The sequence below is a fragment of the Salvelinus fontinalis genome, chromosome 11 (genome assembly GCF_029448725.1).
Source record: "Salvelinus fontinalis isolate EN_2023a chromosome 11, ASM2944872v1, whole genome shotgun sequence".
Taxonomy (NCBI): Eukaryota; Metazoa; Chordata; class Actinopteri; order Salmoniformes; family Salmonidae; genus Salvelinus; species Salvelinus fontinalis.
This window is the reverse complement of record NC_074675.1, coordinates 9,187,081-9,253,224: the sequence shown is the minus strand read 5'-3', so window position 1 is coordinate 9,253,224 and position 66,144 is coordinate 9,187,081. Positions and strand designations below refer to the sequence as shown.

At 44.5% G+C, this 66,144-nt stretch overlaps 1 protein-coding gene across 1 annotated transcript; it reads left to right on the top strand.

The window, feature by feature from the left end:
• Positions 1-8,805: 8,805 nt before the first annotated feature.
• LOC129864973 (staphylococcal nuclease domain-containing protein 1-like) lies at positions 8,806-56,443 on the top strand. The gene is made up of 11 exons (XM_055937337.1): positions 8,806-9,053; positions 14,915-15,064; positions 17,286-17,406; positions 17,718-17,799; positions 21,028-21,188; positions 22,111-22,202; positions 23,362-23,520; positions 23,846-23,952; positions 26,769-26,859; positions 43,802-43,906; positions 56,291-56,443. The coding sequence occupies exons 1-11, from the start codon at positions 8,835-8,837 to the stop codon at positions 56,426-56,428; spliced, it is 1,425 nt and encodes a 474-aa protein (XP_055793312.1). The 5' UTR covers positions 8,806-8,834; the 3' UTR covers positions 56,429-56,443.
• The last annotated feature ends 9,701 nt before the right edge of the window (positions 56,444-66,144 follow it).

Genomic DNA, 66,144 nt, shown 5'->3' with positions numbered 1-66,144 from the left:
TTGTTACTTCTAGGTAAAAGCACTAAATAAACTTCAGTTGGTGCTAAATACGGCTGTTAGAATCCTGACTAGAACCCCAACATTTGATCATATTACTCCAGTGCTAGCCTCCCTACACTGGCTTCCTGTTAAAAATCCTTCCCAACACCCACATGGTATAATAACGTCAAAACCTAAAATGTGACTAGTCTGTATAAATCAAAATTAAACCTGGTTCCCCTCTCTCCACTGGGATTCTCTGCCTCTAACCCTATTACAGGGGCTGAGTCACTGGCTTACTGGTGCTCTTATATGCCGTCCCTAGGAGGGGTGCGTCACTTGAGTGGGTTGAGTCACTGACGTGATCTACCTTTCTGGGTTGGCGCCCCCCCTTGGGTTGTGCCGTGGCGGAGATCTTTGTGGGCTATACTTGGCCTTGTCTCAGGATGGTAAGTTGGTGGTTGAAGATATCCCTCTAGTGGTGTGGGGGCTGTGCTTTGGCAAAGTGGGTGGGGTTATATCCTGCCTGTCATGTCTTTGTCAGAGATTTTTTCTTGTTAGTATTGTTTTTTATGTGTATAGGTGCGCGACGGGTCTTCGTACCCATATTTGTTTATGTTCGTTTCTTATTAGTGTTATGGAGCATGTATTTGGACATTCATTAAAAGACTCCATTTTACACTCCGTTTGACTCTCCTGCGCCTGACTTCCCTGCCACCTATACACACGACTCTGACAGGATCTCTGACAAAGACATGAGGGGAAACAGAGGGTTAAATACACCAGAGGTAATGGATGGGATTGAAAACAGGTGTGTGGGAAGACAAGACAAAACCAATGGAAAATGGATCGATGATGGCTAGAAGACCGGTGACGTCGACCGCCGAACACCGCCCGAACAAAGAGAGGCAACAACTTCGGCAGAAGTCGTGACAGTGTCGGGGGGCTAGGGTCAGTCTGTTATATCTGGAGTACTTCTCCTGTCTTATTCGGTGTCCTGTGTGAATTTAAGTATGCTCTCTCTAATTCTCTCTTCTTTCTCTCTCTTGGAGGACCTGAGCCCTAGGACCATGCCTCAGGACTACCTGGCATGATGACTCCTTGCTGTTCCCAGTCCACCTGGCCATGCTGCTGCTCCAGTTTCAACTGTTCTGCCTGTGGCTATGGAACACTGACCTGTTCACCGGACGTGCTACCTATCCCAGACCTGCTGTTTTCAACTCTCTAGAGACAGCAGGAGCGGTAGAGATACTCTTAATGATCGGCTATGAAAAGCCAACTGACATTTACTCACGAGGCGCTGACTTGTTGCACCCTCGACAACTACTGTGATTTTTATTAATAGACCATGCTGGTCATTTATGAACACTTGAACATCTTGGCCATGTTCTGTTATAATCTCCACCCGGCACAGCCAGAAGAGGACTGGCCACCCCTCATAGACTGGTTCCTCTCTAGGTTTCTTCCTAGGTTTTGGTTTTTCCTAGCCACCGTGCTTCTACACCTGCATTGCTTGCTGTTTGGGGTTTTAGGCTGGGTTTCTGTACAGCACTTTGAGATATCAGCTGATGTAAGAAGGGCTATATAAATACATTTGATTTGATATAAAACATTATTTGTTAATCAAAAATTGTGAATAACTGTCACGACTTCCGCCGAAGTTGGCTCCTCTCCTTGTTTGGGCGGCGTTCGGCGGTCGACGTCACGGGCTTTCTAGCCATCGCCGCTTCATTTTTCATGTATCCATTTGTTTTGTCTTGTTCCCTGCACACCTGGTTTTCATTCCCCAATCAATCTACATGTATTTATTCCTCTGATCCCCATCATGTCTTTGTGTAAGATTGTTTGTGTTACGTGTGTATTGTTGACGCGCCAGACTGGCTTGTTTTTTCCGTGTTATTTTTCACGAAGATGTTTATTGTTAAACATAATTCTTGTGACTGTTTTGCACTTTTTCCTAAATAAAGTGTGCGCCTGTTCACAAATCTCTGCTCTCCTGCACCTGACTTCGCTACCAGTACGCACACATCTGACAATAACTCACCACAGGTTAATGAGAAGGGTGTGCTTGAAAGGACTCTGCAATGTTGAGTTGTATTGGAGAGAGTCTCCGTCTTAAATAATTTTCCACACACAGCCTCTGCCTGTATTTAGTTTTCATGCTAGTGAGGGCCGGGAATCCACTCTCACATTGGTACGTGGTTGCAAAGGGCATCAGTGTCTTAACAGCTTGATTTGCCAAGGCAGGATACTGAGCGCAGCCCAATCCAGAAATCTGCCAGTGGCCTCTGATTAAATTACATTTTCACAGAATTGCTTGTTGCAATTTCAATGAGGCTCTCTTGTTCAGATATCGTTAAGTGGACTGGAGGCAGGGCATGAAAGGGATAACGAACCCAGTTGTTTGTGTCATCCGTTTCAGGAAAGTACCTGCGTAATTGCGCACCCAACTCACTCAGGTGCTTTGCTATATCACATTTGACATTGTCCGTAAGCTTCAGTTCATTTGCACACAAAAAAATAATACAATGATGGAAAGACCTGTGTTTTGTCCTTGTTAATGCAGACAGAGAAGAGCTTCAACGTCTTAATTATCGCCTCAATGTTGTCCCGCACATTGAATATAGTTGCGGAGAGTCCCTGTAATCCTAGAATCAGATCATGCAGGTGAGAAAAAAACATTTACCAGAAAGGCCAGTCATGTGAGAAACTCGTCATCATGCAAGCGGTCAGACAAGTGAAAATTATGGTCAGTAAAGAAAACTTTAATAAGCTCATCTCAATTTTAAAAAACGTGTCAATACTTTGCCCCTTGATAACCAGCGCACTTCTGTATGCAGGCGAGAAAAAACATCTCCCAGAAAGGCCAGTCATGTGAGAAACTCGTCATCATGCTTTTTTTGCAAAAGCGTTACATGGTCGCTGCCCATATCATTTCATATTGCAGAAAATACACAAGAGTTCAGGGTCCTTGCTTTAACATAGTTAACCATTTTCACTGCAGTGTCCAAAACTTATTACAAGAAGTCAGAAATTCCCTTGGCAGCAAGAGCCTCTCGGTGGATGCTGCAGTGTACCCAAGTGGCGCCACCAGTACAGATACCAACACATCTAGACCACCAAAGTCCATTTGATGTCAAGTACTTTAAACATTTCCTATCCTGTTGTCCTGGTTTCCAGTGGTTTGCAGAAGAGGATGTCTTCCTCAATTGACCCCCCATAAACTTAACGGACATATACCAGGAGCTGTGCCAGGCCCTCCATGTCTGTTGACTCATCCAGATGTAACACATTGAATTCACTGTCTTGTATGCGAAGCAGTAATTGTTTCAAAACATCTCCTGCCATGTCACTGTCACATTGTCTGTATAGTTATTTTGACCATTTCCCCCAGCATTTTCCCAGCCACATCCGCGGCAGCAGGAAGAAGTAAGTCCTCCACAATAGTATGGGGCTGGCCTGTCCTAGCCACTCGGTAGCTCATCATGTAAGACGCTTCTAGCACCTTCTTATTAATGGTATATGTTGGTTTTATACATGTCTTACTATTCGAAAGTCGTCTTAATTCTCGCTCAAAAAACTTTATTTTTCAAATTGGCATGTTGGTTTCTAAATGTCTGCGCAAGAGTGAAGGTTTCATTGAGTTGTGAGATAGTACTTTTGCACATATAACACACTGTAGCTGAGGAAAGGCACTACTCCCTATATAAGTGAACCCCAAATCAATGTAGTTCTCATTATAATTGAGCCTCTTCGATTGTCCAACGTCCCTGTCTATTGTTCGGTGCTTTCCCGGGTAAGGGGGCAGTAGCTCTTTGGCTGCATCAGATTCACAACTGTCAGTGTCCATGCTATCTTGGCTAACAAACAAATGCAGAATTACTGATGCTAGCATTGGATGTGCGACTTGTGTCATCGACGGGTGCAGGTGTAGCACTGCTGGTTGTAGCAGTACTACCAGTAGAGCTGGAATGTGTCTCAATGGACGCGGGCCTTTACTAAGTTGACTGTTTGAAATGTGAATCACATTTTTATTTGGCATATCCCGACGGCATTGCGCGTACCCCTGGGATACTGTGCTAGAGCATACGTGCCAAGACCAAAGTGCGCACATTTGCTATTTACCACGATTTTTGTCATGATAAAGCCATCAGTAGAGTTGGAAAAAAATGGGAAACCCATTTAAATGTGATGTTTTATTCAGTACTGTCACCTGTGCTCCCTCTCAGGCCTCTAGGTCACCAGGCTGCTCTTTATGCCGCACCTGCGCGTCATCAGACTCACCTGGACTCTGTCACTTCCCTGATTACCTTCCCTATATATGTCACTCCCTTTGGTTCCTTCCCCAGGCATTATTGTTTCTGTTCCTGTGTCAGTTCTGTGCGTTGTTCATGTTTCTAATTTTTGTATTATGTTGTGTTTATTTATTAAAACACTCACTCCCTGAACTTGCTTCCCGACTCTCAGCGCACATCGTTAAAGGGATTTTTACACGCACAGCCTTTAATCTGCAACAAGTCAATTTGATGGAAACACATTTCTGGTGGGAAAATGTGCATATTGTTTCTATCCAGATTTGAGAATATTTGCATGAAAATCTGTCTTCAATTGGAATATAACCTACCCGCACAATCTACCCGCACTGTATCTGCAAGCTGTTGGCTAGACAACATGTGCCAAGACCAGAGTAAGCTCATTTGCTATTTAATGTCAGTGACATTTTAAGTACAATTTGTGTGCACTACATCATCACACACTGATTTTTATCTGCAACAAGTTAATTTGGTCAAAACACACCAATGGTGGGAAAATGTGCAGATTTTGTTTGTGCAGATTTTAGAAAATTCACATGAAAATCTGTCACATCTATGTAAACCAGTGGCGGTAGGTGCCAGTTTTTTCCCCCATGAGCTTGGCCTTATTTCTATTACAGCATGTTGGATGACTGTCATTCATATTCCATTCACCCAGTTCAATGTAACATTGATAGGTTTAGGCTACTACATGATACTTGAATTTTCCCTTTATCTATCATGAGGTTGCTACAACCTAGCCTATGAAGGAAAGTTTACAACGTAGGTGCAAACAGGTCAAGATAAATATTTGAGGTGACACATGGACAGACAGTGACACATCAATACTGCCATGCACACTCTTGCAATGCATCTAGCTGATTTAGGGTGTAATCATTAGTCCAACAGTTGCAAACAAGAGTTTTTATTGGACAAATTAAATTATGTTTATCCCCGTTCCGTTTGCTTCCGTTTAAGAAAATGTTTTCAACAGAATCAATACACCCCTGATTCCTTATAAACACAGTTCACTTTCATAGCAAACACATTGTATTCCTTCTCGCATCTATGCGCTCTCCTCCTCTCACCTTTTCCCTTGGTTTGTGGACTTCAATGCACAACACATCAGCTGTATGTGATCACACAAAAAAAACTTTCCAAGCCAAACCATATCATAACCGCTACACACAGCCTACATTGTTGTCAGCAAATTAGCTAAAGTAACGTCATAGTCAACATAACTAATAGAAATAACGTGTTAGTAAAGCCGCTACAATCATGCAGTAAAGTTAGTGTACAGTCAGTAAGCAGTATAGCACTTACACCGGCGGGTGTAAATTGTTAAAACCAAAAGCTTACCTTGACTTGGAAGAGTTCCAGTGTTGTTTTGGATAGTCATAGCCAGCTAGCTAACATAGCATCCCTCTATGTGCATTTGCTAGCTAAGTAAATAAAACTGAAAGTGGGAGAAATGTCACACCCTGATCTGTTTCACCTGTCTTTGTGATTGTCTCCACCTTCCTCCAGGTGTCGCCCATCTTCCCCATTATCCCCTGTGTATTTATACCTGAGTTCTCTGTCTTTTGCCAGTTCGTCTTGTTTGTTCAAGTCAACCAGCGTTTTGTCTCAGCTCCTGCTGTTTCCAGTCTCTTTTCTCGCCCTCCTGGTTTAGACCCTTGCCTGTCCTGACTCCGAGCCCACCTGCCTGGCCACTCTGCCTGCCGCACGGTATCGTTGCCCCACCTCTGGTTTACTGACCCCTACCTGCCTTGACCTGTCTTGCCTGCCCCTGTTGGAATATTAAACGATTGTTTATTCGACGTGGTCTGCATCTGGGTCGTTCCTCCATACCTGATAGATTTCGTAATTTTCTATCTCGCTTCTCCTTCATTTTGGAAGAAATTAATTTATTCAAAACTGTTCAACTATTGTCTGTCTCTCTCTTTGAGTCAACTGCTCACCATATGTTATGCACTGCAGTGCTAGCTAGCTGTAGCATATGCTTTCCGTATTAAATTCATTATTTGATCCTTTGATTGGGTGGACAAAATGTTAGTTCATGCTGCAGAAGCTCTGATAGGTTGGAGGACGACCTCTGGAAGTTGTCATAATTACCGTGTAAGTCTATGGAAGGGGTTGAGAACCATGAGCCTCCTAGGTTTTGTATTGAATTAAATGTACCCAGAGGAGGAAGGAATCTAGCTGTCCTCTGGCTACACCATGATGCTACCCTACAGAGTGCTGTTGAGGCTACTCTAGACCTTCATTGCAAAACAGTGTTTTAATCAATTATTTGGTGACGTGAATATATTTATTATAGTTTTATCTAAAAAGCATAACATTTTAAATGTTTTACAACTTTTATTTTTCTGAAATTCAGTGAGGATGGTCCTCCCCTTCCTCTTGTGAGCCTCCACTGATGGAAACCTAGCTATAGATATAAAATCATTTCATGGTTTGTATAAACATTATTATAAATGGTCAAACATGTTTTTTTCCTGACCTTTCTGATTTCTTTCCACACATCACAATACTTATTATTTAAACATAATAAAGCCCCAATCCCTGCTTCCCCCAAAACACATGTGAATATTGGACTATATATTGTGCATTATACTTCTGCTAACATGTCTAATCTATTCTACTGAGTTTATTATATTATTGTTGCATTGTCCAGAAGGAACCTGCACGTAAGCATTTCGTTGGACATACACACTACCAGTCAAAAGTTTTAGAACACCTACCCATTCAAGGGTTTTTCTTTATTTTTACTATTTTCTACATTGTAGAATAATAGTAAAGACATCAAAACTATGAAATAGCACATATGGAATCATGTAGTAACCAAAAAAGTTTTAAACAAAATATATTTGAGATTCTTCAAATAGCCACCCTTTGCCTTGATGAGAGCTTTGCACACTCTTGGCATTCTCTCAACCAGCGTCACCTGGAATGTTTTTCCAACAGTCTTGAAGGAGTTCCCACATATGCTGAGCACTTGTTGGCTGCTTTTCCTTCACTCTGCGGTCCGACTCATCCCAAACCATCTCAATTTGGTTGAGGTCGGGGGATTGTGGAGGCCAGGTCATCTGATGCAGCACTCCATCACTTTCCTTCTTGGTAAAATAGCCCCTACACAGCCTGGAGGTGTGTTGGGTTCAACTGGTCTCATAGACGTAACATGGTAAACATAAATCCGAGTCCCTCAAATTAGTATGATATGTCATGTTTGGTATGGTTACATAAGATAGAAGGATACTTAAGCCAAGAACAAAAGGAGGGTGGTTCGTTGGGTGTATAATGTGAACATCTAGCAACCCAAAGCCTGTGTTTATCTCATCACAAACAACTTTAGCGTTTTAGTTATTTAGCAACTTTGCAACTACTTACATTTTTTTAAGCTATTTTGTAACTCCTTAGTTTATTAACTATCCCTTCTAATACTTTTAGCTAACCCTTCCCCTTTAACCTAACTCCTAACCTTAACCCTAACCTCTAGTGTTAGCTAAAGTTAGCATTAGCCACCTAGCTAACATCAGCCACAACAAATTGGATTCATAACATATACGTTTTAAGTGATCCACAAATGTATACATACCATACGAAACATAACATATCATACTAAATGGAGTGTCTTGGATTTATGTACAGAAAAATATGAAATTCTCTGAGACCAGTATTACAACTTTAAACTTGTTAATTGATTTATTAAATTGATTGATTGGCCAGAGATTCCGCTCACCTGGTGTGCTGTTGCCCTGGGGGCCACATTCATTCTTCAACGAGGTCTGGAGGGCCGCACTGAACATTTTCTATATTTCCTTGCGTCAAAATGTGCAAAAAATAGTCTTCTATCCATCGTTTTGGGAATTTTCGATGCGCCCTGACTGTTTAGTGATTATTAGCGAGCTGTACAGTCAAGAAACTGTATGAATGTAGATCCATTGACTATGCAGTGATTATTAGTGAGCTGGACACATAGCCAAAGGAAAGTAGGGGGTCTGCAGCTCTGAAAATTTGGATAAAAAAAAATATGACAAAAAAAAATACTGGGCCTTTACTAGTCCTGTATCAGGTGACTGATATAGCTAGCTGTAGTGCAGCCCCCCCCCCCCCCCCCCCCGGGCAAATATGTATGTTTGACACTCCTGGTCTACGATTACAGGGGATGGGAAGTATGACAAGACAGATTTAGGTACAGGTATTTTTGCCTTAAAGTAAATAATTCCCCCATTGAAATAGCCTACAATGGAACAAAGATGCATAGCCTCTCTCTGTAGATAAACAAATTCAGATTTGTTGAGCAGCTTTGGTTTATACAAGGTCACATTTGATTTGCATTGGGTGAATAGACCACATAACATTGTACTATTTTTGCATGTCAAGAGCTCGGGGGATCCACGATAATGTTATGAACAGTACCAGGGTAATACTATGCTGACGTGTATAACCTCCACGTGCACCGGAAGATCTTATTTCACTCTGATTACGCGTCCAAGGAATAGCCCCATCTGCCCCATTCATTTCTAATCCTGTACCCGGAAAAGTAACTCTTTGACGTGTATGCATGGTACCGTGTGTTTCCGGTATAGCGTGTGTTCACAGTTATCCAGCCTTTTCCTCTTGGGTTTCAATAGAACAGTCACTTTGGACTCCCGGCTCCTTACCTATTTCCCCCTAAACGGCGTATCTAACTTTGTGGACATGGCATCATCAGTTTCGGCACAGGCTCAGGCGAATCCTGCTCCGGTTGCGGCGCTCCAGAGAGGAATAGTCAAGATGGTAGGAACATATGGATGAAGAGTGTGGGACTAGGGATGATGCTAACAGCTTGTTAGCGTTCGATTAACGAGTTATAGCTACGATAGCCAACTTGTGGGGGATTCAATTTCTCATTGTCGTGGGATTTTACTTGTTAGAAAAGTACTATTCAATGTCGTGTTAAATGACAATGTTGGCTAGCTAACACCGTTAGTTAACTAGCACCACAAATTGACTCAATTCTGCAACAGTTTAGGGTTAGCAACGTACATTGAGGAGTTAACAGGGTTTGTGTAAAAGGTGCTAACTAACGGTACTGTAGTAAACATTGCATTGCGCAATGAAACTATTTTTGAGACAAATAAGCAAGAGGGAGTTGGTTGTCCTACAGAAGTGCTTGAATGAGGTGTTTAGGAAAATACCTTGACGTTAGTTCAAACACTCGCAAAAGAGGTTTCTATCTGGAGCCAGTTTAAGTTGCAACAAGACAACTTTTTTGCATATTAATTGTTGACAGATGTTAAATCATGACCCCCGTCCTAGCAAAATTGCTTGGTTGACCTCGGCTATGGGGTTCATGTAGCTAGGTAACTTAATGTAGCCAGATAAACCAGCACTAGGCTAGCTAGCTAGGAGTGTTCAAAGTTCGTGTCCTGATGAGCGCGTGCAGCTGTATCGTGGCTAAACAACTCTGATTTATGGTTCTGGAATGGAAGCTAGCTAGCTAGCAAGTATTATGTTGATTCCAATCTCCTGACACAACATCCAAATGGTTAGCTAGCTAACTTAACTAGTGTACTATCATAGCTAGCTAGCTTTCACGTTAGAGTATGTTCGTCAACTCGAACAATTGACACTACTATCAAAATAATATATTTTAGTTTGAGACGAATTAGATAAGTTACCTATTTCCCAAAAGTGTGGCAAAAATGTCAAACGAAAGGGTGACATTTTGCCTTCGGTGTAATTTGGCCAGCAAGTCCTGCTGCTCAGAAGAGACCACGAGAAACTGACACGTATTCCTCGCCCCCCTTAAACTCCCTCGGTAGTGGAAGCAAGCAGCAGTTGTAGTAGTATCTATAGCTACAGTGGCCCAAAGTAACACCAAATGATTTAGCATGCACAGTCTCATTCTACATCTAAGCGATTTCTAGAGGCTAGTACTCGGCTTGCTAAATCATTTGGGGTTACTTTGGGCCTTGCATTTAATCACATTCCCGATTTTTGGCAATTACTCATTTTACTTCCTCTCTCGGTGGGCCAGTCTATACCGTTTCCAGCTTGTATTCTAGGTGATACATGTTCTGTGTCTGTCATTTCCTGAAAAGCGTTTTCAGTGATCAGATTCAGACCACAGTTTATCTAATCTAGTGTGATATGTATAGGCTAGCTACAGCAGATATGGCTACAAGCTATCATACAACACTCAGACAATTCAGAGCTGTAGGATTCTTCTCCCACCCACTGTAGTTACTGACTGAAAGGCCTGTTTTTGAGTATACAGTAATTATAGACTGCCTGCCACGGCCTACATGTCCCCCATAGACGTATGTTTCCTCTGGAGAGGGTAAACAAGCGAGTGGTCACCTTGGGAATAAGGGAAGTGTGTGGTATGAGACAGTAGTTACAGTAAGGGATAGATTGACATTTACAGAATGGTTGGTTACCTGGAGGGAATTGGGGGAGGGTCATGCTTTTTCAATTTCAGTCAAGTGGAGGGTTTAGTAATAAAAAAAAGTATTTTATTTTTTACAACAATCTAATCTAGGGGAGGGTCATGTAATTGATGAAATATCAATTGTTCTCGGTGTTGTAGTATTAATTGCTTATTAGGCTATATATTGATGTGTGCCCTATGTCGCACCTCATCTCTGATTTTCTCCAAAATGCACTATCTTGTGTGCAGACTAGCCTATAGATTATGTTCTGCTCAGTTTGAGTGTGAAGATGAGGACTGGAGGTCAACTTTGATAGCTTGCTACTACTATAATTGATTTTGTTAAAAACAATCTGTTTCTTGCCCATTATGTATATGTCAGTTATTGGCCTCACAATAAGACAGATTCAAGTAACTTTGGTTGTGGTGCTAAAACTTGAAGATGCAGCCGTGGAAATGGACAGCTCATGGTGCTGAAAGTGGGCAAATTCGAGTAGGCATAATTCATTTCAATCGTCTTCATTTTAATTAGACTTTACTAACAACGAGGGCTTTGTATTGTAGCATATTTCTTCCTATTTAAGAAATAAGAGGTACCTGTTTGACAGATGAAATTTGGCAATTGCTCCACCCACCATGCACTCTTTAAATAACCTACCTCCGTGTCAGTGAAGGGCTGTTAAGTTAACCTAGAATAGAGGGGGCATGAGAGGGTATGCCATAGGCCTACCCGTTATTAAAGACAATGGGGAAAAAGTACAGGCCTACCCCTTGTTAGCTTCATTTTGAAGAAAATAAAACTGATCCGATGACACAATGCTTAATGCTAGAAATGAGCTGTAAAACATCCGCGAAAGACGTGATGGCGACGTGATGGCGATGCATATGGGGGTATCATTGTTTTGTTGCTTTGACATTTCGAGACTGAGCTACAACCTATAGCTGAGAAGAAGAAAAAATTGACTTTGTTTGGGAAGTAATTAAATTCTGTCACTATCAATTGATTAAGCTAATCACTTTCTGTACAATATAAGTTGTTTAAACCTGGACAGCTTTCAGGGAAACATTTGTGACCTTCTCTCACTGGGTTAAGCCATGGAAGAAAAGTAGCCAGCAGTTAAAGCTTACATTTTCTGTGTTGGTAGTCCTACTCTGTCTGGGGTGGAAAGGTAGGTCTAACTTTTGAAAGTAGCATGCTCAGATTCCTAATGACTTCTCAGATTAAATTATTTGCAAACAGGGACAGTTTAATTGTAAACAAGACATATGGATTTGGCATTGGAGAAATATGATCAAATTGATTAAAATTAACACATCGGCTTATCACTCTGTCTGTCATTTTGGTAATTTGTGTCGTATTCAAAAAATATTCAGCAAATATGTAGAATTCCATTAAATGTTTATAAGGCATTTTTTTTCTCAGACCTGCAAATATGATGATAGTCATGCAATGCTTTTACTAGTAAGGAGATCTTTCTACCTTGGCTCTTGTCTACAGTGGTCTGCGAACCCACAACCTTCTGGCCTGCGCTATCAAAACTCCTGCGTTGCCATGTAATGCTTACAGGACAAAGAACAGTTTCTAAAACTGCATATCTAAGGCTCTGGTCTGTCCAAGAAATGAGGGTAAATGACAGACACGTTCTCTGCTTTCCACTTTGTTTTAATTATTATTTTGGGTATAAGGGAGGGTCACTTGTTTTTTTCGAAGTGTTCTAGGAGGGTTTACGTCAAATATGGGGCTCCCGAGTGGTGCAGCGGTCTAAGGCACTGCATCTTATTGGAAGAGGTGTCACAACACTCCCTGGTTCAAATCCAGGCTGTATCGCATTCGGCCGTGATCGGGAGTCACATAGGGCGGCGCACAATTGGCCCAGCGTCATCCGGGTTTAACCGGGGTAGGCCGTCATTGTAAATAATAATTTATTCTTAACTGACTTGCCTAGTTAAATAAAGGTTTAATTTAAAATAACTCCCTAAAGAGTTATTTTTAGAGGAGATGATTTGTTGTGCAGCATCTGGCTGGGTCAGATGGAAGAGCATAGAGAATAGTAGTCTGGGTTTTGAGGGCTCTTTCCTGAAGATTTGGCTCTTTGTCACATGGCTTACAGACTCAGTCCCACTAGTCTTGGTGTAACCTTTGTCTCCCGTTCTTCACTCCTTTCCTTCAAGACCACAAACCTGAGCAGAACAGAGATATTGGCCTATTTCCACTTATCCAACCCTTTCAAATGTGTGTCTGGGAGGAAAGGAGACGAGGAGGCAAGCCAAAGCCACTGTGTAGATCGGGACACAGCTCTTGAGCAAACAGTAGGGGTGTATTCATTCAGAGGAGGCTGGTAGGACGAGCTATAGGAGAACGGGCTTATTGTAATGTCTGGAATGGAATCAATGGCACCTTGTTTCCATGTGTTTGGTACCATTCCATTGAATCCATTCCAGCCATTGCAATGAACCTGTTCTCCTGTAGTTCCTCCCACCAGACTCCTCTGCGTTCATTATTTGGATTCTGTTGCAAAACGTTTATCTACCGCTGGTGATGAATCACTACTGGAGCTTAGGCCCCTTTCCGTTCCTCCTGTTCTGTCTAGTGGTGTTCTGAGGAAGGAGTCACTCTTCAGTGGGGAAAATCTTTCAAGATCCCAATACTTCATCGTCTGGGGTGTATTAATTCCGCTGATTTGTGTTTCTTAAACGGAAGAAAGCGAAACGGGAGGGACCTACCTGAATTGGGCTGATATAAACTCTTGTTTTGCTCTGTTTGCATCCGTTTGGTTCTAAAACGGTTTCTGTAATGAATACACCTCTGACGCTGGTCTGACAATACTTCTCACTACAGGAAAAGGCACTTTATTTTTGATTGGGTCAAACCCTGTCTGAACTGAACACTCAACACCAACCTACCACTAGACCTATTCACTGTCACGGCTGTTAGGCCTATATTAAGCCTGGCTCTACTACCATTATTACCATTATTACCACTCACCACTATCACTGCCTTCATTACCACTCGCCTCTGCCGTTATTACCACTCGCCGCTGCCGTTATTGCCACTCGCCGCTGCCGTTATTACTGCAGTTACCACTATTACTTTACCGCTACTACTGCTGCTATTATTACTATTACCACTATTACTTTACCACTACTGCTATTATTACTATTACCACTATTACTTTACCACCACTACTACTGCTGCTGTTATTATTACTATTACCACTATTACTTTACCACTACTACTGCTGCTGCTATTATTACTATTACCACTATTACTTTACCACCACTACTACTACTGCTGCTATTATTACTATTACCACTATTACTTTACCACTACTACTACTGCTGCTATTATTACTATTACCACTATTACTTTACCACTACTACTACTGCTGCTATTATTACTATTACCACTATTACTTTACCACTACTACTACATTTACATTTAAGTCATTTAGCAGACGCTCTTATCCAGAGCGACTTACAAATTGGTGCATTCACCTTATGATATCCTACTCCTGCTATTATTACTATTGCCACTATTACTTTACCACTACAACTACTGCTGCTGTTATTACTATTACCACTATTACTTTACCACTACTACTACTGCTGCTATTATTACTATTACCACTATTACTTTACCACTACTACTACTGCTGCTATTATTACTATTACCACTATTACTTTACCACTACTACTATTGCTATTGCTACTGCTTATTGCCACTACTATTACCGCTACTGCTATTACTACTACTATTTCAAATACCACTACTGCTACTATTACTATTATCACTACTGCTACTATTACTATTATCACTACTGCTACTAATATTACCACTATTATCACTACTGCTATTATTACTACTGCTATTACTACTACTATTTTCACTACTGCTATTATTACTATTCCCACTATCGCTACTACTATTCCCACTATTATTATCACTACTGCTATGACTATCACTACTGCTATGACTATTATCACTATTACAACTAGACTATATACAGTCATTCTCTTTCACCACACCTGTTTTTCCTCCACCTCCATGGAATAGAGTTGAGTTCTGAGAGGATTTGTGAAAAAAATCAGCACAACCAAAACCTCTACTTCCATATCAGCCCATTAAGTCTCCGATTAGCTTATACCACTGCTACAATGCAAATAACCCTGGTCTGTCCCCTAATAGCCTAATGCTAATATTTACTGTGATGTTCCTCTCTTCCAGGTCTTGTCAGGATGTGCAATAATCGTGCGGGGCCAGCCACGGGGAGGCCCGCCCCCGGAGCGTCAGATCAACCTGAGCAACATCCGTACCGGAGTGCTAGCTCGCCGCGCCCCCCAGAGCCAGCCCGACCAAAAGGACACCCCTGACGAGGTGAGTTGAAGCACTTCAACCAATCACTGACAGTGGGCTGGTCCATTCATGAAGAAGAGTGGGGGGGTAGACGTTGTATTGAGATTCATAAGGGAAATGAATTTCAGGTGGCTGCATGGAGATGATGCTTTCACTTTCGGGAGCAGCATAATTAGGGTGGAGTGTTGTCTAAGAAATAGTGTTGGGTGTTCTTCGATCAGGTTCCACCTGCAGTGACAGTTATGTCATCTCTGATATTTGATACTTGTTGTCTAGTAAAGCTTATACAGTGCATTCAGAAAGTATTCAGACCGCTTCCCTTTTTCCACATGTTGTTACGTTATGTTGTAAAATGGATTAAATAAAGAAATCCTCATCAATCTACACACAATACCCCATAATGACAAATAAAAAAACGTTTTTTAGAAATGTTTGCAAATGCATCAAACTGAAATGCCTTATTACGTAAGTGTTCAGACCCTTTGCTCTGAGACCCGAAATTGAGCTCCGGTGCATCCTGTTTAAATTGATCATCCTTGATGTTTCTACAACTTGGTTGGAGTCCGCCTGTGGTAAATTCAATTAATTGGACATGATTTGGAAAGGCACACACACCTGTCTATATAAGGTCCCACAGTTGACAGTGCATGTAAGAGCAAAAACCAATCAATGAGGTCGAAGGAATTGTCCGTAGAACTCCGAGACTGAATTGTGTTGAGGCATAGATCTGGGGAAGGGTCCCAAAAAATGTCTGAAACATTGAAGGGGACCAAGAACATAGTGGACTCCATTATTCTTAAGTGGGAGAAGTTTGGAACCACCAAGATTCTTACTAGAGCTGTCTGCCCGGCCAAATGAGCAATCAGGGGAGAAGGACCTTGGTCAGAGAGTTGACCAAGAACCTAATGGTCACTCTGACAGAGCTCCAGCGTTCCTCTGTGGAGATGGGAGAACCTTCCAGAAGGACAACCATCTCTGCAGCACTCCGCCAATCAGACATTTTATGTTACTGGCTAGATGGAAGCCACTCCTCAGTAAAAGGCACATGACGTCCTGCTTGGAGTTTACCACAAGGCACCTAAAAGATCTCTCAGACCATGAGAAACAAGATTCTCTGGTTTGGTGAAACCAAGATTGAACTCTTTGGCCTGAATGTCAAGCGTCACATCTGGTGGCAACCTGGCACTATCTTTACGGTGAAGCATGGGGGGGTGGTGGTGGCAGCATCATGCTGTGAGGATGTTTTTCAGCAGCAGGGACTGGGAGACTAGTAAGGATCAAGGGAAAGATGAACGAAGCAAAGTACAGAGAGATCCTTGATGAAAACCTGCTCAGGACCTCAGACTGGGGCAATGGTTCACCTTCCATCAAGTCAACAACCCTAAGCACACAGCCAAGATGACGCAGGAGTTTCTGAATGTCCTTGATTGGCCCGGCCAGACTTGAACCCGATCGAACATCTCTGGATAGACCTGACAATAGCCGTGAAGCGACCCTACCCATCCAACCTGACAGAGCTTGAAAGGACCTGCAGAGAAGAATGGGAGAAACTCCCCAAATACATTTGTGCCAAGCTTGTAGCGTCATACCCAAGTAGACTCGAGGCTGTAATCGCTACCAAAGGTGCTTCAATCAAGTCCCGAGTAAAGGATCTGAATACTTATGTAAATGTCATAATTCAGTTTATTTTGAATAAATAAATAATGTTTTTGCTTTTTCATTGCGGGGTATTGTGTGTAGATTGAGGGGGAAAAAAACAATATATTTTAGAATAAGGCTGTAACATAACAACGTGGAAAAAGTCAAGGGGTCTGAATACCTTCCGAATGCACTCTGTGTCCCATCTGCCTTCCTTTTTATAAGGGAAAATAAGAAATGGTCATAGAGAATGATAGAGGCTGCGTGTGGCCGAAAGGCCGTATTAGCATGGGCAGCGGCATTTGAGGCCTTCCACCATTTTAATGTAGTCAACTGGGTGGTACATCCAACTTCATTGGCTGATCCCTCCTGGTGACTCTGTGGGAGTCATGGCCAACTGGGTCATCAGGAGGGATCAGCCAATTATGAAAAAGTGAAATTGACTACTTCAAATTGGATTGCGCTGCCCTTGCGGTCACAGATGCAAAGATGATTCCTATCTCTAGGGTCAGGGTCTGTAGATGAATTGTGGGTGATTGATTATTTGGTGCCACTAGTGGTATAACATTACCCGTTGATCATGGCTGTCTTCTTTCCCTTGCAGCCCTACGCCTTCCAGGCCAGAGAGTTCTTGCGCAAGATGTTGATTGGGAAGGAGGTATGCTTCACAGTGGAGGTCAAGACTGCTCTGGGCAGAGAATACGGCATGGTGTACCTGGGCAGAGGTGAGAAGAAAACCAGACACTTTCACAAGCCTAGCCACAAGTAGAGGCCAGAGTTACTTCTAGTCGGGGAAAAACATCCCTACATCAGTGGTGCACTATTTGTCTATATCCCACAGGGATATTTTTCCATTCATGGATAGGATTTCAATTCCCTTCTTGAGTTGACTGCATTTGTGTTGATCGAGTGAATGGACTCTTTTTCATGCGTGAACCCTCCACTGTGCCTTATACATCATACAACCCACTTTGCCCTTTACTAAAACTCTGTCTCTATTTCTTATGAGTGTTAAATCCTCTGTCTCTGTCTGTAGACACCACCGGCGAGAACATTGCTGAATCTCTGGTGAACGAGGGCCTCGCCACTGTCCGCAGGGAAGGAATCCGGGGAAACAAGTAAGACTCAGCAGTGCTGTGATATCACAAGCAACAGGGTGCATCAGTCTTTTAACAGGGTGTTGATTGATTTACCAAGGCTTTAATCAGCCCCATGGAGATTTGAAATGGTGGTAACCAGGGAAACACAACGCAGTCAATTTGTCACAGTAGAATTTGCTGTTACATTTGTAAGATGATGGACTAAACATCAGTCATCTGTCTGTGACATCTCTGATTTATTTTCCTATTGTGACATCGGCACACTGTCCACTTGCCGTGATGCCACAGAAGTGTAAAGTGTGATGTCACAATACAACACTTGCACTATGACAGAGATTAGAAAATAGTGTGACTATCACTGCGCTAGCTTGATGTAACAATGGGCTGCATGTGTTATTGATAAAACAATGCCACTGCACATAGATGTGTGAGTCCAGGTGGTGGCAGTGTTGCACTGCAGTAACATTGAGGTTTTCCCACTGATCGGCAGTCTCATAAGCCTCTGTCATACATAGCATAAAGCTCACCAGTCTAATAACTGTCCCAAAACACCCTTTCACCTCTGAGTGATTGATCGCCCCCTAGTGGGCTTGACTGGGCTCTACAGGAGTTCAGTGCTGTGAAACCCTGTTATCACTGTGGGTACCAGATGAATTAATAAATGGTCTGCCTGCATATTTTGGGCCTAATGACTCGTTTCAAGCATTCCACGCAATGGCTTGGAACAGGCTTTAATGTAAACGCCTCTACGCAGGCTGTCGTTTGGCCCAAATGGGGTGTCTATTATGGTGGGAGGGCTGGGAGACGAGCAGACCCTTATTCATTAGCCTGGCGATTACTCTTGACGATCACCCCAATCGGAGGGCGATGATGATTTGAAAAAGAGCGGGCGAGCACATGTTCCAAACCTGGCTGTCCGTGGCGCCCAAACTATGCCAGGAGCCAATTAACAGAAGGCCCGGGCTGCTTGCCAACCATCCTCTCCTCGCTGCTACGGCAAGCTGCTGGGGCACACTCACACACAATTACACTACACAGATCTCCTCTTCAAACACTTTCTGTTTCTTTCAAGGGAACCCAACCATGGGGCCACCACCACTGACTAAGGTTTTTGGCAGGCTCCTCCTGGCCAATGAGAAAGTAGGTTGTCTCTCTGACTGTGGCTGTTTTGTTAAATCACTGAAAGAGGGAAGGGAGGCGTTGTGGTTTATGTAACCACACCGACCGGCGGTGAGGGAATCCAAATTAGCATTGGTACCACTGCTTCACAACTATTGATCCTTTAAACTGCGATCCCCAGTGGCGTGCCTCTTCTGAACCATGTTCTTCAATGTCCAGTGCTTCTGTTTCTGTCTGCTGTATTTGGCAGATTTTCGGTGCTAGATACACTTGTAGAAATGTCATAGGTACCAAGCCTAGGCCTACAAATCGACAACTAGGCTATAGCCTGAAAGTTAAAAGAAGTGCTGCCTGTCTGTGGGTCGATGTTACAAAAATGGTTGAGACGTGTCTCTGTTTTGGGGTTTAGAAGTAAGTTTCCAGCTACAGTGCTGTGACCTAAATAGAAATATATTTAGTGAAGGAATGATTTTACACTATCTACTCACACAGTACCAGGTAGGCTTCCTCCTGTGTCTTCATTGATCTCTGATCGTCAGCCTAGTCGCATACTCGCAGTATCTCGCTGTGTCCGTTCAGTATCTGGGCTTGCCTCAAGCTTACATTCCAAATGGCACCCTATTCCCAACATAGTGCACTACTTTTATCCAGAGCCCTATGGGCCCTGGTCAAAATAAGTGTCCTACACTATATGGAATTGGCACGGCCTCAATCTGTGGTTTGTGCTGTTAGTCCTAAGTAGCTTAAGTGCAATTGACTTTCTGTAGGCTTTTTAGTCTGGCCCAGAAAGTTAATGTTCTCTCTTCTTGCTTCGGTAAGCAAGAAACCGTTTTATTTGTTGGGATTTGTGTCTAGAACAGTCGAGGAAGGAATGGGGGGGGAGACGTACTGGTGTTGTTGGGCGCCAGTCCAATGCTCCAATTAGAAGCTGTTTCAGAACACTCAGACGCTCTCTCTTTGTGTGTGTGTGACGTGTTTTAATTGAGTACCACTTTGTGCCGCTTTCTTTCTAAACCTAGCACCCACTCTCCCTTTCAGACAGCATCAATGTAAAAAGGCTCAATTTACACAGTGCACATTTCAACAAAGAACCCAGTCCCACTATCTAACTCTCCATTTCTCATATCAGTCATGGGCAAGCCTCACTTCTCCACTCCACAAAAAACTTGTTAAAAGTCTTCACACGACGACGGAAAACAATTAAGAAAAGGGAAAAATAGGCGGAAAACGCTGATGGTCTTTAAAGATAACGGTCGCCATTTTTGTTTTGAACCAGCGTGGAATTAATTGAGACATATCACCCGTCTTGCCTGCTTGAGGGAGTTGTTGAGTGCCATGTTGTCTTCAAAGAGCCCTCTGATCTTTGTTAGAGGCCCAGTCTGACAATCTGGTTATCAACAGGCTGAACCTGAAAGCTCATGCAGATGGAAGTGAAACTGGGGAGTTGTGTACTTGGCCATCTACCAGGTGTCTGAAACTCATGTTGGTGTTTAAGCAAATGGAGGAAGTTGAAGTGCCTAAGTTTTCCCCCTGAATGTCCCTTATGTTTTTGGTTGATCAACCATTGTGTATAAACCATTGCGTCCCCCCCAAGTATTACGTGGCCACTGGCCCTCGTGTCACAGCTAAATGCTCATTTTGAGGCTCTAGAAACACTGCATTTATTGAATTGGTGTTGCTCATGAAAGCATAACCATCCATTTGGGAACCATTGCTCTTTTTGACCCTAATTTATCTGAAAGGATTTAAAAAGCTCAACATAGCAGAACTGCCTTGTATGTCCACCTAGCCAGTCTCATCCGTTTAGCCTGGGGGTGGTAGTAGGACTGTCAGTGCAGCTAGAACTACTAACTAGTGGCCATGCAGTTCCAGGACTAGCACACCCTGAGAGGCTGGCAGTTACCCCCTAAGGCCAAGCTGATGATATAGAGAAGTGGACCAGTAATAGGAGGTTAGAGGTGTCACCTACTGATGCCCTAACAAGGCACTGTGCTGGGACTGGGCGCTGTGTCAGCAAAAATAACAATTTCCATTGTCTCTTAGATCTGTTCCAGCTACTTTACTATAGTTTGAAACCCCAGCCTGTGTGTAGTGTGTACTAACCACTTCTTGTCTTGGTGTGTGTAGTCCAGATCAGGCTAGACTGTGTGACCTGGAGGACCAGGCCAAGGCCTCCAAGAAGGGCATGTGGACGGAGGGCGGCGGCACCAACACCGTACGCGACCTCAAGTACATAATCGAGAACCCCCGCAACTTCGTTGACTCCATGCACCAGAAACCTGTCAATGGTAGGGCTAACACACAGTCATACACCTCATCGTTCCTTTTTAGAAGCCCCTGTGTGCACACAACACACAGCTGCATAATCCACCATTTTGGCTCGAGTTTACCCCCTCCGATGCCTTCATATCTATATCTGGCATGTAATGGCTCCCTAGATGGCACCTCGTGGGCTCATTATGTGACTTTCACCCCCCCTAATGCGTTTTTCTCTGTTCTGTCCGCGCCACCGCAGCTAACGGCCACTCCCTTTAATTGAGTGGAGAAATGGTGTGGAAGGTTTTTTTACCATTCAGCGAGACAGCCCCTGCTGTTTTTAAATGGGCAGTAGCAATCCAGCCGAATTGCTTTAAATGCTCCCTCCATTGAGTTCCGGAATCGGAATACTAATTTCTCCGGTCTGGAATATGGCGGATCACCTCATCAGACCTCGTTCATTCAGCCCCCAATCACCCAAAACACGATTTACAGCTCAAATGTAGCTGGCTTTCACACCAGAAGTGTCAGTTTTGGAGGTCAGGGCGACAACAGAAGAAGAGTGACAGAAGACATCATTCTGTAACCCACCAGAGCAGTATGTAATCAACAACATGCACTGTTAACACCCTCCATAGAGTAGAGGAATGAGGTGAAGGTCATCCTGTAGATGGATACATTTGACTACTGACTTTTAAGGCATAATACAGTATAGAACTGAATCCATAGAGATTCTATTTAAATTTGTATTCTAATTCTATGAATCTACTGTAGCACCGGCTTTGTGTAGAACTGAGTCTGCTTTACTTTAAAGATGGTAGAACCTATAAAACTGAATGATGAGGTCATAGTAGAAAGTTTCCCCTTGTGTAAACAGATGGTTTCATCGTAGTATTAAAAGTTTCAATTGAATGTATGAATAGTTTATTTGTGACCCTCGTCTCTCCTCCTCAGCCGTCATTGAGCACGTGCGCGACGGTAGCGTGGTCCGTGCCCTGCTCCTGCCCGACTACTACCTGGTCACGGTCATGCTCTCTGGGGTCAAGGTCAGTCTCTTTGACCGTACTACGACCATAGGATATGTGGTTCTGTGTATGGTCAACTTTTATATCCTTTTATAGACTATAGCATATATTCCTTCTGATTTGATTAGCGAATATCCTGTTAGTGTAAAATACTTGAAAGTACTACTTAAGTAGTTTTTTTGGGTATCTGTACTTTACTATTCCTATTTTTGACAACTTTTACTTCACTACATTCCTAAAGAAAATGATGTACTTTTTACTCCATACATTTTGAATACTTAGCAGGACAGGAAAATGGTCTAATTCACACATTTATCAAGGTCATCCCTACAGCGTCTAATCTGGCGGACTCACTAAACACTTGCTTTGTTTGTAAAGTATGTCTGAGTGTTGGAGTGTGCCCCTCGCTATCTGTAAATAAAAAGGGAATGGTGCCGAGTGGTTTGCTTTATATAAGCAATTTTGAAATCATTTATAATTTTACTTTTGATACTTAAGTATATTTTTAGAAATTACATTTTACTTTTGATTGTAAAGTTTATTTGAAACCAGATACTTTTAGACTTTTACTCATGTAGTATTTTACTTGAGTCATTTTCTATTAAGGTATCTTTACTTTTACTCAAGTATGACAATTGGTTATTTTTTCCACCACTGGGAATATTCCTATCTTTGTGCAGGGGTTAACTAATCGTACTACGTTTATCACTTCCTGACTCATAAGGTATGTGAGATGGAAGTGATGTTGGGATTTTCCTTTGTTACTTCCCTATTTGTCCATCCATCTTTTTCTATGACTCATAGTCTTTACCAACGGCCCACTGCAGATAACCAGTCTTTCCCTTCTCACACTTAAGATGTTACAGCTGTTTGAAGCTGTTCTTCTGTCTGCTTGGTGTTTTAGTGCCCAATCTCCCAGCTCTGTCTCCCATATCTAGTTTTGTATGTACTAGAAGGTCTATATGTCATGAATGTGTCTCTAGTTTCCCAGATATCTACTCTATTTTCTGTATTCTCACTCTTGGTCCTGTGTAGCTCAGTTGATCAGAGTAATGCCAGGGTTGTGGGTTCCACTTCCGCTGTGGTCACATACGCAAATAAATGCACTCCCTGTACTAGAAGTTGCTTTGGATAAGGGTCTACTAAATGGCATATTACATTCTATATATCCTCTCTCCAGTGTCCGACGTTCAAGCGCGAGGCGGACGGCACGGAGTCGCCAGAGCCCTTCGCTGCCGAGGCCAAGTTCTTCACGGAGTCGCGTCTGCTCCAGAGGGACGTGCAGATCATCCTGGAGAGCTGCCCCAACCAGGTCATCCTGGGTACCGTGCTCCACCCGGTGAGACTGACTGACCCCTCACCTATAACCCCTCAGCATTGTACTATACGCAACGGCTGGTCGCTCGGACTGTCGCTGTAAGCCAGAGGGCAAGCAAGGATCATTTTGAACGTTGCGGAAGTCTGAGGTTGTTGCACTTAACTGTACTGAAAACCTCACATTGTATGAGGTTCTCTGGGAATGTGTATGAGAGCAGGCAATGTATCTCTTTCTGTCGAAGTTACTGTTATCTTTGTTTCCTCAATAGTAGTCAACTCTATAAATAGTCTATCATATAAAGTATTGTACTCTATTCTATGTTCTGTCCTTGTTGTTTCATCTTCAGAACGGGAACATCACAGAGCTGCTGCTGAAGGAAGGGTTCGCCCGCTGTGTGGACTGGTCCATGGCCGTCTACACCCAGGGGGCAGAGAAACTCCGGGCCGGAGAAAAGTCAGTCCCTTCCCCAACCAAAACCACTACCGCAACACGGTCAATCTGTGAATGTGACCACAACCATCATTATCCTCAACCATTTCATTAACCAATCAATTAGGGCATGCGGCTAAGTGTGAAGACTTTAGAAAGGAGTCATTTCTTTCTAACTCGACGTGAGACTGACAGAACTTTGTCAGTGATCTGACAAAGGTTGGATTGGAGGACACAATCGCATGCTCACCGGAAAAAGGCTTGCAGTGTAAAATATATACATATATACACACACACACACACACACACACACACACACACACACACACACACACACACACACACACACACACACACACACACACACACACACACACACACACACACCCCCCCCCCCCCCAACCAACCAACCAACCGTTTGGGGTCACTTAGAAATGTCGTGGTTTTTGTCCATTAAAATAACAACAAATTGATCAGAAATACAGTGTAGACATTGTTAATGTTGTAAATGACTTTTGTAGCTTGAAACGGCAGATATTTTTATGGAATATTTACATAGGCGTACAGAGGTCCATTATCAGCAACCATCACTCCTGTGTTCCAATGGCACATTGTGGTAGCTAATCCAAATTCAGAATTTTAAAAGGCTAATTGATCATTAGAAAACCCTTTTGCAATTATGTTAGCATAGTGTAAAACTGTTTTGATTTTAAAGAAACAATAAAACTGTCCTTCTTTAGACTAGTTGAGTATCTGGAGCATCAGCATTTGTGGGTTCGATTACTGGCTCAAAATAGCCAGAAACAAAATTTTCCTTAAACTCGTCAGTCTATTCCATGCGAGAAATTGTCAAGAAACTGAAGATCTCGTACAACACTGTGTACTACTCCCTTCACAGAACAGCGCAAACTGGCAAACAGACGCCTCGCAAACAGACGCCTCACAAGTCCTCAACTGGCAGGTTCATTAAATTTTACCCTCAAAACACCAGTCTAAACGTCATCAGTGAAAACGCCAGTCTCAACGTCAACAGTGAAGAGGCGACTCTGGGATGCTGGCCTTCGAGGCAGAGTTCCTCTGTCCAGTGTCTGTGTTCTTTTGCCCATCTTAATCTTTTTATTTTTATTGGCCAGTCTGAGATATGGCTTTTTCTTTGCAACTCTGCCTAGAAGGCCAGCATCCCGGAGTCACCTCTTCACTGTTGACTTTGAGACTGGTGTTTAGTCATTTACAACATTAACATTGTATTTCTGATCAATTTGATGTTATTTTAATGGACAAAATTTGCTTTTCTTGCAAAAACAAGTAGTTTCTAAGTGACCCCAAACTTTTGTGTGTGTGTGTATATTCTTATTTGAGAACTAACAATCACCAAAATGAAGGTTAGATGGTCAGGGAAAATTGCAAAAACAATGAATTTAGCATTGTTGCTTTTATAATGTTTGAGCAAAAGAACACAGCATTAGCCATGGCAAAGTGCAGAGAATTGTAGGAAATTAGCTTTAAAACCAGCCATTTTTCTCTCAACTGCCATGCCCCCTGCTACACCCACCGCACGAGGCTCTTTTTGATCCAGAAAAAAACTCTGAAATATCACGTAAGTTACGTACGTACAGATCAGTGAGTCCCCCGAGGTAGGCAGGTAATTGAGAAGTAATTGACCAGGCATAAATCAGTATTGTAGTTGGTCTGAATCAGCACAGCTGGAGATGTGGAACTTTCACTCTCAGAATATCAATTGAGCTGTCTTTGCATGTCATTATCGTTAGTCTTTGAGTCGTTTTAGCATGGATTTGATTTCATATTCTGTATTGAAACACATAAATATTTTATATCAGATGATGGGAAGTGCTTATTTTTTTTATGTTGGCCTATTGCCTTTATATTTTTTACTAAGAATCATATGAACATGTATTTGTATTAATTTATCGGGAATTATATATACTGAACAAAAATATAAACGCAACATGTAAAGTGTTGGTCCCATGTTTCATGAGCACAAAGCTTTTCTCTGAAATGTTGTGCACAAATGTATTTACATCCCTGTTAGTGAGCCTTTTTCCTTTGCCAAGATAATCCATCCACCTGACAGGTGTGGCATATCAAGAAGCTGATTAAACATCAGGATCATGACACAGGTTCACCTTGTGCTGGGGTCAAAAGGTCACTCTAAAATGTCCAGTTTTGTAACACAACACAATGCCACAGACTTATCAAGTTTTGGGGGAGAGTTCAATTGCCATGGTGACTGCAGGAATGTCCACCAGAGCTGTTGCCAGAGAATTGAATGCTAATTTCTCTACCATAGCCACCTCCAACGTCGTTTTGAGAATTTGGCGGTACGTCCAACCGGCCTCGCAACTGTAGACCACGTGTAAACACGCCAGCCCAGGATCTCCACATCTGGCTTCTTCACCTGCTGAGGAGTATTTCTGTCTGTAATAAAGCCCTTTTAGTGAGGTTCTCCAGTGGATGGGCCTATGCCCTCCCAGGCCCACCCATGGCTGCGCCCCTGCCCAGTCGTGAAATCCATAGATTAAGGCCTAATGAATTTTTCAATTGACTGATTTCCTTCATATGAACTACAACTCAGTAAAATCATTGAAATTGTTGCATTTAAATTTTGTTCAGTATATGAAAGGATGTTTTGATATTTACTGAGAATTGTATGAAAGGATGTTTTCTCCACCTTCATTTTTCTTTTGAACAGATCTCCTGCTTTTCACTTCACCATTCACCCAAGGTCGTCACTTCTTCATTGATGATTCCTCTTCTGTTAGTTTCCTCTCTTTTTGTTGACATATCCCCCCTTCTAACTGAGTCATCCTTTTGTTTATTAGATCTGCTAAAGAACGTAAAGTGCGTATCTGGAAGGACTACGTAGCCCCCACAGCCAACATGGACCAGAAGGACAGGCAGTTTGTGGCCAAGGTAAGAAGACCCTGCATACTACACGGCTTCAGGAGGGTTAGGACTGGGGTTGCATTCCAATCCAAAAGGTCGTCCCCTTCCCCTCTGCCCTTGTTCACTCTCTTTCATGAATTTTGAACCGAGTGTCGGTAGAGAGAAAATGAGATGCTTTCTTAATGGTACACAGTCTGTGTTCAATCCATGAGACTAACTTTGCTTTGGTTGTTAGGGGATGTTTCCCTGGATACCTCCATGGCTGTGCTTACTGCAGTATTTCCACAACTGTTTATTTCATATTTTTGTCATAGCACTGCACCAAAAGCAGGACCAGTCCTTGAGAGCTCTGACAAAATATGTGCCCCCCCCCCCCCAACAAAAAAACCCTCCCAGCACAGAGGTACAAAGAGGAAGCGCTTTAGCAGTAACCTTGAACACTCCCTCCCTAGCCAAATGACTGCAGAATCGCCTGCCGTTTCTCCAAAGTTCCCAGAACGTTCCAGCTCCGCTCGGAGACACGGGACGGGATATTAGTTCTGGATGTTATTGGTATACGGCAGGAGAAATGATTATTGTCTTAATATCACAGAGGAAACTGCCTTTGAATGAATCCCAGACCTGGCCTTGTCAGAGTCCATTACTTCCTACTAAGTAAGACGGAGACACAAATGGAGCCTCCAGTAATGTAGCTTGGCCTTATTACTGTTATAAGAGGACACATTATAGCCTCTATCATTGTTTTAGTGTTACCTTTAAATCTACAGTCTGTGATTCCAAAAACAGCAAAATCCTTTAAGAATAAAGGAATTTAAATTACCTTTTGAACAGCTTTCAAAATCCCAGACATTAGCTTTAAGTACTCCCAATATTCAGAAGTGAGGTCTCTTACCTAGTTTGTCTGTTTATATTCTGAATTGAGCCTGCGGTATGGTCTTCCTTCGGACAATCTATTTTCTTTAGGTGACACACAAAGCAAGTTGATTTAATTCCCTAAAGTAGTAGCTTTTATGATCTGCTTAGATTTTTTTCTGTGGCTGGACTTTTAAGTCCTTGAAATATTCATGGCTAGCCTTTGGTTACGTAAAAGGTGTTGCCGTCGCAGCAATCTGCTTACAGAATGAGTTTGCGAAAGAAATCTACACACACACACAAAAACTAGCTAAGTTAGTGCGTTTTCCCCCTGAGTCAGAAGACTCTAGTGCTGAAAAAAGGATCAAACATTTATGCATTGGCTTCGACTGCCCTCAGATCTCCCCGAGTCCAGGGGAAGGAAGCTGAGATGGGGGAGGAGTGGAGAGGGAGAGGAATGGGAGAGAGAGATATGGGGGGGTAGAGGGAAGTGACAGATAGCGTGGTAGATGGACAGAAGTGATGAAGGAGGGAGGGGAGGGGGGTGGACTTGAGTATTTCCTTCCCTGTGTGTTGTTTTTGCAGACAGGCAGGTTCAGTTTCCCAGTAGAGGGATGAGCCCTTGTGCCGGTTCCCAGCATGGTTCCCCATCTCTTCCTCCCCTCCTGCTGTTCTCAGAATGGGAGTAGTCGGAATAACACTGAGGCCCACCGCCTCAAGTCAGCAGCACGTTAGCAAATTTGTTTAGGGATTAGTGAATTATTGTGTTGCCTTTTTTGAGGCGATCCTCGTCGGCGACGCTGCGTTTGTTGTAAAAATGTCACTTAACTATTTCAAACTGCCTTTGTAGACTACCCCCAGATGGTGTGGTGGGATAGATAGATGTTGGTTTTGTGGACACTTTCATCGTTCGGTGGTCAACTGGTACAATGTTTTGTCACATTGTCTGCTCCCGGACCTGTCATTGGCCAGTTGGGCTCGCTTAACATCCTCATTGGATTGTTTGGTTTGGGCACCTTGAATTCTCATTTGCTGACCTCTCTTTGTTCTATTGGTCCCATGACATGGCAGCCTGTCAACTTTCCTGTCATACTCTCCTTCCCAGTCCTTCTCCCCTTGTCCCTCATCATTTTTCTGGGAAGGGATAGATAGAGTTCAGAGAGAGCAGCCCAGAGCGGTATCATACAAAGCAGGTTTGAAGAGTTGGCGAGCTAATTTTGGTCAATTCGGCGTTCAACTCGAGAGAACCAGTAATACAAAAGTAACTCAACTTTTAACCAGGTATGTTTCTATGGCAACAAATCCTTCAGAACTAACCTGCTCCAGGGAAGGTAAACTCGGGGATAAATCCATTTATCCTGAATGAAATGACTGAGCTGCGAGTTAAGGACCAATGAAGTCAGATTCCCTCTCTTGCAAAGATTGAGTCATCATCCCCTTAATTTGAGGAAGACGACTTATAATTTTTTTTGTTTTGTTTTTGTTTTAAAATAGTAATCTTAAAATATATCACATCAAATTTGATTTGTCACATACACATGGTTAGCAGATGTTAATGCGAGTGTAGCGAAATGCTTGTGCTTCTAGTTCCGACAATGCCATAATAACCAACATGTAATCTAACCTAACAATTCCACAACAACTACCCTATACACACAAGTGTAAAGGGATAAAGAATATGTACATAAAGATATATGAATGAGTGATGGTACAGAACGGCATAGGCAAGATGCAGTAGATGGTATAGAGTACAGTATATACATATGAGATGAGTAATGTAGGGTATGTAAACATAAAGTGGCATAGTTTAAGTGGCTAGTGATACATGTATTGCATAAAGATGGCAAGATGCAGTAGATGATGTAGAGTACAGTATAAACATATACATATGAGATGAGTAATGTAGGGTATGTAAACATTATATTAAGTGGCATTGTTTAAAGTGGCTAGTGGTACATTTTTACATAATTTCCATCAATTCCCATTATTAAAGTGGCTAGAGATTTGAGTCAGTATGTTGGCAGCAGCCACTCGATGTTAGTGGTGGCTGTTTAACAGTCTGATGGCCTTGAGATAGAAGCTGTTTTTCAGTCTCTCGGTCCCTGCTTTGATGCACCTGTACTGACCTCGCCTTCTGGATGATAGCGAGGTGAACAGGCAGTGGCTTGGGTGGTTGTTGTCCTTGATGATCTTTATGGCCTTCCTGTGACATCGGGTGGTGTAGGTGTCCTGGAGGGCAGGTAGTTTTCCCCCGGTGATGCGTTGTGCAGACCTCACTACCCTCTGGAGAGCCTTACGGTTGTGGGCGGAGCAGTTGCCGTACCAGGCGGTGATACAGCTCGACAGGATGCTCTCGATTGTGCATCTGTAGAAGTTTGTGAGTGCTTTTGGTGACAAGCCGAATTTCTTCAGCCTCCTGAGGTTGAAGAGGCGCTGCCTTGCCTTCTTCACAACGCTGTCTGTGTGGGTGGACCAATTCAGTTTGTCCGCGATGTGTACACCGAGGAACTTAAAACTTGATGTGGATAGCGGGGTGCTCCCTCTGCTGTTTCATGAAGTCCACAATCATCTTCTTTGTTTTGTTGACGTTGAGTGTGAGGTTATTTTCCTGACACCACACTCCGAAGGCCCTCACCTCCTCCCTGTGGGCCGTCTCGTCGTTGTTGGTAATCAAGCCTACCACTGTAGTGTTGTCCGCAAACTTCCTCGTCAGGAAGTCCAGGACCCAGTTGCACAGGGCGGGGTCGAGACCCGGGGTCTCGAGCTTGATGACGAGTTTGGAGGGTACTATGGTGTTAAATGCTGAGCTGTAGTCGATGAACAGCATTCTCACATAGGTATTCCTCTTGTCCAGATGGGTTAGGGCAGTGTGCAGTGTGGTTGCAATTGCGTTGTCTGTGGACCTATTCGGGCGGTAGGCAAATTGGAGTGGGTCTAGGGTGTCAGGTAGGGTGGAGGTGATATGGTCCTTGACTAGTCTCTCAAAGCACTTCATGATGACGGAAGTGAGTGCTATGGGGCGTTAGTCGTTTAGTTCAGTTACCTTAGCTTTCTGTCATTTAGTAATGACAGAATGCATTTTAAACTTTATGCAATGTAACACTTTTGTATGACTAAATGAAAACAAATATTGATAGGTGTGGGGGTGGTTGTACATTGATAAGCACACCAAGGAAGACATTAACGATAAGTCATAAAGACGACTTCTAAAAAGCCTATTTCACACCATAGCCTGCTGAATTGGCAAGAATTCTGTTGTATATTTTTTGGGGCACAAATCAAAATGTGCCACTAACTCGCCCATGGATTGTCTCAATGGAGAGTTTGGTGTTTGACTTACTATGTGCAACATGCATGTGCAGTTACAAGCCTGTTAGAGTTAGTGGCAGGTGGACGAGCAATATCCACCATCGTAGTACGGATGAAATCTGACCTGGAATGTGAAGCTAACTGAAGCTGGTTATCTTTAGAAAACCCTGAGTAAATCTAGCTCGCTTCGTAGAATACCACTCCAGTCCCCAGAGTCAAATCTGCTGACTCATCCCCCCCCACTCTCTCATACCCCCTCTTTCTTACTCACCTCTCTATCTCTCTCACCTTCTATTTCTCCTTCTCTCTCACATTGTCTCTGCTGGGACTGGTAGGTAGGCTACGTCCCAATAGGCTGAAACTGCCTCCTCTCTTCTTCCTCTTGTCTCCCTTGTGACCAGCTGCCCTGAGAGAGGACGTGATGGATGAAAGTGATGTGGTGGAAAACCTGTCTCCATCAGAGGCCTGTCACTGTCACGGAGGGACAGGGGACAACTAGCTGCATGTCAATAGTTTGAAACACTTTCTCACATCAGTGTAGATGGAGAGGCCCTTTAAAGCTGCAATATGTCACTTTTTGGGTGACCTGACCAAATTCACATTGAAATGTTAGTTCTAGATCTGTAATTCTCATTGAAAGCAGGTCTAAGAAGTGGTAGATCAGTTCTATGTGTGCTATTTCTATGCTTCCTGTTAGTTTTTGCATCTTTTACTTTCAGTTTTGTACACCACCTGAAATACAGTATTTTGGGTTATGTAAAATACATTTCACAGCGGTTTAGATGGTACAGTGATTCTCTACACTATAGTTGCTTGTTTTGTCAAATAAACAGAAATGGAGCGAACTATTCGAATTTTATCTGTCCACTATTACAGGACTAGTAAAGGCCCAGTGCGCTACTTTTGTGAAAAAATAGAGCATTTAGTATTTTTCAATGGCGGAGTGATTTCTGCATAGTTCATCTTTAAGGAAAGGATGGTATTCCTGAGTATTGGGTTAAAGACTGGACAATATAAGCTGCTTACATGCAGGTTACTATTGACTAGGACCAACCTTCACACTGATTTGCCCGAACAATGAAAGTGATGCGAGTGTGACGATTTGTTTCTCGCACGTATATGCCAGAGTAGGGCTATCTGCACACCTGATGACGTAGCTACTGCATGTCTAGAGAGGCAAGAGAGGACGTCTCTGGAAAGACTACTCTGCATCTTGATGCAGTACTGCAGTTCTTTCCACACCTATGTGCCTATACATTATTGGTGTTGCTGCATCACCAGCAGTCCTTTTTAAAATCAGATGAATGACAAGGAAATGCAGTGGTCCTGATATGTATCCTGGACACTGCAGATGTCATGCTAGTAGTGGCCACCAGGTGGCAGCACCTCTCTACCACCAGGGTCTGTGCTTAGAGCAGGGGTCTCCAACCTTTTCTAGCACGAGCCACTTAAAAGAAAACGGAGCTGTTTATTTTCTTCTAGCTTTCCAATAGGCACGTTCTTCTCTCCCCTGCAACTCTTCTCCGTGTCCTTAGTACACTACTTTCTCCTGTACACCGTTTTCTGTCAATATACCTGGTAAAATATGGGGGGGCTGATGTAAATGTTTTGCCTGCACGACAGACTGCTATATCAGTCCACTATTACAGGACTAGTAAAGGCCCAGTGCGCTACTTTTGAAGAAATAGAGCATTTAGTATTTCTCCATGTTTTTCAGCGGGGAGCTGCAGCTCCCTCAGCACCCCTCCTTCCTGCGGCTATGACTGCTGCTGATCATTTCATTGTGAAGTTTGCAAATAATAAATACAAATGATATACTTACTCATGATAAATACTTTCCCCAAAACCTCCTCAACTAAATGTTAACTGCAAAGTAGTATGTGTCAACCCACCAAACAGTTATCACATCAACTGACCACACACGGAGTGATAGACACAAACGCACCCACCAGACAGACAGATTAAGGCAATATTGCTTAATTCTTTGGCAGATATTAAACATCATTTTAAACATCTCCAATCCAAAATGAAATCTAGACTAACTATTTCGCAACAAAGCCTCATTCACTCACTCCGCCAAACATACCCTCGTAAAACTGACTATCCTACCGATCCTCGACTTTGGCGATGTCATTTACAAAATAACCTCCAATACTCTACTCAGCAAACTAGATGCAGTTTATCATAGTGCCATCCGTTTTATCACCAAAGCCCCTTATACCACCCACCGCTGCGACCTGTATGCTCTAGTCGGCTGGCCCTCGCTACATATTTGTCGCCAGACCCACTGGCTCCAGGTCATCTAAGTATTTTCTAGGTAAATGCTCCACCTTATCTCAGTTCACTGGTCACAATAACAACACCCACCTGTAGCACTCGCTCCAGCAGGTATATCTCACTGGTCATCCCCAAAGCCAACAACTCCTTTGGCCGCCGTTTCTTCCAGTTCTCTGCTGCCAATGACTGGAACGAATTGCAAAATTTATCTCACTAACTTTAAACATCAGCGATCTGAGCAGTTAACCGATCGCTGCAGCTGTACATAGCCCATCTGTAAATAGCCCATCCAATAAACCTACCTCATCCCCATATTGTTTTTATTTACTTTTCTGCTCATTTGCACACCAGTATTTCTACTTGCACATCTATCACTCCAGTGTTAATTTGCTAAATGGTAATTACTTCGCTACTATGGCCTATTTATTGCCTAACCTCACGCCATTTGCACACACTATATATCGACACAATTTTTTCCCTATTGTGTTATTGACTGTACGCTTGTTTATTCCATGTGTAACTCTTGTTTGTGTCGCACTGCTTTGCTTTATCTTGGACAGGTCGCAGTTGTAAATGAGAACTTGTTCTCAACTGGCCTACCTGGTTAAATAAAGGTGAAACATACAAGTGTTTGGTTCTTTAAGCCATAGTGGATAACCAGGGGTGGGATAATGTCAGTGCTGTGTTAGATAGTAGCTGGGAGCTTGCGGTGTCGGAGACTTGAGATTTGTTTATGACAGTTTGTGATATAACGCATGAATAATTTCATATACTTTGGGAATTGTTTGGCGAGCTACTAGTAGCTGGTGATCGACCTTTTGTAGACCCCTGGCCTAGAGTGACTCAGCCTGGACATATCACTTGTCTAGTAGCTGGTGATCAACCTTTTGTAGACCCCTGGCCTAGAGTGACTCAGCCTGGACATATCTCTTGTCTAGTAGCTGGTGATCGACCTTTTGTAGACTCCTGGCCTAGAGTGACTCAGCCTGGACATATCTCTTGTTGGCCCCCACAGTCGAAAGGCGCGCTCTTTCTCTCGCGCTCTCTCTGTCTGTGTATCTCTCTCTGTCTGTGTATCTCTCTCTGTCTGTGTATTTCTGTCTGTGTATTTCTGTCTGTGTATTTCTCTCTGTCCTTTCTCTCCATATCTCTCTCTGTCCTTTCTCTCCATATCTCTCTGTCTGTGTATTTCTCTCTGTCCTTTCTCTCCACATCTTGGCATAGTTCTGTTATAATCTCCACCCGGCACAGCCAGAAGAGGACTGGCCACCCCTCATAGCCTGGTTCCTCTCTAGGTTTCTTCCTAGGTTTTGGCCTTTCTAGGGAGTTTTTCCAAGCCACCGTGCTTCTACACCTTCATTGCTTGCTGTTTGGGGTTTTAGGCTGGGTTTCTGTACAGCACTTCGAGATATTAGCTGATGTACGAAGGGCTATATCAAATAAACTTGATTGATTGATATCTCTCTCTGTCTGTGTATTTCTCTGTCCTTTCTCTCCATATCTCTGTCTGTGTATTTCTCTCTGTCCTTTCTCTCCATTTCTCTGTCTGTGTATTTCTCTCTGTCCTTTCTCTCCATTTCTCTGTCTGTGTATTTTTCTCTGTCCTTTCTCTCCATTTCTCTGTCTGTGTATTTTTCTCTGTCCTTTCTCTCCATTTCTCTGTCTGTGTATTTTTCTCTGTCCTTTCTCTCCATTTCTCTGTCTGTGTATTTCTCTCTGTCCTTTCTCTCCATTTCTCTGTCTGTGTATTTCTCTCTGTCCTTTCTCTCCATTTCTCTGTCTGTGTATTTCTCTCTGTCCTTTCTCTCCATTTCTCTGTCTGTGTATTTCTCTCTGTCCTTTCTCTCCATTTCTCTGTCTGTGTATTTCTCTCTGTCCTTTCTCTACATATCTATCTCTGTCTGTGTATTTCTCTCTGTCCTTTCTCTACATATCTATCTCTGTCTGTGTATTTCTCTCTGTTCTTTCTCTCCATATCTCTCTCTGTCTGTGTATTTCTCTCTGTTCTTTCTCTCCATATTTCTCTCTGTTCTTTCTCTCCATATCTCTCTCTGTCTGTGTATTTCTCTGTCCTTTCTCTCCATTTCTCTGTCTGTGTATTTCTCTCTGTCCTTTCTCTCCATTTCTCTGTCTGTGTATTTCTCTCTGTCCTTTCTCCATTTCTCTGTCTGTGTATTTCTCTCTGTCCTTTCTCTCCATTTCTCTGTCTGTGTATTTCTCTCTGTCCTTTCTCTCCATTTCTCTGTCTGTGTATTTCTCTCTGTCCTTTCTCTCCATTTCTCTGTCTGTGTATTTCTCTCTGTCCTTTCTCTCCATTTCTCTGTCTGTGTATTTCTCTCTGTCCTTTCTCTCCATTTCTGTCTGTGTATTTCTCTCTGTCCTTTCTCTCCATTTCTCTGTCTGTGTATTTCTCTCTGTCCTTTCTCTCCATTTCTCTGTCTGTGTATTTCTCTCTGTCCTTTCTCTACATATCTATCTCTGTCTGTGTATTTCTCTCTGTCCTTTCTCTACATATCTATCTCTGTCTGTGTATTTCTCTCTGTTCTTTCTCTCCATATCTCTCTCTGTCTGTGTATTTCTCTCTGTTCTTTCTCTCCATATTTCTCTCTGTTCTTTCTCTCCATATCTCTCTCTGTCTGTGTGTCTCTCTCTCTGTCCTTTCTCTCCATATCTCTCTCTGTCTGTGTGTCTCTCTCTCTGTCCTTTCTCTCCATATCTCTCTCTGTCTGTGTGTCTCTCTCTCTGTCTTTTCTCTCCATATCTCTCTCTGTCTGTGTCTCTCTCTCTGTCTTTTCTTTCCATATCTCTCTCTGTCTGTGTGTCTCTCTCTCTGTCTTTTCTCTCCATATCTCTCTCTGTCTGTGTGTCTCTCTCTCTGTCTTTTCTCTCCATATCTCTCTCTGTCTGTGTGTCTCTCTCTCTGTCTTTTCTCTCCATATCTCTCTCTGTCTGTGTGTCTCTCTCTGTCCTTTCTCTCCATATCTCTCTCTGTCTGTGTATCTCTCTCTGTCCTTTCTCTCCATATCTCTCTCTCTCTCAAATAAACAGTTGCCAATTACCCAGTGTAAATGTGCTGGCCAGCCATTTTCTGCTTCTCTTCTCAACATAACCGTTGATTTATTTATTTGGGGAGAGAGGAAGGATACTCACGTTTTCCTTTGTGGTGCCAGAGCTAGAGAACAACCTTGTTACAATGTTGAGGAGTGTGTAGGTTGGTACAACAGATTAGATTTTTTGGAAATGGAGAGATGGGCAGTGTAGCGCTTCGAGTCCCCCGCACTGGGACCATGGGACTGAGGTGTTAGGAGTCCTCTCTCTGCCTCTCTCTCGTTCTGTGTGTTGTGTATGTGGGCAGGTTAATTTCTCCCTCCGTCCCCAACGTTGAAACTCTTTGCAGATGTATTATTTCTCACGTCTGCCTCCCCTCTTCTCTCCCCCCAGTCAGCTTTGGGATTGAGCATCTCAGAATGCCTTGAGGGAGGTGCTTGTGTGTTCAGGATTTCTCTGAAATTGGTTTAGCTACAAGCCCGATTCCCAATAGCCTCCCACACAAGCTTGACTGGTATCCAAGGGTGGTTGTCTCCCATGTATAGCTCAGCAATTGGGGCCTATTGAAATACTAGTCATCCTTCCCTCATCCTTCGTTCTCTAAAACAGTGTAAAATCTGATGGGGTTGGATCATTGATCCGACCAGGTGTGTGTGACCCGTGCGTGTGTGCTTACTTCCAAGTGAGCTTGATATGTTTGCCCACTCTTCCAAGTGATCTTGATGTACACAGCAAACATGGGCTGTATGTCACAGGTAGGCCTGAGTGGGTGTGTTTGTGCCTTTCCCAAGTGATCTTGATGTACAGCCCATGTTGTTTATATCACACACTGATCTCTCTGTGTGGGCGGGTGGGCCTAAACTTGTCCACTGTTCCCCAGCTGAGCTTGATGTAGACTTCATGTTTGTGTGTGAATGTCACAAGTGGGTCTGTCAGTCATTTCTCTTTATGTTTTGGCAGCCGTCCTCTTTCTGTCCCTCTCTCCAGTCCCAGCACTCTGTCTCTCTCTTTCTCTCTCTCATCACTTTATTACCAATCTGTTTCTTCTTCTGCGTTGGAGAGGGAAAGAAATGTTTGTTGGTAAAATGAAGAGCGATTCTAGACATTTTCACTGGAGTGGGATGGATCTGTCACGGTGCTAATCCTGACTGATGTCCATCTCTCTGTTCCGTCTCCTTCTCTCCCGGGAATCCTCTCCATGTGGAATGTGTGAATATACAATTCACAGACTTGTGAGCGTTTGAGGCTGGAACTGTGGCACAAACAGTTTAGCATAAGTTAAAAGGACTGGCAATGCATCAATGTGACGCTCTACAATGTGTGACGATGCAGAGGTAATTGTGACAGTAGGATGTATAGTTTCATTGTCTTTTTTACAGTGTTTAGGTGGTACATTTTGTTGTCGGGTTGTATTACATGATGTGTTATCGTTACATCTAAAAGTCATCACAAAACGGCCTTGTTAATCGTTCATTATAATATACTTGACTTCTCCCACAATTGCAATGTGAATATATTACTGTCGTTCAGTACGTGGAGTGTTGCTGTAGATTACAGCTCTTCTCTCCCTCTGCTCTGCGTGGTGCTGTAGATTACAGCTCTTCTCTCCCTCTGCTCTGCGTGGTGCTGTAGATTACAGCTCTTCTCTCCCTCTGCTCTGAGTGGTGCTGTAGATTACAGCTCTTCTCTCCCTCTGCTCTGAGTGGTGCTGTAGATTACAGCTCTTCTCTCCCTCTGCTCTGCGCGGTGCTGTAGATTACAGCTCTTCTCTCCCTCTGCTCTGCGTGGTGCTGTAGATTACAGCTCTTCTCTCCCTCTGCTCTGCGTGGTGCTGTAGATTACAGCTCTTCTCTCCCTCTGCTCTGCGTGGTGCTGTAGATTACAGCTCTTCTCTCCCTCTGCTCTGAGTGGTGCTGTAGATTACAGCTCTTCTCTCCCTCTGCTCTGCGCGGTGCTGTAGATTACAGCTCTTCTCTCCCTCTGCTCTGCGCGGTGCTGTAGATTACAGCTCTTCTCTCCCTCTGCTCTGCGTGGTGATGTAGATTACAGCTCTTCTCTCCCTCTGCTCTGCGTGGTGCTGTAGATTACAGCTCTTCTCTCCCTCTGCTCTACTCGGTGCTGTAGATTACAGCTCTTCTCTCCCTCTGCTCTGCGTGGTGCTGTAGATTACAGCTCTTCTCTCCCTCTGCTCTACTCGGTGCTGTAGATTACAGCTCTTCTCTCCCTCTGCTCTGAGTGGTGCTGTAGATTACAGCTCTTCTCTCCCTCTGCTCTGCGCGGTGCTGTAGATTACAGCTCTTCTCTCCCTCTGCTCTGCGTGGTGATGTAGATTACAGCTCTTCTCTCCCTCTGCTCTGCATGGTGCTGTAGATTACAGCTCTTCTCTCCCTCTGCTCTACTCGGTGCTGTAGATTACAGCTCTTCTCTCCCTCTGCTCTGCGTGGTGCTGTAGATTACAGCTCTTCTCTCCCTCTGCTCTACTCGGTGCTGTAGATTACAGCTCTTCTCTCCCTCTGCTCTGCGCGGTGCTGTAGATTACAGCTCTTCTCTCCCTCTGCTCTGCGCGGTGCTGTAGTTTACAGCTCTTCTCTCCCTCTGCTCTGCGCGGTGCTGTAGATTACAGCTCTTCTCTCCCTCTGCTCTGCGCGGTGCTGTAGATTACAGCTCTTCTCTCCCTCTGCTCTGCGTGGTGCTGTAGATTACAGCTCTTCTCTCCCTCTGCTCTGCGCGGTGCTGTAGATTACAGCTCTTCTCTCCCTCTGCGCGGTGCTGTAGATTACAGCTCTTCTCTCCCTCTGCGCGGTGCTGTAGATTACAGCTCTTCTCTCCCTCTGCTCTGCGCGGTGCTGTAGATTACAGCTCTTCTCTCCCTCTGCTCTGCGCGGTGCTGTAGATTACAGCTCTTCTCTCCCTCTGCTCTGCGCGGTGCTGTAGATTACAGCTCTTCTCTCCCTCTGCTCTGCGCGGTGCTGTAGATTACAGCTCTTCTCTCCCTCTGCTCTGCGCGGTGCTGTAGATTACAGCTCTTCTCTCCCTCTGCTCTGCGCGGTGCTGTAGATTACAGCTCTTCTCTCCCTCTGCTCTGCGTGGTGATGTAGATTACAGCTCTTCTCTCCCTCTGCTCTGCGTGGTGCTGTAGATTACAGCTCTTCTCTCCCTCTGCTCTACTCGGTGCTGTAGATTACAGCTCTTCTCTCCCTCTGCTCTGCGTGGTGCTGTAGATTACAGCTCTTCTCTCCCTCTGCTCTACTCGGTGCTGTAGATTACAGCTCTTCTCTCCCTCTGCTCTGAGTGGTGCTGTAGATTACAGCTCTTCTCTCCCTCTGCTCTGCGTGGTGCTGTAGATTACAGCTCTTCTCTCCCTCTGCTCTGCACGGTGCTGTAGATTACAGCTCTTCTCTCCCTCTGCTCTGAGTGGTGCTGTAGATTACAGCTCTTCTCTCCCTCTGCTCTGCGCGGTGCTGTAGATTACAGCTCTTCTCTCCCTCTGCTCTGAGTGGTGCTGTAGATTACAGCTCTTCTCTCCCTCTGCTCTGCGTGGTGCTGTAGATTACAGCTCTTCTCTCCCTCTGCTCTGCGTGGTGCTGTAGATTACAGCTCTTCTCTCCCTCTGCTCTGCGCGGTGCTGTAGATTACAGCTCTTCTCTCCCTCTGCTCTGCGTGGTGCTGTAGATTACAGCTCTTCTCTCCCTCTGCTCTGCGCGGTGCTGTAGATTACAGCTCTTCTCTCCCTCTGCTCTGCGCGGTGCTGTAGATTACAGCTCTTCTCTCCCTCTGCTCTGCGCGGTGCTGTAGATTACAGCTCTTCTCTCCCTCTGCTCTGCGCGGTGCTGTAGATTACAGCTCTTCTCTCCCTCTGCTCTGCGCGGTGCTGTAGATTACAGCTCTTCTCTCCCTCTGCTCTGCGCGGTGCTGTAGATTACAGCTCTTCTCTCCCTCTGCGCGGTGCTGTAGATTACAGCTCTTCTCTCCCTCTGCTCTGCGCGGTGCTGTAGATTACAGCTCTTCTCTCCCTCTGCTCTGCGCGGTGCTGTAGATTACAGCTCTTCTCTCCCTCTGCTCTGCGCGGTGCTATAGATTACAGCTCTTCTCTCCCTCTGCTCTGCGCGGTGCTGTAGATTACAGCTCTTCTCTCCCTCTGCGCGGTGCTGTAGATTACAGCTCTTCTCTCCCTCTGCGCGGTGCTGTAGATTACAGCTCTTCTCTCCCTCTGCTCTGCGCGGTGCTGTAGATTACAGCTCTTCTCTCCCTCTGCTCTGCGCGGTGCTGTAGATTACAGCTCTTCTCTCCCTCTGCTCTGCGCGGTGCTGTAGATTACAGCTCTTCTCTCCCTCTGCTCTGCGCGGTGCTGTAGATTACAGCTCTTCTCTCCCTCTGCTCTGCGCGGTGCTGTAGATTACAGCTCTTCTCTCCCTCTGCTCTGCGCGGTGCTGTAGATTACAGCTCTTCTCTCCCTCTGCTCTGCGCGGTGCTGTAGATTACAGCTCTTCTCTCCCTCTGCTCTGCGCGGTGCTGTAGATTACAGCTCTTCTCTCCCTCTGCTCTGCGCGGTGCTGTAGATTACAGCTCTTCTCTCCCTCTGCTCTGCGCGGTGCTGTAGATTACAGCTCTTCTCTCCCTCTGCTCTGCGCGGTGCTGTAGATTACAGCTCTTCTCTCCCTCTGCTCTGCGCGGTGCTGTAGATTACAGCTCTTCTCTCCCTCTGCTCTGCGCGGTGCTGTAGATTACAGCTCTTCTCTCCCTCTGCTCTGCGCGGTGCTGTAGATTACAGCTCTTCTCTCCCTCTGCTCTGCGCGGTGCTGTAGATTACAGCTCTTCTCTCCCTCTGCTCTGCGCGGTGCTGTAGATTACAGCTCTTCTCTCCCTCTGCTCTGCGCGGTGCTGTAGATTACAGCTCTTCTCTCCCTCTGCTCTGCGCGGTGCTGTAGATTACAGCTCTTCTCTCCCTCTGCTCTGCGCGGTGCTGTAGATTACAGCTCTTCTCTCCCTCTGCTCTGCGCGGTGCTGTAGATTACAGCTCTTCTCTCCCTCTGCTCTGCGCGGTGCTGTAGATTACAGCTCTTCCCTCCCTCTGCTCTGCGCGGTGCTGTAGATTACAGCTCTTCTCTCCCTCTGCTCTGCGCGGTGCTGTAGATTACAGCTCTTCTCTCCCTCTGCTCTGCGCGGTGCTGTAGATTACAGCTCTTCTCTCCCTCTGCTCTGCGCGGTGCTGTAGATTACAGCTCTTCTCTCCCTCTGCTCTGCGCGGTGCTGTAGATTACAGCTCTTTTCTCCCTCTGCTCTACTCGGTGCTGTAGATTACAGCTCTTCTCTCCCTCTGCTCTGAGTGGTGCTGTAGATTACAGCTCTTCTCTCCCTCTGCTCTGCGTGGTGATGTAGATTACAGCTCTTCTCTCCCTCTGCTCTGCGCGGTGCTGTAGATTACAGCTCTTCTCTCCCTCTGCGTGGTGCTGTAGATTACAGCTCTTCTCTCCCTCTGCTCTGCGCGGTGCTGTAGATTACAGCTCTCCTCTCCCTCTGCTCTGCTGTGTAGCTACAGTATCTGGTGCTGTATACTGACTTTATTCATAGTTATATGTACATATCTACTAGGGCTGGGCGATATATCAATAATTATTGAGGTAATTACATCCCTCAATAACGATATAAAAACATTTAGATTCATTTTTTCGATAATGTTGATATAGAATAATTAGGTACAGCAGTCCATTTCACCTCTGACGCAGCGGGAACGTGCGGAGAAGTGACAATATGGACGAGGAGAGGTATACGCCCACTAAAAACCACTTAGCACCTCGAGTGATGGAGTAGCCACTATTTAACCACAAATAATTAGTAATGTAGGCGAAAACAGTGGCAGTGATAGCCATGGAGAAGGAGCAGCTTCCAACAAAGAAATGATTGATTAAAATGGTTCAACTGTTTCAGTAATTTGGAAGTGGTTTGGCTTTTTGAAGTCCGACAGAGAGCAGAGCAATGTTCGGTGCAAATTGTGCCGTAGACAGGTGGCTACGAAGTCTGGTAATACGACAAACCTTTTTCAACATCTGAAGCAAAATCACTCTTTGGAACATGCAGGACGTTTGAGTTTGCGCCACGGTGTGGTTAATCGCCCCTCAAGCACCAGCCAATCTAGGGATGTTTGCCCGATGCAGTCAACGCTGACAGCGTTTATGCCCTACAAGCAAATATCAAAAAGACAAAGACATCACAAATGCTATTATGCATTGCATTGCTAAGGACATGCTACCAATTAGCACAGTCAAAAAGGAAGGTTTACAAGATTTTTTAAAACCTTTATTTAACCAGGCAAGTCAGTTAAGAACGACTTCTTATTTACATTGACGGCCTATCGGGGAACAGTGGGTTAACTGCCTTGTTCAGGGGCAGAACGGCAGATTTTTACCTTGCCAGCTCGGGGATTCGATCTAGCAACCTTTCGGGTACTGGCCCAGCACTCTAACCACTAGGCCCAGCGCTCTAACCACTAGGCCCAGCGCTCTAACCACTAGGCCCAGCGCTCTAACCACTAGGCCCAGCGCTCTAACCACTAGGCCCAGCGCTCTAACCACTAGGCCCAGCGCTCTAACCACTAGGCCCAGCGCTCTAACCACTAGGCCCAGCGCTCTAACCACTAGGCCCAGCGCTCTAACCACTAGGCCCAGCGCTCTAACCACTAGGCCCAGCGCTCTAACCACTAGGCCCAGCGCTACCTGCCTAGTGGATTGTTCAAGCTTTAGGCATTCTTGAGTGAAGCGGATATGCACCTTTTTAAACATTATTTGATTAATATCGTGATAATTATCGTTATCGAATGAAATAATATATAGATATCGTGATAATTGATTTGCCATGTCGCCCAGCCCTAATATCTACCTCAGTTACCATGTTCCTCAGCATGTTGACTCAGTACTGTTACTCTGTGTATAGAGCCAAGTTACTGTTACTCTGTGTATAGAGCCAAGTTACTGTTACTCTGTGTATAGAGCCAAGTTACTGTTACTCTGTGTATAGAGCCAAGTTACTTTTTTTTACACATTTGACCTTTTCTATTATTTCTGTTTGCTGTGTCTTGTTGTTGGGAAGGGCCCGTAGCAAAGCATTTCACTGTTGGGCTACACCTTGTTGTTTACGAAGCATGTGATGAATACCATTTGAGTTGTTTGTTGTTGGACTAAAGCCTTCTCTCTCTATGCTCTGCTCTGTGTAAACTAGGCTCAGTTCAGCTCATCCCACAGAGCCAATTCTCTAGAAAGCAGCTGTCTTCTCTGTCCTCCAAATGGAGCCGCGATGGCTGCCTCACTAACCTCTCTCCCTCTCTCTCTCTCCCCACTCTCTCTCCTCCCTCCCCACTTTATCCCACCATCTCTGTGCCTCTTCCCTTCTTTCTCCCTGAATATGTCTCCCCCTTCTCTCACCCCTCCCTTTCTACCTCCCTCTCACCCTCCCCTTCGCTCTCTCTCCTTTTCTCCCTCTCTCCCAGGTGATGCAGGTCGTCAATGCGGATGCCGTCGTGGTCAAGCTTAACTCTGGCGAGTACAAAACCATCCACCTGTCCAGCATCCGACCCCCCAGGATCGAGGGCGAGGTACGCACACCCCCCTCCCGTCGCTGTATCTTTGTGTTGTGTGTGTTGTTGTCTTGTCCTTGGCTTGCCACCCTGACACAGAGGATCATTACCAGCTCCATAGGGGCGCCTGCTGTCAGAGCCACTGTTTGGAAAGCGCTGATGTGGGCCCTTTCCCTCCCCCAGTCTAATTTTGAAAAGGCATTCCTTGTCTGTTTCTCTGTGTCTCTCTCTCTGTGTCTGTATCTCTGTGTCTCTCCCACCCACCTCTGTGTGTTTGATTACAGCACTGCAGAGAAGTGGGCTGATCCATCCTTGCTCGCCGCGTGCACACAATGAGACAAATGCACACACTGACAGTCTATCATTCACCTCTCATGTACTCCCAGTCACCACTGTAAGACAATCATGCACACTCACTGTCACCAGGCACTCACACAATTATATGCACGCATTCTTAACCGGTCACTACTCTGTCACACTCATGCTATCAGAACACAACTTTGTCTGTCCCCTTCTCGTACACCACATCCACATGTCTGTATGTCTCCACTCCTCCATTTGTGTGTTTCCTCCCATCTAAGCCCCACTAGAGTCCTAATCAGTTTTCAGTCTCTCTGGTCAGGTGTAATAAGAAAAGAGATGGACAGAGTTTTTTAATGGAGCCCTTAATGATGGAAGAAGAACAGTAGCTAAATATAGTCATGTGGCCACCGCCAGGACGACCAGATTGGAATTAGCTGGCGACCCCTGACCCCGTCTGCTATTGGCCCCATGATGATGATTCGGCACTCAGTGTAATTGGAGGAGGGGGTACTTCCTGGTAAAAAATAAAGAATGTAACCTTTTTATTTAACTAGGCAAGTCAGTTTAGAACAAATTCTATTTATAATGACGGCCTACCCCGGCCAACACAGCCGACGCTGGGCCAATTGTGTGCCACCCTATGGGATTCATAATCACGGCCAGATGTGATGCAGCCTGGATTCAAACCAGGGACTGTAGTGACGCCTCCTGCACTGAGATGCAGTGCCTTAGACCGCTGCGCCACTCTGGAACCCGGGTTTCCCTTAATTTCCTCCCTGATGTTGGGCTCTGTCTGACATGGCACCCTGTTCCCTATATAGTGACTGCATGGTACCCCCTTACCACTGATACCAGGTCAGTTTACCATCCCCTCTAATGGTTAGGGTTGTGGGTTGGGTAATCTGATCCTAGATCAGTGTTGAGGACCAGGAACAACTTCTACCTAGACTATGATTGCGTGATGGTTCAGCACTAACCGAGACTGAGGAGGCATTTCCTGTTTCCCTTTCTCCTACCTGTATTGTTCCTAGTTGTCAAGTACATTCAGTACGCCAGCCTTCTCCTCCGCTGTCCTTCAGCCTGCGTCAATAGGGAGTCGTTGGTATTGGAGAGGAGCAGTTAGCAGTAGAATCCTACTTCTATGGCCTTGAGTCCTGAGAGCAACTTGGAGTTGAGTACTTCTTGTGGGCAGTAACAGGCTTTTTGTTTCTGACGCAAGCCAGTTCAATTTGGACTATTATCTCATAGAAGCTCTTTGTGGCATGGAAGACAAAGAAGAGCGATATACAAAAGAAAGCCGCATTGGTGAATTCTTGTACTGTATTTAATGGTGCTGACAATAACTATTAGTCACTAATGTGCCGAGTGACGTATCTAAAAGGAATGAATGAAGAATGTATGCAGTCTCCTGAATGACTGAAATGTTAAAGCGTTGCTGTACGTGTTGGGTGTACAGTGTTCTGAGTGGGCTGGAACCCCTGTGAAGACGGACTGTTGTTTCCTACCAAGAGGGGTTCAATATCTTCTCATAGGCAGTTCATTACGTAGGATACATCTCATTGTACAACGTGGCCAGTGTGATTGCAGGCGATTGTTCTAGCCAAGCAGCAACAAGTCTACTTCAACTCATCAGTCTTGATTGGTGAGGGGTAGAATCGATTGCGTTGCTGCTTGGCTGGAAGGAAAGCCTGCACCCCACAAACCCTGTATTGGGTGTTCAGGTGTTTTGGACAGATACGGCTAAAGAAACACTTCACATGCGGACAAGGCAGTGTAGGAGCAAATAAATGCTGCAGGCCTGTTTTCAGTTGGTTTTGAATAGCCTACCTTTCAATACTTACTAGTCGGCAGATGGATTTATAACGGTTGTCGTCATATACTGAAATGGGCACAATACTCATTCAAATGAAGCGTATGCCTGGTTCAAGCTTTTTTTCAATGTCTTTATTTGTTTTTTGATAGCCTACTCAGAATGCTGCTTAAAATGGCATAATCTCTTCTAATTTAGACTGGAGGTGTCTGAAGATCGTCATGGGGATTTCTATTCATATTGTAATGTGTAATTATTGCAGAAGGGAGAACATTAATCTGTCAATATAGACAATGTTTAGCAGTTGAGGCTTATAGGTTTTACACTTTTCCTCTATTACCCTTCATGCTGCATCTTCCCCTCCTCCCTTGTCCCACCCTCCTCACCATCTCTCCCTTCCCATGTTAGCGTCTCAGATCATTAGGAGAATACTTTGTACTCCTCCTCCTCTCTCTCTGTCCCACTCCTTCTTTCCCTGTTCCCTTCCCTTTCACCCCTATTGCTTTCATTCTCTCATGTTCTGCCTCATGTTCTGCCTCATGTTCTGCCTCATGTTCTGCCTCATGTTCTGCCTCATGTTCTGCCTCATGTTCTGCCTCATGTTCTGCCTCATGTTCTGCCTCATGTTCTGCCTCATGTTCTGCCTCATGTTCTGCCTCTGGTACGTTGTCTCCTCTTGTGGATCAGAGTGGTATACTATGAAACAAGCTAGATCTACTCCGGATAAAAAAAAAATGTATTGTCACATACACCAGATAGGTGCAGTGAAATGTTTTGTATTACATGGTCAGCCAGAGTAGTACGGTGCCCCTGGAGCAAATTAGCGTTAAGTGCCTTGCTCAAGGGCACATTGTTTGATTTTTCACCTTGTCGGCTTGGGTATTCTGACCAGGGACCTTTCAGTTCTGACCCAACGCTCCCACCGCTAGGCTACCTGCTGCTCTTAAAATGTATGAAGCTAACCAGATTCAGTTAGCTTCACATTCCAGGTCAGGTTTCATCCGTATTACGACGGTGGATATTACTCATCCACCTGCCGCTAACTCTAGCAGGCTTGTAACTGCTCGTGCTTTGAGACAATGCTGAAACATCAATCCATGGGCATCAGAACTATTCATTGAAACAATTTTGAAACGTCAATCCATTGGCGAGTCAGTGCCACATTCTACATTTGTGCGGAAAGAAAAGTTATCTTGCACATTCAGCAGGTTGTGGTGTGAAATAGACTTTTAGAATTGTCGTCTTTATTTTATTACTTATCGTTAATGCCGTCTTTGCTGATCAATGCACAGATATATTTTCCTTCCACCTCTATCACTCCTTTGTCTTGTGGCCATAGACATATAATACATCAGCTCAGCAAAAAAAGAAACGTCCCTATTTCAGGACCCTGTCTTTTCAATATAATTAGTAAAAATCCAAATAAATACACAGGTCTTCATTGTAAAGGGTTTAAACACTGTTTCCCATACTTGTTCAATGAACAAGCTGATTGTCCTCGCAGTGAATCGTCCTCGCAGTGGCAGATCATGTGTAACAACACCTGCACAGGATCAGTACATCCGAACATCACACCTGCGGGGACAGGTACAGGATGGCAACAACTGCCCGAGTTACACCAGGAATGCACAATCCCTCCATCAGTGATCAATAGGCTAAGAGAGGCTGGACTGAGGGCTTGTAGGCCTGTTGTAATGTAAGGCAGGTCCTCACCAGACATCACCGGCAACAATGTTGCCTATGGGCATACACCCACCTTCGCTGGACCAGACAGGACTGGCAAAAAGTGATCTTCACTGACGAGTGGCGGTTTTGTCTCACCAGGGGTGATGGTCGGATTCGCATTTATCGTCGAAGGAATGAGCGTTACACCGAGGCCTGTACTCTGGAGCGGGATCAATTTGGAGGTGGAGGGTCCGTCATGGTCTGGGGCGGTGTGTCACAGCATCATCGGACTGAGCTTGTTGTCATTGCAGGCAATCTCAACGCTGTGCGTTACAGGGAAGACATCCTCCTCCCTCATGTGGTACCCTTCCTGCAGGCTCATCCTAAAATGACCCTCCAGCATGACAATGGCACCAGCTATACTGCTCGTTCTGTGCGTGATTTCCTGCAAGACAGGAATGTCAGTGTTCTGCCATGGCCAGCGAAGAGCCCGGATCTGAATCCCATTGAGCACGTCTGGGACCTGTTGGTTCGGAGGAAGAGGGCTAGGGCCATTCCCCCCCCAGAAATGTCCGGGAACTTGCAGGTGCCTTGGTGGAGGAGTGGGGTAACATCTCACAACAAGAACTGGCAAATCTGATGCTGTCCATGAGGAGGAGATGCACTGCAGGACTTAATGCAGCTGGTGGCCACATCAGATACTGACTGTTACTTTTGATTGTGACCCCCCCCCCCTTTGTTCAGGGACACATTATTCCATTTCTGTTACTCACATGTCTGTGGAACTTGTTCAGCTTATGTCTGTTGTTGAATCTTGTTATGTTCATACAAATATTAACACATGTTAAGTTTGCTGAAATTAAACGCAGTTGACAGTGAGAGGACGTTTCTTTGTTTTGCTGAGTGTAGAAGGGTTTTGTGACCTCTGCCCCTGGTCATTTGACTGTTAAACTCATGGGTACACTAGCAATGGCTGCCAGTCTTGTCTTGAATGGGAACTACCATCTATGGATTATGTCTCTGGTTTGTTGCGGCTGTCAGTTTGTATTTAGAAATTTGTGAAAGGCCATCTCAGGAAAGCAAATCCTTTACTAAATGTGTAATGTGATAGGTATTTTTTATTTATTTTTAATTATAGAAAAAAATATTTGATTTAATAAAATATTTAATCAGTCGTCTTCTTCAAATTAAGGAGATGATGACGTAATCTTTGCAAGAGGGAGGATATCTGATTTCATTGGTCCTCAACTCGTGGCTCGGACACTTCATTCAGGATAAATTGAGTTAGCCCTGAGGTAGCCTTTTAGTTCTGAAGGACTCGTTGGGATAAACATTTTTACCTGGCTAAAAGGCGTGTGACTTTTGTAATACTGGTTATTCTGTGTTGAACTCAGAGTTGAGCAAAGTTACCTCGATAACTCCTCAAACCTGATTCGTAGTATTGGGCTCAGGTAGCTCTTTGTGTGTCCACTCTTTATCCTTTGCAGAGTCATTGCTTCCCTCATTGGCCAGTGTGTCTGTACAGTATGCCTCTGCTTCCTTTGTTGTGACAGGCATGTCTGCATCTCTCTTCATCCATCCTCCCACTCCTCCCCCTCCACCATCTCTTCAATCTCCCTGCCCTCTTTTTCTGTAGTTCTCTCTCTATCTCTCGCTCTGTATCCCTCTCTCTCCCTCCTTTTCTGTAGTTCTCTCTCTGTACCCCCCCTCTCTCTTTCTCCCTCTCTGTCTGTACCAGATGCTTTGACAGCATGTACTTTGTGCTCCATTGCACGGTCGTATGTTTGGGGAAGGCTAGGAGAGGGGTTAAGACCAGCATATGGAGACAAAGATGTGCTTTCACTGCTGGATGTTCCTCTGTCTCTGTGTTCTATTAGCTAACCCTAGTGTTATGTAAAGGCCCAAAGCGACGCCCAGAGTAGGAAGGACACATGCACACTGACACACTACAGCATTTGTCCTTGAGAGAAAGTGTTTGAGAGTTGGAAGTGGAAGGAGGTCACCATGCAGTGTTGCTGGTCCAGTTGTCTGACGTGTTTCTGACAGAAATGTCACCACGTACGTGCACTATATGTAGGGTGACATCTCTGCTAGCCCTGCTTTCCCTACTGCCAGATGTCTGCTAAATGCTAATCTGACTCCTGATCAGTTGCCTGATTTTGTTAGGAAGCCCACACATGTTCTCCTAAGCTGCCTGTGTCAGTAGACAGACTGGGAATTGGCTTCTCATAAGTAGTCTAACACGCACGGCCCAGTCCTGTGTGTGTGTGGCCGTATGGGGAGGTTCCAGGGCCAGTCCTGTGTGTGTGATGCCGTATGGGGAGGTTCCAGGGCCAGTCCTGTGTGTGTGTGGCCGTATGGGGAGGTTCCAGGGCCAGATGCGATGACCAGTGCACAGATGAACTGTGACAACTGCTGCCAAGCCCTCTCCTCTTCTCCTCTTCTGCACGCCCCCCCCCCCCCCTCTTTTTCCCTTTCTGGTTGCTGGGACTTCCTCCAACCATGGGACATGACATGTATTTTGATTGACAGGCTGTGGGACCAATGGTGACTAGCCACAGTGAAATGTGACTTCATGTTAAGGGTACCAACCCTTTTTAGGCTTTACTCCCTCTCTCTCGCTCTCTCTCCTCTCTGGGCGCCTCTCCGTTCTCTTTTTCACTCAACCATGTACTCTTCCCCTCTTACTTTCTCATCCCTCCCATCTGTCTCCTTCCCTCTCTCCTCCTCTCCTCTGGTGTGGCAGTGGTGTATTTTCAGATGCGAGTTATTTTGAGCAGGCCGGGTTGGAGTCAGCTCTTTTCCCCCCTCCCTCTCTCTCCAGCCAGCCTCTGCAGCAGTAGCAGGCAGCAGGACAAGCCTGGAGAAAACGCAATAGTAGAGGGGGGAGATGTCAGAACAGCTCAATGAGGCACTGTTATACCCACTCCCTCCCTGTGTGTGTAATGGGGGGGTTAACGTATAGCATAAGAGATGACGACAAACCGTCGTCTTTATGTAATGGGAACATACACAGGAAGTGTCTCATCCTTAGGTGGAATGTATAGTTCTGACTCATTGCTGTAGCTAGTGTGTATGTCTCATACTTATGCGGACAGAATAGCTTCCTTTCATCTCTACAGCTAAACTGTGTGTGTCATGCTTCTGCGTACAGTATCTATTTTGCCATCAAAGTGCCTGGTGTTATTTTGCAGTCTGTGTGTTTGTATTTAGTGGAAGATGTTATATTCTGTAACTCTTCCCCTCTTTGGTTTGCTCTGCTCATGCCCTCACCCCTCTTGCTCTCTCGCCATCTATCTCACTCCCTCATGCCTTCATACCCCCCTTCCTCCCTCATGTCTCTCCATGCGGTCTCTTCATTTTGTTGTGCCTGTGGCCTCCAGCGTGCCGCACTGACCCTGTCATCTGGGGTCGTCCCGCTGCACGTCCCCCGTGACTCATCTCACACCCCATTGGCTGTTTGACATTTCCCCTACGCCGGTTGGACCCCGCGCTCCTTGCCTGCGATTGGCTGAAAGTTTTTGGCCCACGCACAACCCAGCAGCTCTTATGTCATCGCCTACGATAAAGTAGGCAGAGGAGATGATGATGATGATGTTTGTTCTCAGTGAGACTGACAGTGGAGTTAGCGGGGAGTGTGTTAGCTAGCTACGTCAATGGGTCAACCTGCGTAGCACTGTGTGATGTGGTAGTACGGAAAGCATACGCAGACACGAGGAACGGGGAAAGCTGCTGTGACTTTTAATAAATAAAAACATCTTACCTTAAGATACGTCACATGATGATTCTTCCAGAAACAGAAAAAGGAGCACTCGGATGTTTAAAGAGGAAGAAAAAGTAAATAAAATGTCTGTGTTGAAGATCGTAGAGGATGGGGATGTTGTAGTGAAAGTGTGTGGAAGATGGATGACTGCAGCCGGGGTACCAGTCTCTTCAGCTAATCCACTTTCTATAGTCCATGTCATGTGCCAAACATACTGGCCTCTCTGCTATCTTCAAATATAAACATTCTATCATTAATGAGTTCCAGGAGGACCCAGGAGTTGGGGTGTGTGTGTAAGCACAGTGTTTGTTGACATGGCTGGGGTGTGTTTTTGTTTGTTTTTGAGCTAGCGCCATGTATGTCTTGTATTAAAGCTTCAGGCACTGTGTACTCCTCTTTCCCTCCCTCCGTCCCTCTCTCTCTACAACAGTTTCATGCTCATTTATTTAGGGAGGTCTTTACACATGCAGTCAGTCTTAAATGCAGGTCGTTTCTCTCAAAAGCCCCCAATGTACAGTTCCATCTTCAATGTTCTCTCTCTCTCCAGGCTAGCCACCGTGCACACGCCATACACACTCTGCGGCGTCTGCACACACAAAAATGCACTCCACGCACAGCACCTTGCAAAAGTTTTCAGGACCCTCGGATTTCTTCAGTTTGTGTTACAACGTGGGATTGAAATGCATTTAATTCTTTTGTTTTTGTAAAATACTCTATGTTTATTCATTTTTTAAATAAAATTAAGAGTTTAACTAATATATATATAGTTGTTGCATAAATATTCAGCCCCTTTGTTTTAGGCAAGGCTAAATGAGTAGAGGAGTACGATGTGGCTTTCCATTGAACCTTTATTAAACTAAGCAAGTCAGTTAAGAACAAATTCTTATTTACAATAATGGCCTAGGAACAGTGGGTTAACTGCCATGTTCAGGGCCAGAAAGACAGATTTTTACCTTGCCAGCTCGGGGATTCGATCCAGCAATCTTACGGTTACTGGCCCAACGCTCTAACCACTAGGCTACCTGCCGCCCCAAAACCGGGACTGTGTGAAATAATGGGTAGATTTTTGAACCCTTCCTCAACCCCCCCCCCCCAACCCACTATAGGTTTAAAAGTTTTAGAACACCTACTCATTCAAGGGTTTTTCTTTATTTTCACTATTTTATACATTGTAGAATAATAGTGAAGACATCAAAACTATGAAATTACACATGGAATCATGTAGTAACCAAAAAAGTGTTAAGCAAATTTAAATATATTTGGAATTCTTCAAATAGACACCCTTTGCCTTGATGACAGCTTTGCACACTCTTGGCATTCTCTCAAACAGCTTCACCTGGAACCTGGAATCACCTAAATCTGCTTAAATCTATGGCAGGACTTGAAAATTGCTGTCTAGCCATGATCCCCAGTATCTTGACAGACCTTGAATATTTTTTTAAATAATAATGGGCAAATATTGCACAGTACAGGTGTGCAAAAACTATCTTACAGACTTACAGCTGTACGCAATGGCAAAGGTGTTTCTAACCTGTATTGACTCATGAAGCTGAATACTCATGCGATGACCAATTATTATTCTTTTTTTGAATCTTAAAAAAAATACATTCCTTTTTGACAGAGTATTTTGTGTAATTGTTGGCAAAAAAATGACAAATCAATTTGAATCCCACTTTGTAACAATAAAATGTGAAGAAATCCATGGGGTTGGAATACTTTAACAAGGCACTGTACACACACACACACACACATCCCACACTCCTCCCCCATACCAGCACATTCCACACCACATGACCCCCATCCTCGGGGTCAGTAGGTCGTGACCCCTCCACTTGTTTTTTCATTCCCCTACAGCTACGCAGCTCTTTACAAGCCAGCGTCATGTTTTTGTGCTAGTCATACATTTAGTCTCAACCAGGGGTCATTTATAGTGAAAGGAATTTTCCCCAAATAGAGTATAAGTCCCAGAGGAAATTTTGTTGATATTAGTGTCACGTTGGGACTAAGTGCATCACCATCAAATAGGACTTTCTCTACAACCTTCAGTTGTAGCATTGGATATAATGGTGGGGGGACCTGACTCCGAGACACTTTCACGTTGACTAGCTAGCCCATTCTATATGATTTCCTCTTTTGTGTTCAATCAGTGAGTTATGGATAACTCTTGTTTTGGACTGCAAAATTACGGGAACTTTTCAAGAAATTCCCTTGTTTTCAATGGTAGGAGGGAATAAGAAGGAACTCCATTCCAGAAACCCTCTAACCAGGATTTCGGGAAACCAGGGAATTTATTGTATTTACAGTATCCGTACAGTTATATCTGTCTCAATCCTCTGAAATGGCTTCCTGTCCTTGTCGTCTTTCAATATTGTCACTGTTAATGAAGGGAATGACGGCTTAAATGGGTATTAGAACACATCCCCTGTTTCTCTCTGCCCTGCGTCATTTATCACAGATCGATGCCATCCTTTGAGGCCTTAAAAGTTAGCTTGAGTGTGTATTGTACAGACATGCTACCTACCATGAACATCAATGGGCCTACAGGACTGTCAAATGGGCAGAGCAATGTTTTTCAGCATTTTCTATCATGCGCTGTAAAAGGTGGAAGTGGGATGAGTCTGACGTTAGACATCGCCAATTGTTGACAGTAGAACAGTATATTAGTTTATATGGCCAGTTTGTGATGGCTCAGTAGCTGGGGTCATACAAAATGCATTAGACCCATCGCATGGTAAAATATTGTGTGGTTCCTGCGGATCAATGCCGTCTATCGATTCCCGGGCCTTGTGGAATCGTTTTATGGCCCTCTTTAAAAAAAAAAGAAGTGATTTGGGGCCTTTTCGTTCCATCTCTCCATCTCTCGCTCCCAGCCCCTTTTTTTGTTGTTGTTCCATTGCCGTGGTTACTGGGAGGCTGTGTACTCACACAAGGTGACATTAGATGCATCCTTGGGTCACATGGGCTCGATGTGTCCGCTCTAGGGGATAGAATCTCTACACAGATATTTATAGTTTGAGATTTAGATGGGTAGAGGCTGTCCTCTCTTCCCCTCTTTCTTTTCCTCATCTTCCTCAAATCTCTGTCTGCCTCACTATCTGTCAGTCTTCTTTCTCTCCTCTCCTTCCTCCTAAAGGGGTTTCACACTCATGTAGAACAGGGGAGACGATAGGTCTGTGTCCTCTCTCTCTCTCTGTGTCTCTCTCTCCCTCTCTGTGTCTCTCTCTCTGTGTCTCTGTCTCTCTCTCTGTGTCTCTGTCTCTCTCTCTGTGTGTGTCTCGTTGTCTGTCTCTCTTTCTCTAATTGGCACAATACAGCTGACATTTAGGTTCTTTTCCCTCCTGACTTGGATCCTTTCTTGAGCGAAACACCTCATTAACAAACGTTTGAGTGTCTTTCTGCGAGGTGAAGTAGTCTTGACCCAAGTGTAGTTGTATCTGGGCATGGTACCATCGGCTGATAATGGGCCTTGGCAGACACAAAATGGAGGAGTTTCAGAGAGTCCGCTCAGTGAAAGCCTATTAACACCCATGTAACTGTGCGCCGAGGTAAAGGTCATGTGGTAAACCTCCTTAGACACATCATGGTGGATTCAGTCCCTAGGCAGTATACCAAAGACCCCCTCATCCCAAGGTAACTGAGCTTCAATGAAAGGCCTTTGTGATAAGCCCCAGCGGAAACAAAATGGAGGTCGGCGGTTCTGGGAATCAGCAGGAGGGGAGTTCCATTGGCCAGGTGTGAGATTGATTAGCTTACCTCTCAAAAGCACTGCGCATCACTGAGCTGGAGAGAGGGGTGGCGAGGGGGGGCCTAATCGACCCAAACATCATTACACTTTGGCCAAGGTTAACGGAAACCACATTAGGAGGTTAAGATTGTGATTTCAGCCGTGGCTGGAGTCCCTCCTGTGAAGTCAGGTGCCTGGCTCACACGGTCAGGTCAAGTCTTTTTGAACCATGTTCTCTAATTGCTAAGGGCGCTAGGCTAGCGTAGGTAGGCACGTTCAGAGGGAATCTGTTCCAATGGAAATGGAGCGTGGGTGTGGGCGCAGTTTTGTAACGCTGGTTTCTCTTTCTATAAACTGAGGGGTGGGCTTCTCCACCCAAAGCCCATGCTCCTGTGAGACACACACTGCCCCCTGTTGCCTCTTCTCCAGAACCTTCCATATGCTCAGCTGCACTGCACACGTGTCAGCACCGACATAAGGAGAACGACTAGAACATCTCAAAGGAGGAGGGGAAAGGGCGAGCGCCGTGTGTGTGTGGAGAGATAATAATGGTCTTCATGGAATGGGCGGTAAACACAGAGCTATTGTAATCCATAGCCTTATTTTTTTTTTGTTGCATTTATGGTGTGTCATTTCTTTGTGTGGGTGTGTTTGTCATTCACTGTAATTGTTGTTGTGTTCCTCTTTCTGTGTCTGTCCCTGATACTGAAGGAGGACAAAAAAATAACTCTTTTGAAAATGCAAATGGGTTCTATTTATGTTCTGTTCCTGCCTTGTGTGTATTTGCACGTGTGTGTGTGATGCTGTCATTCATGCCGGGGTGTTTATGATCGAGATGGAACAATGGCACCAGTCCTCATCCCATCTCCCCAGTGACAGGACTCCTGAGTGGGAACGGTAAACAACTGAGCCCAGCAGCTTTCAGTGCAGTGGGGATTCAGACTGGTGGGGAGGAAAGAAAGGGGGAGCCGGGGCCACTGCAGAGAAACAAGAAGGATGAGCGGGATGGCTGGAAGTCAGTGTTTGAATACGTTTGAATAACTGTATCTCTCTTTCTGTCCCCCTCTGCTTTCCCCTTCTCTCGTTCTCATCCTGTATCTCGCTGTCTCTCTCTCTCCTTCTCCTTTCTCTCTGCAGGAGAAGAACAAAGACAAAGACAAGCGTTTCCGTCCCATCTACGACATCCCCTACATGTTCGAGGCCCGCGAGTTCATGAGGAAGAAGATCATTGGCAAGAAGGTAAGAGAACCACGCCCACAAGTCCCACTCATGTAGAGCTGTAGTTGACTAGAACTGCTCCAGGGGCTTTCCCTGAAGATCTAGTGTAGTCTAGATCAGTTGTTCCCATCCTTTTTCCGTTGCTGTACCACCAACTGAATTTCTCTCTGCCCAGAGTACCCCTGAAGTACCCCGTCGTGTACGTTTTAGTCTTCTCATGAGTCTTCTCCAGTACCCTTGTGGATAGACCAAGTACCCCGAGTGGCAACCACTGGTCTAGATCATCCGTTTTCTTTCTTGCACTGTTGTCTTGAAAAACACACACAAACACTCATGTAATAACTCACCTGCTATTTTAACTTGTTTGATTCATGTCAAGTAACATGGGAGTTGTCCCTCCACTCCTACCTCATACACTGACTGACCATTTGATTTGAATCAGGAGATTAAATCTAGTCGCTCCCGATCTGGGCGGAAATCATGTGTGGCTCCAGCCCTGTGGCTCTGCAGATTTAAACGGGTATTTTTGTGTGTTTGTGTCAGTAGTGGTTTGTTGGGCCCATACATGCTGGGCCAATGTAGTTTACATGGTCTTCACAGCAGGGCCCGAAGTACTACGCTTAAGAGTGACTGCAGAACACGCAGGCACACAATCCTCTGGGCTTTTCACAACATCGAGCAAGGGGCCATGAGAGTTCAGTATTCAATAAGAGTTTGGAAACTCGTCACGCCCCTTATATTCGTTTTAATCATCAACGTTAATGATTTTTTAATGAGGCGATATTCTATATTCTCCCTGGAAGCTAGTGTAGAGTGAAGCGACAGTAATGATTGCGGCGTGCTATTTGTGATTTTGCTGAAGACTGAATCAAGTCAGAAGTTCTTAGTCTGTCAAAGTGCAAAAACACAGTTAAATGACGCCCCCCACCCCCAACATGGTTTAACTGAGTGAGAGGTCATTCTTGCTGTATGATTAGTTCTGTGTGTGGTATGGGTGTAACGGTACATGTATTCGTACCAAACCGTTCGGTACGGGGATCTTGGTTCGGTCTGCACTGTCAACCCAAAATACATTTTAGAAAACGTGTTTCATTTAAACACTGTGCTTATAGGCTGTGCCTGCACTACGTTGTATGCCTCAAGTAAATCTGAGCAGGATTTTGTTTTCAGGCTATTCCGTCAGACAACTAGAGCCTATACACACATTGTAATCAAAATTCTAATCTTAATTGGCGCATTTCAAGCTGTCCTTTTTGGAGGCGCAGCCGGGAACTAGTTCTGTATGATGGCGAGGGTTGGGGTCGATAAACGAGGAGGATTCTCCATTGGTTAATCTTCAGTTTGGGAACATTTTGACTTCCTACAAGAGTACAACGGTGATGGACAGAGAGATGGTCTCCACTGCTCAACGAGAATACCCTATGCAGCTGCCAACACCTCAAACATGAAACATGTTGACACATTTACGCCGACATACCCTCAATATTCCTACCACTGGAGACAAAAAACAACTTTGTCTCCCCTCTGAATTGAAGCAGCCCTTCACAGCTGATTCTGACCAGGAAAATAAATTACAAGAACAATAGGTCATATCATATAACATTTTATTTGTCACATGCGCCGAATACAACGGATGTAGACCTTACAGTGAAACACTTACTTACGAGGCTTTAACCAACGATGCAGTTCAAGAAATATAGTTAATAAACAAAAGTGAAAATAAAATACAAATCTAAAAGTAACACAAGAAAATGACATAACAATAGCGGGATTATATACAGGGGGAACCAGTACCGAGTCATTGTGCAGGGGTACAGGGTAGTCAAGGTCATTTGTAAAGTGACTATGCATAGATAATAAACAGCCAGTAGCAGCATTGCAAAGGGGGTGGGGGTGATGTCAGTCAATGTAAATAGTCTGGGTGGTCATTTGATTAGCAGTCTTATGGCTTGGGGGTAGAAGTTGTTAAGGAGCCGTTTTATCCTAGACTTGGAGCTCCGGTACCGCTTGCCGTGTGGTAGCAGAGAGAACTTGGGTGACTGGAGTCTTTGACAATTTTTTGGGCCTTCCTCTGACACCGCCTAGTAGATAGGTCCTGGATGGTAGGAAGCTTAGCCCCAGTAATGTACTGAGACGTACACATTACACCCTCTGTAACGCCTTCCAGTCAGATGCCGAACAGTTGCCATACCAGGCGGTGTTGCAACTGGTCAGCATGCCCTCTGGTGCAGCTGTATAACTTGTTAAGGATCTGGGGACCCATGCCGAATCTTTTCAGTCTCCTGAGGGGGAAAAGGTGTTGTTGTGCACTCTTCACAACTGTCTTGGTGTGTTTGGACCATGATAGTTCATGTTCGGCCCTCCTTTTCCTATAGTCCACGATCAGCTCCTTTGTCTTGCTCACATTGAGGGAGAGGCCAGGTCTCTGGCCTCCTCCCTATAGGCTGTCTTGTTGTCGGTGATCAGGCCTACCACTTGTGTCGTCAGCAAACTTAATGATGGTGCTGCAGTCGTGCTTGGCCACGCAGTCGTGGGTGAACAGGGAGTACAGGAGGGGACTAAGCACGCACCCCTGAGGGGACCGAGTGTTGAGGATCAGCGTGTTGTTGCCTACCCTTATCACCTGGGGGCTGACTGCCAGGAAGTCCAGGATCCTGTTGCAGAGGGAGTTGTTTAGTCCCAGGGTCCTTAGCTTAGTGATGCGCTTTGTGGGCACTATGGTGTTGAACGCTGAGCTGTAGACAATGAACAGCATTCTGAAGTATGTTTATAGCCGTGGATATGCGCCCATTCTCTGTGGTTGAGATGAATTTTGTGTTTCCGCACCTCGTGAAAGTGCTCTCAACTGTGCGAACTTCGCGTTCTCGCAACAATTTCAGCAAACGGGTTACTACCTGCTCTATATGAGCAAGCTGAACCTGCTCTATATAAGCAAGCTGAACCTGATGTTTTTCAGGGAATTGGCCAGTGGACCCTGTGTTGCGCGTACTACAGATGGATGTACCTCCCCGGCTACAGAGAGCTACTTAACAGTGACATCACATTAACACCGGAGTGGGAAATGAGAAGTACCTTTTTTACCGACATTCAGGTCCTCCAGCGCTTCTGTTTCATCCGCTATAAACGTCCAGCACATTGACAGTCCAGGAGAAGCACTCTGGTGCTGTGGTTTACGGAGAGAAGTTGTACTCCTGGGTCTGTTAGAAAACAACTCAAACATTCCTGTGCCTGGAGTCAGAGCTTGATTGGTGATGGTCTGTGTGTGAGGGAGAGAATTTGTGTACAAGCGATTTTGTGGTTGTGTGCACAGCTGTTCATGGTCTGTTTAAATGAGTGTGAGTGCGTGTTCAGGGTATTTTTCAGGTTTTCCGCTCCAGCTCCTCGTTTTATAATTCATTGAAGGTAGAGATGCTGTCAGCCCAGAAGATCCAGCCATGGCGGTATGATTTGTTTCTGCATTAACTACACTATTAATCACCCCGACCTTGTGGTTTAGATTAGGCCTTGATTGAAATGTGTAGATGCACAGAGGCATCAGAATTAGGAGACGTATCTACAGTTATGAATGCATCTGACTCTAAAGTCATCGCACGTCATCTAGGTCTATATCTCAAATGGATTATATCATATCATCTGGGAAGGTGATTATATCATCTGGGAAGGTGATTATATCATCTGGGAAGGTGATTATATCATCTGGGAAGGTGATTATATCATCTGGGAAGGTGCATGAGACTCCAACCAGACCTGGATTGAAACACTATTTTGAAAGCTTTCAAATACTTTCAGCGATTGCTTTAGCCTTGCATGGAGTGCCAGTTTGGCGGAGGGTTGGAACTTTTGCGACTATTCTATTGGTTCCATTGCAACAGGCATGCTCAATCAAGCCCAGCTAATGCATGTGAAATGATTTTCAAATGGTATTTCAATCCAGCATCGTCTTATTTATCGTCATTCTTCTTTGCCCCTCATCCTTGATTGGATTCCTCCACCTCTCCCATTCAGTCATTATAAAAGCTGAGAGTACGGCACTGTGTTGCAGTATATTGCAGTATATTCCGTTAGAAGGCTAGGCCCTCCCCCGTTTGTTCCTATTCCTTTGAAGTGATGACGGTTTAGGTGTAGAGCTTCAGTTCACTGTTCGCTGTAGCCCAATCCATACAGCATGAGACTAAAACATTCCTCCGTTCTGTTGATTTGGTTTGTATTCACACTGTTTGCTGTAGCCCAATCCATACAGCATGAGAAGAAAACATTCCCCCGTTCTGTTGATTTGGTTTGTATTCACACTCTTCGCTGTAGCCCAATCCATACAGCATGATAAGAAAACATTCCTCGTTCTGTTGATTTGGTTTGTATTCACACTGTTTGCTGTAGCCCAATCCATACAGCATGAGAAGAAAACATTCCCCCGTTCTGTTGATTTGGTTTGTATTCACACTGTTTGCTGTAGCCCAATCCATACAGCATGAGAAGAAAACATTCCTCGTTCTGTTGATTTGGTTTGTATTCACACTGTTTGCTGTAGCCCAATCCATACAGCATGAGAAGAAAACATTCCTCGTTCTTTTGATTTGGTTTGTATTCACACTGTTCGCTGTAGCCCAATCCATACAGCATGAGAAGAAAACATTCCCCCGTCCTGTTGATTTGGTTTGTATTCACACTGTTGGCTGTAGCCCAATCCATACAGCATGAGAAGAAGAAAACATTCCTCCGTTCTTTTGATTTGGTTTGTATTCACACTGTTCGCTGTAGCCCAATCCATACAGCATGAGAAGAAAACATTCCTCCGTTCTGTTGATTTGGTTTGTATTCACACTGTTCGCTGTAGCCCAATCCATACAGCATGAGACTAAAACATTCCCCCGTTCTGTTGATTTGGTTTGTATTCACACTGTTCGCTGTAGCCCAATCCATACAGCATGAGACTAAAACATTCCCCCGTTCTGTTGATTTGATTTGTATCCCCAATTTAAGGTTACAAAAGGAAAACAGTACAATATCATCAAGTCCGAACTCTAAAAAATATTTTGCAACAGAGCGTTTTCTATTTGTATACTGAGGCTCCCCAGGTCAAAGGGGAAACAATTATTAAGTATTTGAAACCCTGGCTGCGCACTAGTTTCCTCCCGTTCTTTAATAGCCTGTGTTTTTGCTAGAATAGACATTTTTTTTCCAGGTGATTCTAGATAAATGTTGATACCCAAACTATTTTTGCCTTGAAGGTAGGTTCACTGCCCTCGGCCGCCATGGCAACCAGAGTTAGAAAGCATGACAAGGAGGAATCTGAGATGATTAGCTGCATCAAGTGTTGTATTGATGTAAGGGTACAGTGGTGTGAGACGAGGGTGAATGTACCAATACGTACATGGAAGGAAAAGGGCTAAAATGCTGATATTTGACTGCATATAGGCCTAATTTGCTTCTGTTTTTGATCCCATTTTGACTGCAGAACAGGGAAATGTTAGTCAACCCAGTTCACTAAGTAAGTGTGGAAGCTAAACCATCCAACGAGCAGATTTGACAGTCCTACCAACGCTTTCGTGTCCTGCTATGCAGAAGGACCAGTGTTTTTACTACAGCAACAATTAGAGGGAATTCTCTGATCATGTCCAGTGGCTGCTTTTATCTCTCCTGCTTCGCTGGCCACCACAGACACCATCATTTTACCTCCTCAGCAAACACAAAGAAGGACAGAAGAGATTTGACAGTACTGTAGGTGGCAGGTGGCCTAGCGGTTAAGAGTGTTAGGGCCAATAACCCAAAGATTGCTGGTTCGAATCCCGAGCTGACTAGGTGCCCTTGAGCAAGGCACTTAACCCCAATTTCTCCTGTAGGTGGCTCTGGATAAGATGGTCTTCTAAATGACTAACGTTTAAATGTAGTACTAAAGCCTTTGAGCCTGGTTTCATTTGAGAACCTGCACTGGGTTCTTTTCGCGTTCTTAGCTCTGCTCGGCACAACCGGCACCATGGCTTTACTTCATCAGCGGGGTAATTGGGACTTGACACGGTGGTACTCTGCGGTATTTTCAGACACGTCTGGTGCTCGGGAGGGCACGGAACGCCCGACAGCCCCAGCTCCGAGCTGCCTGCGCCCTGCTCTCGCCTCACAGCACGGCAGACTACATTAGTTTAACAAGTTCATTTCGCTCCCTCGAAATCCGGTGGGACGGCGTGCAAGGAGTGCTGCCATCCCCAAATTGGGTTCACCTGCTGGGCATCCCTCATCAGAATGTGCCCCTCTTCAGTACCGAGTGGTCCTAAAGAGGGTTTTACATGACAGGTCAAAGGTTGTATCATACAGTCCACCAATGGTGGTTGTTGGGAATTGAACCAACGTCTCCCCACAGAACACTATTGTCATCGACCTAAGCATAAAATACGTACAACACTGAAATACAATAAGCTCAATCAATCATTCGAAGTGTCTGTTTAGTAAGTTGGCAGACAGCCAGAGGAAGCCTCAAAGTGCTCCACTTTAAGAGATGTAAGAAATAATGATGATGTCCCTTTGTCTCCGTCTCTATCAAGATGGCTGAGATACTTTTCATCTGTTATGAAGCGTGTCCAATATTCATATTCAAAGGGTTTCTGTAATCAGAGGCTGGGTCCGTATCAAATGGATGTCAGAGCATCAGTTAAGAGCTGTTAATGTGTGACTGAGGTAGTTGGTTATTTTTGACTTGCACAAGTGGTGGAGGAAAATACCAAACTACCCTCTTAATGATTCTGGGCTACAATAAAACCTCTTTCAATACATTTTAATTACCAAGTTTCAGTTAAATAAACAACATTGTTTTTCTACATTTAAGAATATAAAGTTCAACAGAGATTTTAACCAGACTGCATCTCAATTCCAACGTTCTCTTGATGCGTGAGGAGAACATTTGTTTTGAATCTGTGTCCAAGTGTTATTTGACCTCTTAACACACACACACGGCTATGAAAGGAAAGAGAGGGGATGGATAGTCAGTCAGTGTACAATCTCAGGCCATAGACCTCAGGTTGCTATTCACAAGATTAGTGCTGATAGGATCAGCTCCATATCATATATATAATCCATATCAATTGGTTGGTTCTGAATTTTAAAAGACTTATCCTGTATCAGCGCTCCTATTATCAGCCGCTGTGAATATGTGCCCTGAAGTGCTGTACACAAGCCTCAGGTGGTTAGACTGGACCGGAGTCCATTTCAGGTCGCTTCTCTTCCTTCTATCCCTCAACACACTGACAGCAACGCCAGAAAGCCTGAGAAGTTTATTCGTGTCGGGTAATGAAGGTAAATCTGCAGAGAAGTGCTTTCAGCTCTCTCTATTTCTGTCTCTTTCTCTCTCCGTCTCTCCCACTCTCTCTCTCTCTCTCTCGACTCTCCCTGTATTGAAATAGCTGTTTCGCTCGGTGACATAATCCAAAGCTAGATTTGGTTAACTTTATAAGTAGTGCTGTTCCTCTTTTCTATGCTCCGGGTCTCAGCCTCAGCAGAAAAAGTCCAATGAAAACGTTGCATTAATCCACTTATCAGGGGAGAGCACATTCGGATAATCCCGGCCCGCTCAAAGTGGCTCCTGTTCTGCTGCGCGACTGTAGTACAGTGAATGGCAGTTTTTTTATAGTTTTTTTTACAACGTGTGTGGGAATGTAAAGTGAGACACCGTGGCGTTTGTGTTGCCAGTTTGACTGACTATAGTGGGAGCAGTCGGGGTGTGTGTATAGCGGTATGCACATGTGTTTGTGTGTGTGTTTCTCTTTATACATGCCTGCTCATTTCACAGGAGTCACTAGGTCCAGATCCCAGATGGGACTTTGTGTGGAGTTTGCAGTTCACCCCACTTCCCTAAATGATAGCCAGCTGCTTTTACTGTGTTGTTAACAACACCGGAGCATCTGAGCACATCAACACTGCTATGAAGTCATGTCTCTCTCCCTCTCTCCACCCGGGGCTTGAAGACGGTGGAATTACAGCTGTGTGTTTGAGCAGAGCCGAGGCTCAGTTTTTAATCCATAAAATATGTATTAGAATTTCCCCGCTGCACCTGGCTCCAGACTATTAAACTCAACCACTCACACTGTGGTTGGTGTGGGGAGCTCTGCAGCAAAACAGCCTTGTCTGACCAAGCATGCGTTTTACTTATTGTACACCTACACTCTATCTACCTTCACTTGGATATCTACACAGACGCGCGTACACACACGCACAGTTAAGCGAATCTCCGAGCCCCTGATCCCAGTCGGAACAAACACATTTCTTCCCCTCCTCCTCATCAGATATCCCTCTCCAGTCCTCTCCTCTAGGGGTCTCTTCTAAATGACTTCTCTATCTTGAGATCTGCAAACTGGTCTGTGGAGAATCTGCTGGATCCTCTAATCTACCATCGCTTTGTCAAACCTTTTAATCTATCATCACTTTACTTAATGGGGTCAGACTCTCCCCTCTCTGTCGTGCTCTGCTGAGAATCTGTTCTATTCCTTTTTCCGTCTCCTTCCTCCTTTGCTTTTGTCCTCTAATCTTTCTCTACCTCTTTCTCTGCTCCCCTCCTCTCTTTCTCTCCATCTCTGCTCCCCTCCTCTCTTTCTCTCCATCTCTGCTCCCCTCCTCTCTTTCATCTCTTCTCCTTCTCCCCCCCTCCTACACCTCCTCTCCTCTTTCTCTTCTCCTGCTTCTCCTCCCTCTCTGACGCTCTTCCTCCCCTCATCTAAAGTCATTATCCCTGCCCAGCGATGCAGAGCCATTACAGAAGATGTGTAGATTCTGGAGGAGACGCGACACAAAGCACAAATGAACCAAAACCATCTTTTATGGGGGAAATAAATGCCTTTATTTGTTGAGGCACAAAAAAGCTTACAGCCGTGTTCCGCTGTGGGAAAATGAGGAGCCTCGGCAGGAAGTCTGCGCTAAATGAAATTTCCATTATGCCGATCAGTTTGAGCTGTTATGCTTATTTTCTGTCATGAAGTGTGTGTGTGTGTGTGTGTGTGCTAGCGGTAATATTACTAAGAGCATCTTATACCAATGTTATTGACAGTAATATGTTGGGTAGTCCAGGCAGTTTTCTATATTAAATGGACATTGAGCTTTTCTTTCTTTTGGTTTGTAATAGGGGAACTTTCTACTCATTCTGTTAGGTCTACTTTAACATGGAAATAGATGCAATGGCCTCTGAAGACTCTCGTAACAGTCACACACAATAACATTTAGGCTAGTGTCGTGTCTTTGGTTATGCCAGTTTAAGTGATATGACATGCCATTCTATAAAATAATTTCTCTGTAATTCATATTACCTGATTAAGCTAATCATGTAAATGTAATTAACTAGAAAGTCAGGGCACAACGAAAGAGTGTTTATAGAGCTGGTATCTTCCGAATAAACTCTTAAAGACCTAGTAATATTTTACATCAATAGCAGTCAATATTAATCGTCACCTTATTTCAGTCTCATCTGAACATTGTAAATTCTTGGTAAACGTAAATTCTTCATGTAAATTCTTGGTAAGTTCTTTCTTCACGAACCCTGGCTAACGAGTTGAATCAGCAATACAAACTTTGGTTTAATTGTTTATTTACTAAATACCTAACTAATCACATATACACAGAATGGATCATACATTGATTACTAATGATGTCCTAACAGAAAACGTCCCTGCGGGACGTTTTTACATATACACAGAATGGATCATACATTGATTACTAATGATGTCCTAACAGAAAACTTCCCTGGGGGACGTTTTTACATATACACAGAATGGATCATACATTAATTACTAATGATG

Coding starts and splice junctions, on each gene's coding strand:
- LOC129864973 (XM_055937337.1), top strand. CDS start 8,835: ATGCATGGTACCGTGTGTTTCCGGTATAGCGTGTGTTCACAGTTATCC. Junction 17,407..17,717: donor CATGGTGTACCTGGGCAGAG/GTGAGAAGAAAA, acceptor CTCTGTCTGTAG/ACACCACCGGCGAGAACATT. Junction 23,953..26,768: donor AAACTCCGGGCCGGAGAAAA/GTCAGTCCCTTC, acceptor TTTGTTTATTAG/ATCTGCTAAAGAACGTAAAG.